This window comes from Achroia grisella, unplaced genomic scaffold (genome assembly GCF_030625045.1).
Source record: "Achroia grisella isolate CSIRO2021 unplaced genomic scaffold, CSIRO_AGI_Agris_v1 utg149, whole genome shotgun sequence".
NCBI lineage: Eukaryota > Metazoa > Arthropoda > Insecta > Lepidoptera > Pyralidae > Achroia > Achroia grisella.
Genome location: NW_026712644.1, coordinates 1495222 through 1563579, shown reverse-complemented (window position 1 = coordinate 1563579; position 68358 = coordinate 1495222). Strand labels below are relative to the sequence as shown.

At 39.5% G+C, this 68358-nt stretch overlaps 8 protein-coding genes across 8 annotated transcripts; 7 read left to right on the top strand and 1 right to left on the bottom strand.

Annotated features, from left to right (window-relative positions):
• Window positions 1–1401: 1401 nt before the first annotated feature.
• LOC131840769 (phosphate carrier protein, mitochondrial-like) lies at window positions 1402–20624 on the top strand. Its single transcript, XM_059188965.1, has 10 exons — window positions 1402–1523; window positions 4998–5068; window positions 13248–13364; window positions 14908–15022; window positions 15619–15788; window positions 16992–17153; window positions 17450–17629; window positions 18106–18243; window positions 19058–19189; window positions 20488–20624. Coding segments are annotated over exons 1-10 (1170 nt in total). The 5' UTR covers window positions 1402–1522; the 3' UTR covers window positions 20572–20624.
• Window positions 20625–31439: 10815 nt separating this feature from the next.
• Window positions 31440–31873, top strand: LOC131840779 (histone H2A-like). The gene has a single exon (XM_059188978.1). It carries the CDS (start codon window positions 31499–31501, stop codon window positions 31871–31873), a length of 375 nt encoding a protein of 124 aa, XP_059044961.1. The 5' UTR covers window positions 31440–31498.
• Window positions 31874–32492: 619 nt separating this feature from the next.
• On the top strand, window positions 32493–33321 carry LOC131840778 (histone H2B-like). Its single transcript, XM_059188976.1, has one exon. The coding sequence runs from the start codon at window positions 32709–32711 to the stop codon at window positions 33081–33083; it is 375 nt and encodes a 124-aa protein (XP_059044959.1). The 5' UTR covers window positions 32493–32708; the 3' UTR covers window positions 33084–33321.
• A 1925-nt stretch (window positions 33322–35246) lies between these two features.
• Window positions 35247–35771, top strand: LOC131840780 (histone H4). The gene has a single exon (XM_059188979.1). It carries the CDS (start codon window positions 35290–35292, stop codon window positions 35599–35601), a length of 312 nt encoding a protein of 103 aa, XP_059044962.1. The 5' UTR covers window positions 35247–35289; the 3' UTR covers window positions 35602–35771.
• A 1323-nt stretch (window positions 35772–37094) lies between these two features.
• Window positions 37095–37897, top strand: LOC131840774 (late histone H1-like). Its single transcript, XM_059188971.1, has one exon. The coding sequence runs from the start codon at window positions 37095–37097 to the stop codon at window positions 37833–37835; it is 741 nt and encodes a 246-aa protein (XP_059044954.1). The 3' UTR covers window positions 37836–37897.
• An 807-nt stretch (window positions 37898–38704) lies between these two features.
• On the top strand, window positions 38705–39112 carry LOC131840801 (histone H2A-like). Its single transcript, XM_059188999.1, has one exon. It carries the CDS (start codon window positions 38705–38707, stop codon window positions 39110–39112), a length of 408 nt encoding a protein of 135 aa, XP_059044982.1.
• An 8518-nt stretch (window positions 39113–47630) lies between these two features.
• On the bottom strand, window positions 47631–52291 carry LOC131840800 (uncharacterized). Its single transcript, XM_059188998.1, has 2 exons — window positions 49318–52291; window positions 47631–49195 (listed from the first exon to the last, which is right to left on the bottom strand). Exons 1-2 carry the CDS (start codon window positions 52289–52291, stop codon window positions 47631–47633), a joined length of 4539 nt encoding a protein of 1512 aa, XP_059044981.1.
• A 5752-nt stretch (window positions 52292–58043) lies between these two features.
• On the top strand, window positions 58044–61361 carry LOC131840799 (coagulation factor X-like). The gene is made up of 5 exons (XM_059188996.1): window positions 58044–58068; window positions 58577–58692; window positions 59177–59341; window positions 60394–60511; window positions 61171–61361. Exons 1-5 carry the CDS (start codon window positions 58044–58046, stop codon window positions 61359–61361), a joined length of 615 nt encoding a protein of 204 aa, XP_059044979.1.
• The last annotated feature ends 6997 nt before the right edge of the window (window positions 61362–68358 follow it).

The following is a 68358-nucleotide window of genomic DNA, read 5'->3' as shown; positions in this document are numbered from 1 at the left end:
ACATTAGAACTTATATCAAATTAAAAAGATGAGGTGTCGGAAAGCTGAGGTAAATTATTTCATACGAACATTCTTTTTAGGATACAGGTAATTAATTAGTAGTTTGGGCAATGCTATAAAACTGTTGTTAATATATAATTAGTTGGTTAGTTTGAAGAAAAGTAGATAACATTAACAATAGGGAAAACTTTAAAAATAATGTATTCCACATCAAAAAATTTACAGTCTCCTTATTTTATTAAAAATTGTGTCAAGGATTATATTTATATTTTTTTTCGGTTTTCACACTACAATCAAAATGTTAAAATTACAATTATTATATTTAACGACCTCGGTGATCTAGCGGTGTAGCACACCGCCTTACTTCCGATGATTGCGGGTTCGATTCCTCGCACGGCACATACATTTGTATTCATAAGTATGATTGTTGGTGTCGGTCTGGGTGATTTCTATGTATAATTATGTATATATATGTATGCACAAAAAAAACTATGTATTCGTATCAGTCACCCATAACACAAGCTTTACGTAGCTTAACTTGGGTGTAGATGGCGCAGTGTGAATTGTGCTGACATTATTATTATTATATTAATGGATTATAATGTCATGTTGCCTGCGCTACTGGTATATACTAACGAGACACTAGTGCAGGATAATAAGAAAATCATGAGGACACATTGTGACTTATACACCAAATATTTATCACAGTGTATTCCATGGGGAACCTCGAAGAGGTCGACCACACACTACGGGTTAGCTATTGCTCGTAACTAACAATTCCAAGTTGATCTCGATTTTCCTAAAATAAATATAATTATTTATACTGGCAACTTGCATTTGTTACGTTACATTATTGAGCACTAGTCACTTAAATTCGTAATTTCAGTGTTTCATTCAACCTATGAATTATGGATCTAGTTTTCATAACATTATTATTAACAATTATATATAACAACATTAACATTCATAAAAACAATATTATTTTTAGGTAATTCAATAAAAGTGTGTTGTTTAAAAGTTATTAGTACTTAATCGAAGGAAGAACTTTTAAATCACTGAATGTTTAATTTTTTTACCGGTTTTTTTGTATCATAAAATGTACATATATATATTTCTCAATTTTAAAACGCAGGACTTCCTTTACTCTTTATGTTAGTTATCCGTTGTCTCGTTCTTGCCAGACATCGCTTCTTTTTAGTATGTAGGTATCTACTTTTTGCCAATTTGTTTTTTTTTCATTTATTATAGTCATGTGTTTTTTTACATTATCAGAAATGACGCGCAAATGGAGCATAAAATTTATTACTCATTGTTTACAGAAATGAATGTTTATGCTTCCTCTGATCTGTGATGGATACGTTTTTTAATATTTAATGTATTTAATTTAAGAAATCGGTAAATGTAATTATTTATTTAATTAGGAAAATGTAATTAATTAATTATACTTGTGATTTTTTAAAGTAATAATGGGTGTAGTGAGGTGAATTTACAGTTTTTACTGCCTAACCAATTCAATAAAAGAAGTAGGTATGTACTTACTATCTATTCAGAAAATTAACGCCTATTTATTTTTTTATTATAAGTAGTTATTTAATTAGATGACAATAAATTTATGTCTCTTTATTAGATGCTAATGGTATGGTAAACCTGCCTCCGCTAACGGTTTACACTGGCAGGGAACTGTGGAGGATGATAGAATGAGCATGAGGTCAGGTCAGTTAGCTCAGGTGGCAAATTCACCAGGAATTTATCATGATGGTTTCCAGGGGGAACTGAGGCCAACCTGACACAGTCCACAGTAGTGACACTCCTTTCCCCCTAAAATTATGTGATAGTGGTTACTAAGATACTACAGTACTGTACAGTCCCGGGGAGAGGATATACTGTAGTATAATACTGCAGGGGATTGTTAGTAATAGCATAGATAAGATAATACTACATAGTAGGTTTTCCCATGGAAACCCTCGTGGTAAATTACCATTTGCCATGGTGACCTGACTTCATACTCGTTTTATCATCTTCCCCTGGTGTTCGCTAACGTAAACTGTTAGCGCAGGCGGGTGCATTATCATTATCATCCATCTAAAAAAAACTAGGTACATAGTGATAGTGTCTAATGTACCAAACCTGGTCGACCTCCACCAGGTCCCCTCTGATGACCATCATGACAAGATCTACAATGCTAGCTACAATGGGCTAACTGTCTTGACTACATTCTCATCTTATCATTTGTTGCCCCGCCGCGCCGCACAGTGGGAACTTTGACACATTTTCATCTCATAAATCTATAACTTCTGTATTAATAAAGATATGTACATGATTTTTTTTTCTGATAATCTTAAATATATATACTTTTAAATAATGTATGCTTTGTGAGTAAAAAAATAGTTTTAATAGTTATAAATAATTTAGGAATACAAAAAATATAGAATTTGTAGACTCACATTTATGTCCTAAGAAGTTTATACAGAAATAAGTAAAAGTATCAGCGTAAAAAACCAAAATTCTTATAAAGGTAGCTTACAAGTCACTCAAGAGCTCCTTTTCTTCATCAAAAAGTACTAAATATTTTTAATTGGAAGGTTTTCTTAAACTTGTTATGTATGGGTCAGAGGTGTATAAAAATGCGTGTAGAACATCTTTGTTAGAGGCTACCCTCGAACATTGTCTTGCATGATGAAGCCTGAACTGTTATAAACAGTTCAGGCTTCATTCGTCTTTGTTCCGTGACTCTTGAGCATCTTCTGAAAGTTGCCCAAAAGGCAAGACAGAAAAGTAACGTATCACACGTTCACATTTCATTTCATAACATAAAACAGTTTTATTAATTCCTCATATATACTAGTAATTTCTGATGTACAATGATAATTTTGGAAAAATCTTGTGGCTGTATTGCCGTCATTAGTGTTGCCACTAACTTGCTTCGGTTTATCTATATTTAATCCAAGTTCTTCTCTGAACCTTCTTTGTACATAAGCCTTCTTTTGCTTTTTTAAATCTTTATTTTCTGTTGTTGTGGCAGACCATTTTTATTGATTTGTATATTGATTGTAAGATAAATGTAAAATAAGTTCCACGAATGCAAAGTTGAAAGGCCATACTCGTATTGATAGGAAGTTTCATCGACAGGTTTATTTTGTAGTTTTTCTAAATTGTTCATCTCTGTGGGTTTTGCACTGCAAATGGTACATACATTTGATTTCTGCTTTAACGTTAGTAATTTCTATACATTACAATAAAAATAAAATAAAATACAATTTTGGCGGATAGTACGATTCTTTAGCTTCACAAATCAACCTGTATGATGGAAACAATAAGTAATTCTTTGCTATCAAACAACTCCTCATATTTTCGTACTGTGCCTTGTACAGATCCAATTTTATGAAAATGCTAATAGCTTAATGTTTTGAATATGCTGTTATATGTGCCGGTTCATTAAGATTGCTCAATTCATTCTAGTTTTCTGCCGGCAATGCTCGTAAAATATCAATGACGAAACCCTTAAACCCTGTACATATGAGTTCAGTATGAAGTCCACAGGTATCAAGCAAGCCTTGTTTGTCCGTTTCTTTGTCCGAACTGTCTTCGTACGTTTTAGAATGTCTTCCTCTTTTCTCTATCGAAGTAGGAGGTTCAGGTTCGCATGTAGTTTTTTCTAGATTTACAGTGAAAATACCATCCTATCAATTGCTATTTTATTTAAAAACTGTTCTTTCTTTCGACCATATTTCGTATAGCGGTGACGAAAATGAGTTATGAAGGACTTCTGAATACTTGCGATAATTTTTGCTATATTCGCATCTGAAGATTCGGTAAAATTATTTCGTAGTTTGAGATAGAATCAACATAATTTGTATCACTTTAAATCAATAAGACACTTAAGTCGCGTCTGGTACACGAGAATTCACTCATTGGGGTGAGATGAGTAATTAACAATTATTTAGTAATAACAAATGCTTATGAAGAACTGTAATATTTCATATGCAAATACATACACTATTTTATACTTAATAATGGTCATATACGCGTGCAAAATTACTTGATAAAAAATATTTATCATTATGCGCTATAGAATAGGTTTGTATTGGAATGGGAACTATATACTGTGTGAAATAATTGATAAAAGTAAGGCAAAAGATAAAATATATAGTAATAATTGAGCAAAAAGTATTTTTTTGAATATTCAGACAGAGATTCTTAAATAAAGAAAAAAATCTTAATATACGTACTCAGAAAAAACAAATCTCACCATGATATTATACTCGATTTAAATATTTTACGCAGTGAAACTGCAAAAAAAAAAATGTTGTGCCATCAAATTACATTATATTTCCTAATAAATAAAACCAAATTTAGAACTTCGGCAAGCTTCGGCAACTGTCAAATCTCCAAGTGAAAGTCTGAGAAAAGAAAATAGTACATATAACGATATATGGATTTTTAGTTAAATAATATTCGACTAAACTAAATATATTTTTATTTTATAGTAAAGTACACATTCTAAGCATTCTAAAATGGTATCACACTATATGACTTGATATTATTTTGATACTATAAACTTATACCAAACAAATTTAAGTTACAAAATTATTTTTGCATTTTTTTCATTCCTTGACTTTAGAGGCTTTATTCTATGAAGTATGAATAGTCAGAGATTTGAATCATATTTATAATGATAGAGTAACTCTTTGGCTACAATTTGAGGTATTATACAAGCATATCCACGGAGTTTTAGAAAAAGTATTTATGAGATGGCTTTCTTAGGCGAGTTCCCACTGTGCGCCGCCGCGCCGGTGCCGGCTGCCCAGACGGGAACACCCTTCCGTATAACTACATCGATTAAAAAAAATCGCAGAGTGGATTAAATTATCCGAGTTTTTAAGTTATCTGTCTCTATGTCTATTATCTACATATTGTTTTATCATCGCACAATCAGACATCGCCGATTGACAAATGACAATCACGTGATTTTTTTTAATTCATTCTCACACCTCCAGTGAGCGGACTAAAGCCGTATGTAGCGGCGCTCGGGGTGTATTTAATTGAATTAAGAATATTAGACACACATGTAAGTACATTATTAAATCATTTGTTTTATAATTTATACTTAAGTATTTTCAGATTTTGTTTGACAAAAAGCGACTTTAGTCGTATATGAGAACAGATTTACAAAACTATTAATTAAAAAAGAAACACCACAATCTGTTGAGAATTGACGAAGAAAGCGCTTGTCACACATAGGAACGAGAACTGTTGTCTAATTAAGAATATAGGTATATACCTAATACCTTATTGAAGTTGTTCTAAAATTAAAAACTCTCTTTTTTTATTATTATAAAAAGTACTATTATTTAGTGCCAGTTGTGTTATGAATATTCTGAATATGGTTACTCTGTTTTTATTTCTTCTTAAAAATTAATTATTCGTAATCTTTTTGGATTGAAATATTTTTAAAACGTACGGACCCATAATCATAACGTAGACTAAATACTTTTTAAACGATTTGCTTGTGTAATTACTATTTGACACACTGTCTTACCTTCCTATAGTTGCGGTTTCGATCCTCACGCAATAGAAACATTTGTATTCAGGAATATGCCTGTTTTATATATAAATATTACTTACATGTATGTTTAATGAGTTATCTAGTACCCGTAATATATATTCGATATATATGAGGACTACATGGCGATATTTAGTAACTACTCCATTTGCTATTATAGTCGTGAGAATAATTTTCTTAAAAGTTAAAAAAATCGACTATATATTATATAACCCGTTTCGCTCTGATTAGTTGTTATTGATAAAACTGTATCTATACGTCTACATTGATAACATGATAAATCAACTACGAGTACCTACCTATGTCATTTTGTAATATCAGACGGGTTAAAAATATATCTATTTTTATGGATAACTGCCTTTTTAGTATTCATGTAATACTTGAAGTTATTCAAAAGAAAAAAATAATTTATTCATGTAGGACATTTCTGCCGCTTATGAACGTCAAGTTTTTTGTAGTTAAATTTTTTTTCCCTACATCTAGTTTAGTATACAGATTCAATTGAGAAGAATTGGTAAGTAACTCAACAATATTTTTTATTTTTCTTTAAAAACCAGTTTACTTATATTTGAGGCTTATTTAGGTGTCTATGTCTAATATTAAATGAACATCCCGTGCATGAACAACTATTGCTATGCACATTTGTCATTTAATCATTTAGTGATTATTAGGATTTGCTAAATAAGATTTAACAAATGTTTCAACACCGCCTTGCATCCGATGGTCGTGGGTACGATTCCTCGCACGGCACAAACATTTGTATTCATGAGTATGATTGTTTGTGTGTTTTCTATATATATGTCGGTCTGGGTGTTTTCTATATATAATATACATGTATTTATGAAAAAAAATCTATGTATTTATATTTTGTATCAGTTATAACACACCCATAACACAAGCATTAGCTAGTTTAACTTGAGTCTAAATGGCATTGTATGAATCGTTCTGAAGTTATTATTATTATTAATAAAGAGTCTCCACATATTTTCATCCCGTATTTCACCCCTTCCAGACTATGAGAATATGATATGAAAAAAAAATTTAAATGTTCTCATAAAAGCATCTTGATATCAAAATTAATTATAGCCCGTTATGAAATGTAAACACATAAAAACATTAATTGCAATTATTATATATTTGTACTTAAATAATAATAAAAATGCATTATTATTTTACAAAAAACGCAATTATTTATAGTACGTAGATAATTAGTAGTTCCATCTAGCGATAGCTTTTTAAAACTGAGTATACAAACATGGTCACTAGATGGCACTGTACATATTTTTTTTCTATTTCATTTAAATAAGTGGAGTTCTGAAACTCAACATATGTTTTGAACACAATTTAGAAGAGATTCACGCGTAATTATATAAAAATTAAAAACGTATAGGAACAGAATATTCTGGATTCAATTGTAAACAAATTATTTATATAATAACATGATCGCTTTGTAGTAATTACACTTTGACAGTTCCAACCTTTTATTGATATCTTCGTAGAACTACATGAAATAATAAACGCGAAAATATTTGGCTTAGTCCCCGTGGATAGGTAATAAAATTTTTGCCGGTCCGGATTTCGACGAGAAATGTTATTCGCACCAACAATTAACGTTCAAGAAACTTCCACAATGTCCACCTTTGTGTCCTCGCCGCTTGCACTCGCCGTTGCAGTCGTCTGTATAATCTGTGGCTCCCCAAACACAACTTCCAATGAGGACATCTGCTTGTACCATATTCTGTGGTACCGAAACGATTACTAAAAACGATACGCACACCAACAGCAAAATAGTTTGGTAGTTTTTCGCCATTTTTATAAATTTATTTGTCCAAAATTTAAATTGTTACTTTGCTACACAAGTTACTAGCTTTAAATGTAAGTTATTGCTTCACTCGCGATATATATACGTCTTAGAAAGACGTTATAATTAGATATAATTATCAAATAAGGAAAACCCGTAATGTAGTGTTACCTATGTACTTATCAAACTTGTTCTTTTGTTTTTTGATTTTCCTCTACGAGGTTTTACCCGTGAACTTATAAGTACTGAGATTATCAGATATTTTTTCCTGTTACAAATAATTAACCATTTATTATTACATAATATAAGTATGTCTTAAAGAAAGCTGTTCTGAATTGAATATTGTTTATAATAAATAAATAAACTTGGACAGTTAACACATTGCCATCTAGTCGCAAGCTAAGCAGAGCTTGTTTTATGGGCACTAGACGACTGATATGATACATAAGTTTTTTTCTGTAAATACATGCATAGAAAATACAAATGTTTGTGCAGTGCGAGGAATCGAACCGGCGACCACCGGAAGTAAAGCGGTGTGCTAAACCACTAGACCACCGAGGTCGTCTTAGGTGATAAAGGTACTTGGTATTAGCAGATTTTTTAAGGGTCATGTTTTCAATAACATCGCATAAAATCTATTATAAAAAATATATTATCATTATAGATAATGACGCATGTCGTTAATTAGAACAAATCGAAATTATTTAATGAACGTAAATTGGTACGTATAGAAATACAGAATGTGAAATATAATTTCTCCATTAATAAAGCTAATTGAGCTAGTGCGAAGCGCAAAGCGAACTAGATATCAGTTTTGCACTCTTTGTAACGATACTCCTCCGAAATAGATTGGCCGATCTGTACTAAAATCATCGAGGGTCGCCCGACGGGCCACCATCATTTACCATTAAAAAAATCCGATAGTTCAAGACCAACTTTTTAAAAATAAACGCGCTCCGCTCAACATGTGACGATGTGTAAACAACATACCGGTAACAAACCTAGTTAATACTTGATACTAGTTATGTTGGAATGTACGGGAGTGTTCTATGTAATGTTTATGTTGTTTTCTATAAGTTGTAAATTGATCACGTGATGTTCATAGTGCTATTCATCTTCATAGGCGACGGTTACTACTGCAACACGGTATGATGTTTGTTGATATTTTAATTAAAATAGGTAGCAATATTAGCAACCAATATGATTGGATTACCTATAAGTAAACGCAATACATGTTGTTAATAAATAATTCTCATTGGGTATAAGATACACAGATAGGGCAGTAATAAAAGAGAAATAAAATGGTCTGATGTATTCGCGATCGCGCGACAGTCTTGTTATTCAAAATTTGACGTATTGTTTAAAATATATATTAATTTCTTTTACATAAACCAAATATTTCTTAACAGATATACTTATCATACTCTTTGCAATAATTTACTTAATATTTGCAATAATTTGTTTAATAAATAATTTAACTATTGATAAATAAATAATTGTTATTGACACAGATAAATGATAATGATTTGACTAGCGCCTAACATATTCGGAGCCATTATTATCTGTCCTAACTATTGCTAATCGAAAGTGGTAGGCGTTAACACTTAGTAAGTGTATAAATCATAGTTGAAAATTTGTGGAGATAAATAAAACGCCATGATGGAATTTTCACATCTCTAACAATATTTTTTATTCGTAAAACAAATGAATGCGAAGCGCGTTCGAAATTTAAAATAAATACAAAGAAGTTTTTATGTCTCGTACATAAAGCTCCCAAACAAACAAATGTTAAGAAACAACATTACATAATATAATGTTTTATAAAAATCTTATTAATAAATCAAAGTAATATCGTTTAAGTAAAGTATAGTCTACACACTAAAGAAATTAATAACTGTTTTGTTAAGACATGTTAAAAATACTAATGTTCAAATCTATTCCTAGCTCAGTAATTCATTTCTTAAAACTATTATAGAATGTATAAATATATCCGATAACATATTGCAGTTTAATAAGAATAAAACATTTATTGGAATTGTTAACAAATTACTAGTACACGAATCTTTAAATAAAATAATGTATATATGTTTACTACAGGTCTTTGATATATAAACTTTTGAATGATGATAATGCATAGTTTTAATAGATATAAATTCAGATTCCCTATGTGATGACCTGTACCACCGGAGGCTAGTATCTCTCAATATGTGAGGATCTACCACACACAACAAATATTTTGAAGTAATCGATTTAATAACAACAGAATGACAAGTATTGGAACGAGTTAAATCATCTTGTTTATTATATACAAATACACTCAAACTTGTAAGATTAATTGTTTTCATCCTAGATGAAGTAATTTGCGAATCACTAATAACAATAAAAGTAAATAACAATTTAATAAAAGATAAAAGTAACTGAACTGAAAGCTGAGAATGAATTATAAGCTTATTCCTTAACACAACTATACAAAATGTTATAAAAATCAAATTTACAACAATAATATAATTTTTATACGTACAATGGTAATAATATATACAATAACCAAATGCATTGAGACTTGTATTATAGAATCCCACTAATTGAATTGTAGGTGAATCTTTTAAATATAAATCATGCTTGACACGTGGTACATGTAGCTCTAGGTGTACAAACAAATGATCATAGAGTAAAGAACTTAGACATCTAGTCCTGCCACTATATATCAATTTTATAATATTTTTATTCTTCCTTATAAGAGGGTAATATGGCATATTAAGTAAATTTATAGACACATTACCTAAATTACAAAATAAGGCATATTGTGAATCTAAATAATTGTTACTAAATTTTATATATACATTTTTACAATATATATCATTAGGAAAAGGTTTATTTAATAATAAATTCATTCTTTGTATAATCCTTGTAAACAAATCATATACTTTAAGTTCACTTACAAATTTGACATTCCGATACATTTTAAACTTATTATTTAAAATAACACCATTGTGTTGATGTACTTTTTCAGTAAATGAATGTTTTGTTGTTGCTATAACATTGGGAATGGAAATATCTACATTCGAAAGTTTTTCTGGAATATTACCTACTGATTGATTTGCGAGTATATGCATAGAATGAGTATAATTGCTCACAGATTTGCTGTGAATTTCCCCCGAAACAATATAACCGAAAGATGTATTCTGTAATACGCATCTCCCTGGTCCTAATTTAATCTTGTCGGGAAGCAAAACATCAAAAAATATGTCCGCGGCTAATAATAAAGAGATAGGACCTGGAACGTTAAACGTGGTGTCAGCCAGTATCACATTACTAGGAATTTTAATATTACACGAATCGATATTATGTTGGGGAATAGGTAAAGTAATATTATTTACAACAGAACAATTTACGGAAGTAGAATAACTCGTGTTTAAAGAACTTATATTAATATTTACGCCATCTTTGACCTGCTGCGCCTGTTGACCTATTGTCACAATCTTAAATTCATTTTTAAAAGGTATAAGACCTAATTCTTTAACAAGGTTACGAGTAACAAACGAAGTTTGACTACCACTGTCCATTAATGCGCGAACCTTACGAAAACTGCCATCACTAGCCTGTACATTAACTATGACAGTAGGTAACAAGATACTTGTATTTACAACAGTGCTACTGCAAGCAGTGCTGACAGAAGTAGTTGGTGTCTGTGTATCCTCTTCATACTGAAGAAGAGAATTATGACATTTGCTACCACAATGAGAACATTTAAATTGAAAATTACATTTTTTGTTCATATGCTTATTAAGACATATCATACATAAATCATGTTTATTTACAAAGCTTAGTCGGTTGTCTACAGACTCTAACTTAAAACTAGTACATTTGTATAATCGGTGATTAGTAGCGGAACAAAATAAACAATTATATAATACAGGTTTAGTATTTACAAAATTAGTAAACTTCATCTTACCCAAATGAATTTTGTTACCATTCTCGACCTTATTACTCTCTTCAAAACTACAAGCGCGGCGCTCTAAAAACTTCAATAAGTCATCTAAAGTAGGAAGCTTGCCCTGATCACGTTCTGCAAAATATGCGCGACAAGTATACTGGTCCAACTTGCGTGAAATAATGGACACAAGAATCATATCCCATGCGCCAACGGGTTGTCCCAAGCTGTCGAGGGCGCCGACGTTTTGCCGCACGGTGGACACCAGCTCCCGTAGGTTGGCTGCTGTGCCTCGTGTGAGAGATGATATGTCGAATATATGATATATATGACTTGTAATTAAAATATATTTATTACTGTATCTATCTTCTAATAGTTCCAAAGCTTTTGAATATGATTCGTTAATGAGCGGAAGACCATCAATCAGACTAAGAGCATCGCCGAAGAGATATTTTCGTAAATAAAATAGTTTCTGAATATTTGTAAGATCACAGTCGTTATCAATAATTGCTCTGAACATATCAATGAATGTTTTATATTTACATATATCTTTTCCATCATAAGAAGGAATCTCCAAAACCGGCAATTTATTTTTTATGGATTTAGGCATATTGTCAATGGATTCACAGCGGGTAGACTTTAATTTCAAATTATTAATTATAGACTTTATGCGTGATAAAACATTTAAATATAATTCTTCGGTATCGTTGAATAAATCACTTTCATCTGTCTCTTCAAGAAGGCAAATTAGTTCTTGCAAGCTATCATATTTACTATAAGCCATATTAATTTGTTCAATTCTCACCTCCAAATCCATAATGTCTTCATATTTACATTCTTCAATATAATTAGCAACTCTCGTTATCTTACCCTTATAATATGCTCTCGACCGCTTCAACTTTTCAATATTATCTTCTTTAGTCTCCATTTTTAACAAAAATAATAATATATATTTTCCAACAAGATGCCCGTGTTATAGACACAATCAAATATAACTTTGATTTGAGGCGAATTAAATGTGAAAACAATTAACTATAACGTAAATTGTTATATTGCACTGGTTCTAATATTATTAATATGTCGAAGGACCATTAACTATATATAAATCATAGTTGAAAATTTGTGGAGATAAATAAAACGCCATGATGGAATTTTCACATCTCTAACAATATTTTTTATTCTTAAAACAAATGAATGCGAAGCGCGTTCGAAATTTAAAATAAATGCAAAGAAGTTTTTATGTCTCGTACATAAAGTATGCTCCATTTTTAATCTGTGTTAATATCCAATTTGTAATCTGTCGTGGCAGGACTATAAGGAATTGCTATCTAGGATGTGTAATAAGTTCAAACAATCGCTCAATAAGAAATATCTTATATGACGGCTGGGGTATGATTTGATAGTTTGTATTTTTTCATTAGGATAAAGAATATTTAACCTATTCTAAGAATTCTTTCATCTATCGCTATCTACAGCATTAGTGCGTATAAGTATGATTTATTCTACTTGATCAGGGCATTAATTTTCCATAAGGAACCAAGATGGTTTCCAAGAGACCAGGTGGAAGTGGACCTGACATAGTACATTGCTAACATTAGGGCCGTAGACTCTAATTTCTCATTACCAACAATCCATTCACCGCATAATACGATCTTTGATTCCCAGTTACGGCCTCGGTGGCTAGGCCACCGGTTTAGCATACCACCGTACTTTCGACGGTAGCGGGTTCGATTCCTCGCACTGTATAAACACTTGTATTCATAAGTATGATTGTTTGTATGGATCTGGGTGTTTTATAAGTATATTATGTATGTGTTTACAAAAAAAATGTATCTATTTATTTACATCACTTGTTAAGTATTACACAAGCTTGGTAACTAGATGGCGCTGTGGAAGTTGCCCTGAAATATTATAAGTTATATAATAAAATGAAGTAACACCTTTTACCACAGAGCACAATGTTCTCATCACTTCTGGACGCGGCTAGAAGGTCGCCGTTCACCGCGCCCCTCAACCCAGTACATTGTCAGGCTTCTGAGGAGGCAACAACACCGTTGGGAATCGAACAGGTAACCTGTAATACAGTCCGTATACTATGCTTTTATTATGCTGTCTTTACACAGAGCACTTTTTTTTGGGACTATTATAATGCTGTTGGCCGCTGCTGGCCTTTTCACCGCACGATAGGGGGTGAGTGCAGATGGCACTCCAAACCCGCGGAAGGACTTATAGAGCAGCTGAAGGTCAACTCCCGCCTGACGGATATGACTTTAGTCTGAGGGCACCGTTAGGGGTTCGAACCTCGGCTCAGGCCGTCGTAATTTTGTGCCCGTTTGAATTGGACGGGGCATCGATCAGAGGGGGTGGTGTTCTCATGCTGTGCTTTTATTATGCTGACTTAACTCAGATCGTATTAAAAATTATAATATTGTAGTGGTCGATATTCGAGCATAATTAATTTTAATTATATGTTTGAACATTATCCGATATACAGTTATCCGACAAACGATTTGCAGGGCAGTGTCGGACCATCGAATTTGTCGGATTATAGAGTGCTACTGCTAAGTCCGGAATTTTTTACAAAAGAGTATCTTGTAATCCGACAAATTACAGATCCAGTGATAACATTCTATGTTATATATGTGTGTATGTATATGCACTCTGAAGTATATTGTCTAAAAAATATTCAATAATAAATAACAGACCATGTCGGATTACAAGGGGGGTCTGATAAGACAGGGGCCGGATTACCGCGCGTCCACTGTACTTCTATAATCACAGGCACTAGCAATAAACAAAAGAATATATGCGTGTGTCTGAACTGCATGGTAGTGTGTGTGTGTAATGTTTTTTTTATTGATTTAATGTATTTTATTAGCATAATTTTAAATATCATATTCCTGAATTCGTTCGCGTAATTTTCGTAAAAAGGGGTAAGATATTTTTGTATCACATATAATATAAATAATGAATAATGACCACTATTTTTATCTTTTCACAAATTTACAATAGCATATGCTGGATCACTCTATTCTCCGTAATTTGTATTCTATATTTTTGTAAACATGCTCATTTGAAAAGGATAAGAGCTGAGTCTCTTGTTACTTCTTCAAGCTCGAATACATTCCGAACTGACGGTAAATTTTGACATATCATAAGCGTAAATAGTATAATATTTGTTTAATAATATACTTTAATATTAATATAATTTAATAATACTTTAATATTTTGTTTTGATTTGATTGGTTGTGATTGATGATTATATCTAATATATAAAATTTTGTCAAAGTTTTCGTTTATACTCGTCCGAAACTGCTTGACCGATTTTAACGAAATTTTATATGTATATTCAGTAGGTCTGAGTATAGGTTTATAACTAATTTTTATACCTCTAAGTAAAAAGTAAAGTATAGCTCACCCGAAAAATTTTTTTTTCATTATTTCGACAAAACATGTTATTTATATTTTTTTATTATGTGGGATTAAAAATACATATAATCCTAACTTTTCACCCTTCTATCATCAACCCCTATTTTTTTAATCCGTAATTTGTGTGTCAAAACAACGTTTGACGGGTCAGCTAGTAATAATTATAATATTGTTTATTTTCAGCCTGTCAGTGACAAACCTCTAGCAGTGGCAACACCTCCCGTGCAGCAGGATTCCTGCGAATTTGGATCATCGAAATATTTCGCATTATGTGGATTCAACGGCATGCTTGCTTGCGGTCAGAACTTTTTTTTTAAGTTTATTTCTGTAGATTTTAGAGTTAGACTGTAAAAAGTTGTTTGCTTGGCTACATCTATTTATTTCAGCCCCCAAATATGTACATTCATATGTAGATTACAGTAATTTTTAAATAAAGTATATCTATACATAGAGAGAGACCTCTATTTCACCTATTTTACCCGCCAAGTAGATTGCTTTGGAAGATTTGTTTAGCTACTAAATTTCACCATCTCACTACCCGCCAGAAACTAAAATACCATCCTGATCATCTGGATTAATATCGGTCCTCCACTGTGCGGTTTTCCAGAAACTCTTTGTCATGCACAAACACATTGTGGATTCACGTTGCAGCAATGGTTACGGTAATGGCAAACCGATACGATATTGAAACCTTTAAGTAAAGAGCTGGCCTCGTTAAAAGGCCAGCATTTCACTTGCAATTACGCTGATGTTGCGGGTTGCGGCAGTAATAACTTACCATCAGGTGAGCCGCAAGGTCGTTAGTTCCTATTCTATAAAAAAGGTTAAAGGGTCAGCACTGATTTTAAATATCGTTTTTTTCTTTGTATTCATATGATACCATAAAATTTCCAGGTCTTACCCACACCGCAGTGGTTCCTCTCGACCTGGTGAAGTGCCGGCTGCAGGTCGACCCTGAAAAATACAGGAACGTGCTGAACGGGTTCAGAGTTTGTGTGCGGGAGGACGGCGTCAGGGGGCTCGCTAAAGGCTGGGCGCCTACCCTCTTTGGATACTCTTTACAGGTACCAGATTTTTTAATGGAATGGTGCTATAGAAAGAAAAAAATGTATTAATGTCATTATTCAGTGCTTTGCAACAGTGTTACAATATAAGAAAACCGAACTAAAAAATCAGAAAATAAAATTTATCCAAATAATTTAACTTAATTTAAAAATTTTAAATCAACATAAATATTTTCATACATATACATATAAACACTGAAATGGCTCCACTCAGCTTTATTGAATGTCTTATGTGAACATACCACTGCTTTTCAGTGGCACCAAAATGAAAAAAATATATAAAAGGGGGGGGGGGAGGACACTATTTAAAAAAATAAATAGTAACACAAATGAAGAAGATAGGATGGGGATGAAGTCGGGGCAGATAGCTGTCGTGGTTCACAATACTAGGTGTAAATCATAATTTTTTAAAGTATTTAAAATAGTTAGCGTAATGCATTTTTTTCTGTATGAACTATGTATACAGTGTGCAAGATTTCATATATAGTTAGCGCAATTTTCGTAAAAAGGGGTACAAAATTTTTGCTTCACATATATATCTATACATCTATACATATAAATAAAATTGGAGTGTCTGTTTGTAATATTGAAATAACCGTTGTTTACTACATGCATGTGAATATAAATAAGGAACAACAACAACAACAAGGTCAGTCTGTCGATCTGTTTGTTCCGGCTAATCTCTGTAATGGCTGGACCGATTTTGGCGAGACTTTTATTGGCAGGTAGCTGATGTAATAAGGACTAACATAGGATTCTGTTATTTTAAAAAAATCTTTTATATTAGACAAATAAAGTTAAATTCCACGCGGACGAAGTGGCGGGAAATGCTAGTATTCTAATATATAAAATTCTCGTGTCACAGTTTTCGTGTTTATACTCCTACGGAATTGCTTGATCGATTTAGATGAAATTTTATATGTACCTATATTCAGTAGGTCTGAGAATAGGTTTACAACAAATTTTTATACGCCTAAGTGTTAAGGGTGGCTCACCCCAATTTTTTATTTTTCGACTTTTTTATTTATTTTATTTTTATGTATTTATTGGCATTAAATAATACATACAACCCTAATTTTTTACCCTTCAATCACCAACCCCTATTTTTTATAGCGTTATTAAGTTATATGGCAAAACAACGTTTACGGCGTCTAGCTAGCTAGTTAAGATATAGATTACAGTAATTATTTTTTCTGTTCGCAGGGTCTGTTCAAGTTTGGTCTCTATGAGGTCTTCAAAGTTGGTTACTCTGACTTCTTGGGCGAGGAGACCGCCTACACCTACCGTACGCTGGTGTACCTCGCAGCTTCTGCATCAGCTGAGGTGTTTGCAGACATCGCGTTATCTCCTTTCGAAGCTGTGAAGGTACTGTTTAAATGATTTTTGAAGCCCCGGTGGTCTAGCGGTTTAGCTCGCCGCTTTACTTCGTATGGTCGCGGGTTCGATTCCTCGCACAGTACATACATTTTGTATTCATTAGTATTATTGGTTATATGGCTATTTTCTATGTATAATATAGCTAATATATATTTTTTGTCAATTATGTATTGACAAAACATATATATATATTAGTTATCTAGTACCCATAACACAAGTTCTGCTTAGCTTGAGACTAGATGGCGCTGTGTAAGTGGTCGTAAGATATTATTATACTATTACAGGTCCGAGTACAGACCATGCCTGGCTTCGCAAACACACTCCGCGAGGCTTGGCCCAAGATGGTGCAGAATGAAGGCTATGGAACATTCTTCAAGAGTCTCGCGCCGTTATGGGGTCGGCAGATACCATACACCATGATGAAGTTCGCCTGCTTCGAGAGGACCCTCGAGACATTGTACAAGGTACATTAATCACTACATTCCTGAAAAAAAAGGCGTAATAGTCTTTATAAGAAATATTAGTTGTAACTAGTTGACTCGTGTAACTTCCTCTCCATCACTATTACTTGATATTTATCATTATATTTCGCTCAATTTAGATAATATCTTTTTAAATTATAGCCTAAGTGTTATTCTTACGAATAAGTTATATTAGTGTAAAGTTTCATCAGAATCCGTTCAGTAGTTTTTGCGTGAAAGAGTAATAAACATCGATCCGTACTCACAAACTTTCGCGTTTATAATATCAGTACTAATTTTAAAACACTTCAAAAGAATAGAAGTTTCTAAAATCGAAGGTATTTTCTTAAATTTAAAATCTTAGAAGTTCGTCATTTATAAATCAATATAAAGATATGTGTGTTTAGCAATTTATTACTATTTTTAACTTCAAAAGACCAGGATTTTCTCAATGTGTTGTTATTTATTGTTATTTCCAGTACGTTGTGCCAAAACCACGTGCGGAATGCAGCAAGAACGAGCAACTGGTGGTGACATTTGCCGCCGGCTACATCGCTGGCGTGTTCTGCGCTATCGTTTCACATCCTGCTGATACTCTCGTATCAAAACTAAACCAGGTAAAAAATATATAATTTTTATTTTTTGGTCTTCTCTAATGCACCCTGCGACAGCGTCGTCTCTAAATTAAACCAACTAATGAAAAAAAACTATAAAAAGTATATGTTAATATATATTTTTTGGTCTATTCTAATACCGTTGGTCCGCACCCTGCCGAACACCTCGTCTCAAAGGCAAACCAAGTAATGAAAAAGCCTATAAAAATTATGTTCATACTTTATTTTCGGACTATTCTAATGCTGTTGGCCGCAGCTGGCCTTTACAGCTTCACCGGACAAGGGGGCGAGTGCAGATGGCACTCCAAACCCAACTTAAGGAGCGGCTGAAGGCTATCATATACTGCCTGACGAATACTCTGAGTCTTCTTTAGTCTTCTGCAAGAGGTCCGACTTTCTATTCAAGTCGTTATTTAACCCCATTAGAATAAAACTGAGGAACAATTGGAAAGAAATTATTTTGTTCGTCATGTTTTTTCTGTAATGGAGGAGAATGGGATGGTGCACTGGTCTGCGCTGACGGTTTACGCCGGCGGAGCACTAGTGAAGTATGATAAGATGTGCATGATGTCAGTTCAGTTTGCTCATGTGATTAAATAACCAGGAATTAACCATTATGGTTTTGAGGGGGAACCGCGTGGAGGTCGACCTAATATGGTACATTGCTAGCATTGGGGATACTAGACTCCATAACCAACAAACTCCTTCCGCCCCTGTTAAGTAATGGTGTTGTCGTATGACATTAGATGATCTGTCAGCTTGTTTGTTATTCCACCTATTATAAAGCATATTGTGATTACTATTTTTATATTTTCAGGACAAATCGGCTACAATCGGATCAATCCTGAGCAAGTTGGGATGGGGGGGCGTGTGGAAGGGACTCGGTGCTAGGATCGTGATGATCGGTACACTCACCGGTCTCCAATGGTTCATATACGACGGAGTCAAAGTAAGATATTGTTTTGTATGATAATGGAATGATGCACCCGCCTGCGTTAACGATTTACGCTGGCGGGGCACCAGTGGAGGATGATAAGATGAGCATGAGTTCAGGTCAGGTAGCCCATCGTGACATATTCATCAAGAATTTATCACGATGGTTTCATGGATGGCCATTTTTAAAGCTAGAAGCATGAAACTTATTTCATACTAGCTACTCGCCCCGGCTTCGCACCGGTGTACATGTATTATATATATAATACTTCCTCTTGAATCACTCTATCTATTAAAATAACAGCTTCGAAATCCGTTGCGTAGTTTTAAAAATTTAAGCATACATAGAGACATACAGCGACAGCGACTTTGTTTTATACTATGTAATGATGAGGCTCAATAGCCTCATCATTACATACATCAAATATAAATAAATATGGCATTCAAAGCTTGTAAATATTGTATCCTTAAGAGGGAAAAATAAAATATGGGTTGAATGTTTTTATTCAAATTTGTCATTTTTGAATCTCGAACCATGAAACCTTTTTTATTGTGTTAGATTATTAAATATATTTTCATTATTTAATCAGGGTCACTATATTTTACGCAAGTCGCGGGTACAGCTAGTAAATGATAATTGTGCTCAATTTCATAGTAGTTAGAGAAGAGTTGCAACTTGCAAGCATTGAGGAACTGACGTTCTTCCTCGATATGACAGTAGAGTACATAGTCTGTAAATAACTAAATAGACCTAAATTTGATAATCTTATTTATTTACATGAGCAACCACCAAGACATACACTATGCAGTTACAATTATTATCACTTGCAATAAGTTCAGGTATTTTTTTTTTTTTTTATTTATTCTCAGGTATTATTTTCATTGTCACGGCATGCGTAAATTATTACGGTTTTTTTTAAACATCTTAAATAAAGTTTTTTTTTCGGACTACTCTAATGCTGTTGGCCGCAGCTGGCCTTCATAGCTTCACCGGACGTTAGGGGGCGAATGCAGACGGCACTCCAAACCCGCGGAAGGACTTATGGAGCGGCTGAAGGCCAACTCCTGCCTGACGGATACGACTTTAGTCTGAGGACACCACTAGGGGGTTCAAACCTCGGCTCAGGCCGTCGTAATATGGATCCCCGTTTGAATTGGACGGGGGATAGATCGGAGGGGCGCCCGGGGTCGCCGGTGTGGAGCACCCGGTTGTGTTGTGTGTTTGAGGTCGTCGTCTTCGCCGGCGAGGACGATGTCGTGTGTGTGTGTAAAAGTGTGGTCGGGGTGGTTATAAAGTTTTTTAAATGTTTGCAGGTATATATGAGAATGCCGCGGCCACCGCCAGCAGAGATGCCCGAGTCATTGCGTCTGAAACTCGAAGCGGCAAATGCTCAATAAACCTTTGCAATCCGTGTAATAGTTAAGATCAAACGTTATTTATTCACAAAATAAACCCGTTACATAAATATAATTTTTATTTATTTATAAAAACCATAAGGCATTTTCTCCCAGTCGACCATAGGGCAAACAGAGATTAGTGGGCGGTACATTTAAGTAAATAATAACATATGTTGTATTTATTTAACAAAACTGAAATCACTGATTATGAAAAACGTAAAATTAAGTGCAATGTGATACAATTTATTCAATCTATTCTAAGTTATCTATTAAACAATATACAACGACTAAACAATACAAAGTGTAGGTAGTACAGTGGACATTTGTTGACTCTTTAAATTGGAGTATCTGTTTGTAATATTGAAATAACCGTTTTTTACTACATGCATATGAATATAAATACGGTACATACCGATGGCACTTTGAGAGACCCAGCACTACTTACACTTACTTGTGGAAACACAGACCAAGTACTACTTACATATAGCCGGATCGTCGTATATTCCCCTGGAAGAGCCTCCTTTGTTGCGTTTTGCTCTTCTGGTTTCCACGTCGGATCTGCTGTTAACTTCAGGTTTCACAACTTGAGAAATGATGATAGTTCATAGGGTTCTTTGGTTTAAAATTATTGGCCACATCTCAACATGTGCCAAATTAATCATACCGACACATAGAAGATATTTATCGTTGTACTTCATCAACGAAACAAAATCTTAACCTATACAAGTAGAAAATTAGGAAACAGCGCCATCTTTTCAAGGAGAACAACATCAACAAGTAATACAGTCAATTTCTGTGAGTACATCGGAGATCGATTATAATAATGTAACGTATGACTTCGAGATCGATTTGTCGCATATGCATCTATATAAATAATACAATATTTTCAGGGCCGCAAACCTGTTCGCATTTAAAGTTTCTATGTCGGAGGTGTTCACCGTCTCTTATAATATATTCAATATATTAACAATACACATCATAAAATATTATTAATGATATAATTAATCAAATTACTTAGCGATTATTTATACTACTGCTGTAAGATGTAAGATGCATTGCCGCCGTTCGCTTTGATTCCGCATTTAGCGTGTGCAATTATTTATTATAATGTTATATATATATATATATATTATAAATTTAAATTTAAAATAATCGGTGTATGTACGTATGGATGCATGACTGATATGTAACGTGTAACGTATGACTTCGAGATCGATTTGTCGCATAAATAAATATGTATGTATGTACATACAAACACGTAAAACTTAATTATACGTACGTTAATTAATTGTTGTAATCATTAAAATAATAATAATAATTCGTTTTGTAACATTTTATAATGTATTTCACATTATAGTACAGCAGACACAGAGAGCGAAAGAGATGGTACATATGAAAGTGCGCCGTGAACGAGAGGGAGAGAGATCGGGTGCGCTCGCTCTATAAATAACCGGGCATTAGGCGCTTGCGCTTGCGCTTCACCGAGGACACTCTCATTGCCATCGACTCGCTTACTAACCACCTGCAGTCGGCAGTCAAGGACTGCTCCAGGGAGGTACCGGCGACGGACGACCGTCGCTGGCAGCTCCCCGATGACGTAAGGAGGTTAATAAGCGATAAGAACGCAGCCACTAGAGCGTACGATCGCTACCCCTCCGAACCGAACCGGGTGCGCCTGCGAGCCTTACAGCGTAGCGTTAAGGAGCGCATCGCGCAGATCCGGGACGGCCGGTGGGGCAAGCTCCTAGAAGAGATAACGCCATGCCACACCGCGTACTGGCGCATAGCGAAATCTCTCAAAACCGACCAACAGACAAACGACATGCCCCGCTAGTCCGACCCGACAACACTATAGCCTTCTTCGACGAAGACAAGGCTGAGTGTCTAGCGTCCAACTTAGAAGCCCAATGCTCCCCCAGCACGCTCCCAGTCGAGGCAGGTCATCTCGAGAAGATAGACACCGAAGTCGAACGCATCGCGTCCACCCCGCCCACCGAATCCCTCTCACCAGTCACGCTTGATGAGGTCAAAACGCTAGTTAAACAACTACCTATCAAAAAATCACCCGGCTCAGACGGCATATCGAATAGATTAGTCAAAAGTCTGCCATCCCAACTTTTGTTATTACTCGTCGCTATTTTTAACGCGGCGCTGTCCAACGCTATATTTCCAGACAGCTGGAAAGAAGCCGTGGTCATTGGCATCCCCAAGCCCGGTAAAAATAAATCCGACCCGTCCAGTTATCGTCCTATCAGCCTCCTCAAGGCTATAGGCAAGCTGTACGAGCGAATCCTCCTCGCCCGCCTAAAGGAGTTTATATACTCCAAAGGTCTGCTCATCAATGAGCAGTTTGGCTTCCGAGCCAAACACTCATGCGTCCATCAAGTGCACCGCATCACGGAGCACATTCACAAAAACACTCTGTACTTCGCCACCAAGTCCCCCAAAGGCGGTACAGGCGTCCTATTTTTCGATGTGGCTAAGGCTTTCGATAAAGTCTGGCACAACGGCTTGATTTACAAGCTTCATCAGTTAGGTGTCCCCGACAGGCTAGTACTCATTGTACGAGATTTCCTGTCGAATCGCTCTTATCGCTACCGTATAAACGGAGCGTTATCCGACCCGCACCCCATACGAGCCGGCGTCCCTCAGGGCGCCGTCCTCTCTCCGATGCTCTACTCGTTGTACACCAACGACATCCCCAAATTCTCCGACTTAAAAGTCGAAATATCGCTGTTTGCCGATGACACGGCTCTCTTTACATCCGCCAAGTCCCGTGCGACAATAGCCAGACGGCTTCAGAAAGCCGTAACGATACTGGGCGAATGGTTCCGTCGGTGGCGCATAGAAGTCAATCCCGAAAAAAGTGCAGCAGTGTACTTTAGCAGGGAATTCGACTCTATGAATCACCCGATCGAACTATTCGGCCAAAACATCCCGTGGGTTTCGAAAACGAAATATCTCGGCGTCACCCTAGATAGGAAACTAACGTTTCGTCCTCACATCAAGCGTGTCCGCGACCGAGCCGCCTTTATACTAGGGCGACTCTATCCTTTTATTAACAAGCACAGTAAAATGTCGCTTCGCAACAAGCTGACATTATACAAGGCTTGCATCCGTCCCATCATGACCTACGCTAGTCCCGTATTCGCCCACATACCCTACTGCTTAATCAACAGACTGCAGGTCATTCAGAATAGGTTTCTGCGTCGAGCCACCGGCGCGCCGTGGTTCGTTCGCAGCGTAGATCTCCACCGCGATCTTAATCTGCCCTCCATCAAGCAGTTTATGAAGGAAGCGTCTCGACGCTACTTCGACTCTGCCAATCCCACCCTAATCCGCTTATAGTCAGTGCGGTCGACTACGCACCGAGGAGTAATATCCGACATACGCGACAACGTCGCCCGAGGCACGTTCTCATTGACCCCGACGACCCCATAACGGCAGGTAACCTCCCCACGGGCCCACCCGTTCCACCCCGACCACACTTTTACACACACACACGACACCGTCCTCGCCGGCGAAGACGACGACCTCAAACACACAATATCGCGCATTCAACCGGGCGCCTGCGCGCGCCCGGGCGCTCCACACCGGCGCCCCCGGGCGCCTCTCCGATCGATCCCCCGTCCAATTCAAACGGGGATCGAAATTACGACGGCCTGAGCCGAGGTTCGAACCCCTAGTGGTGCCCTCAGACTAAAGTCGTATCCGTCGGGCAGGAGTTGGCCTTCAGCCGCTCCATAAGTCCTTCCGCGGGTTTGGAGTGCCATCTGCACTCGCCCCATAACGTCCGGTGAAGCTGTAAAGGCCAGCTACGGCCAACAGCATTAGAGTAGTCCGAAAAAAAACGCTTGCGCTTCATTCTCTGTCTGAACGCTCTCCGTCTCGTCACGTTCCGTTCCGCCGTCCGTTCGTTCGTCAGTCAAGTCAGTCTTATTATAAACCGCCATGGCACGTACAAAGCAGACCGCCCGTAAATCGACCGGTGGCAAGGCTCCACGAAAACAGTTGGCGACCAAAGCGGCCCGCAAGAGCGCACCGGCCACCGGTGGTGTCAAGAAGCCGCATCGTTACAGGCCCGGCACCGTGGCCCTGCGTGAGATTCGTCGCTACCAAAAGAGCACCGAGCTGCTGATCCGCAAGCTGCCTTTCCAGCGTCTGGTCCGCGAGATCGCTCAGGACTTCAAGACTGATCTACGTTTCCAGAGTTCCGCTGTGATGGCTTTGCAGGAGGCCAGCGAGGCGTATCTGGTCGGTCTCTTCGAGGACACCAACCTTTGCGCCATCCACGCTAAACGCGTCACCATCATGCCGAAGGACATCCAGCTCGCCCGCCGTATCAGAGGCGAACGTGCTTGAGCTTGTCGTCACTTCGTATTGGACTTCGACTCTCTCGTCGTGATCGTGGTCGTGACAGTCGTATACGCGCCGTATACGCGTGTCACGTACACGGTACGACGGTGGTGTATAGGAGAGGAGAAGAAGAATATTATCACACACACACACACAAAAGGCCCTTTTCAGGGCCACAAATGTTTTCTGTACTTTGTTAACGTTTCCGTTCGTTGAGATCACTGTCTAGTTTAACTTGTCAACGACGTAAAAACCGAATCGATTCATTCATTCATTTACTTGATTGAATTTAGTATTGCTTATTTTGTGTCGTCAATTTAAACTAATTAACTTATATTATTGCTGTAGAGTGTAGACGAGAGGGTGAGCAGTAGTGCGGTGTAGTCAGTAGACACAGTTAATTAGTTGTATATCATCTACGTACGTATATTCAGGTCACGTCTTTTCGATAAACAAAAAAAAAAAAAAAAAAAAAAAAGATTCACAGGGCACATATCCTATGGTATACTGAATATAGTCCGAATATAGGCGAATGGCTGTATGATGTTCTTTATTGTCGTAGTACTCAATTTTTACATGTAACGATTATTATCTATGTACATAACTTGCGTTTGGTTGAATTGTCCGATATAATAAATGCTATGTATTTATTCTTTATTAGATTAGATTATTATATTATTAATTAGACGACCGTAGTAATCGACTCGAATATAATTATAAATAATAATAATATTCTATATAAAAATAAATAAATAAGAGATTTTGCTTCGAGATCGCAGGTCGCGGGACGAGGGCTCGAGGTCGGGGGACGAGGTACGGGGGAAACGCGGGCTTGCGGGAGGGGGCCGTCGAGGTGGGTATAAATGGGACCGCGCGCCGCTTTTCGATCACATTCCGCTGACCGACGCGCTAGCGAACGCACGTATGTGCTCGCTAGTCCCGCCGCCGTCTCGCTGTTCTCTGCTCCCTCGAGCAAACCACCGCGCGCGCGCACGTAGCGCAGTTACGTTCGCGCGTTCTTATTCTTATACTTCGCCGCGTGTTAGGTGCACTCGGTGCACCTAGCGTGGCCCGGGGCCTCCGTGTCCCGCGCCGACCGCGGCCGACCGCGCTCTCGGCATCCGTTCCGACACAGTGCTACCGGACTTTCCGCGTGTGTAGTGTTGTGTTGTGAGGACTGAAGGAGAAACTCTCTTCGTTCAAGTGAAGTGAAGTGTTGTGTGTGGACGTTCAGTGGCACGGACTGTCGTGAGTTAGGGAGGTGCGTCACGCCTATTGCGCGACGCGCCGATCCGAGCCGCCGCCGCTGCCACCAACACCCGCCGACGCCTGCTGCCTGCCGCCCGCCGCCGACGCCACCAAGTAGGTTCGCTTAGGTACACATTTTTCACTCAATAAGATTAGTGATCTTACATATTAGGGTCACATATCAATAGGCACTCACCCCCCTGCCTCACCCGGCAGGGAGGCCCCCGCTGACACCGTCGGCTGCACCCGCCGACGACCGTCCTTATCTTAAGTACTGACTTACCCTATTGTTTCATTGTATTGTATTGTTATTGTATTGTTGTATTGTTATTGTATTGTTTTATATTACTATTTCTACTCTTATTCTATTCTTTTGAACAGTGGTAATTAACATTACCACTGTTCAAAAAAATGTCCTTATCAGAGGCCGATATGCCTCTGTTCTTCCAGTTCCTGGAAAAAAAGTGTCCCGGCATCTTAAATGCTTTTATAGCATTCAAAGCCGCCAAGCCCGTCCACTTAGTGTACAGCTCGCCCCCCGCGTCCCCAATGATGACTCACACTGACGAACCGAACACTGACACTGACGAATTCGAGGACGACTCGCAACGGCTCCCGCCGCTTCCCCCGACCCAAGCCGACCAGGCCGAACCCGCCTCGCCCGCCATGGAGCAGGACGACTCCGTCGCGGAGCTTGACGCTCCTAGTATGGAGCTCGACGCCATCCGCGACGGCGACGTCCCCTCTCCCATCCCCCCGGTCTCCTCAGACGAGGACGATTTTATTCTTGTTGGCAACAAGCGTGCCAAGAAGACCCAGGGCTCCCAGCCAGCCAAAACAAAGCGTGCCCATGACGGCACCGCTAAAACCGCCCCCGGTCCGAGTGCACGCAAGTCGCACCCCGAGACCAAAGCCCCGCCCCCGTCATCATCCAGGACAAAAGTGCCTGGAACACCGTATCCAATATGCTTAAAAACAAGCATATCAATTTCAGCCATGCTAAGGCTACCTCAATAGGGATCAAAGTATCAGTCCCATCATCTGACGACCATCGTCGTCTCACCACCTTCCTGCGGGAGAAAAACATAGGTTATCACACCTATGCTCTCGAGGAAGAGAAAAAGCTCCGCGTTGTAATACGCGGTTTACCCAAGGAGCTCTCAACAGACTCCATCCTTGAGGACCTTCAGTCCCAGAATTACCCAGCGCACGAGGTACATCGTATGTACCAGTCGCGCTCACGCAACAAGGCCGCTATCGACCTTGTTCTAGTCGTATTAGATTTATCCCCAGAAGGCAAATCGATCTTTGATATAAAGAGCGTTTGCCAACTATCCTCACTCTCCGTAGAGGCGCCTCGCAAGCGTACCTACCCCGGACAATGCCACCGTTGTCAGAACTACGGGCACTCTGCCCGTAATTGTTTCGCTCGCCCACGGTGCGTCAAGTGCCTAGGCGATCACGCCACCGCAGATTGCGGCCGTAGGCCCAACACCCCCACGCCCCCCAGTTGCACCCTCTGCCTCACAGAGGGTCACACCGCGAATTACCGCGGTTGTTCACGCGCCCCACGTCCCGCCAAAAAGAAGGCCACCCACACCCAGGGCAACCGTGCTCCGGCACGTGCCCCCGCCAAGGCTCAAACTCAAACACAACCCGAGCCACTCGTACCCGCCCCTCTGCCTGCTAACAATGCCTGGATTAAACCCCCGGCAATTGTAAGCAAGGTAGCACCCAACCCGCCCGCCCAGAAAGCCCCGCCCGCCCAGTCGGCCCCGCCCGCCCAATCGGCCCCGCCCATGCCCATACACAAACCCGTCCCCAAAACACTGCCCGCGGCCCCCAAGGCCAACGGCAGCTCCCTCGCGCAGGACTTCGCATTGGTCGCTCGCTTAGCCAGCACCATCGACCCTAACGAGATTGCCCTTCTGGCCTCCAAGCTCCGCCTGTATAAGGAGTCGCCCCAAAATAGGCTCGCAGCCGTCTGCGAGCACATCGGCGTACTTACCGCCATCCTCAATTTTAACCTGTAATTATGGGTACTCGAGCTCAGAGAGAAAAGCCTCGGTCCGTTCGAATAGCGTTTTTTAACGCGTTCGGATTAAAAAAACAAAAGGAGGAAATCGCCTCCTTTCTCACTGACCACCAAGTCGATATTCTCCTCGTGCAGGAGACCCTACTGAAACGTTCAGTCCGCGATCCTAGAATCGCCAATTACAACTTAGTTAGGAACGACCGCACCGCCTGTAGAGGCGGCGGTACGCTCATATACTATAAACGGTCCCTACATTGTATACCGCTACAAACACCGCCTCTCACTCATATGGAGGCCTCCGTCTGTCTTCTCGGCATGACCGGCCACCGACCGCTCGCCGTGGCATCCGTATATCAGCCTCCCGGCAAACTACTGCTGGAAAGCGACCTACGCGCCCTCCTAGATATCAACAGCGCCACCATTCTGGCTGGCGATTTGAATTGTAAACACACCCGCTGGAACTGCCACGTGTCCACGACAAACGGCCACAAACTAGACAGACTAGCCGACTCGCTCGAATTCGAGATAATCGCCCCGCTCCGCCCTACTCATTATCCCCATAACGTGAACCACCGACCCGACATACTGGACATGGCACTGCTGAGGAACGTAACCCTACGGGTGAGCTCCCCAGAAGTCCATGCCGAGCTTAACTCGGACCATCGACCGGTAACCCTCCTTCTGGGCCCTCCGCCCGACACGCCACTACCAACCAAAACAATAACAGACTGGCAACGACTCGAGAAATCTCTCGAATCGACCGACACACCGATACTAAACCGTATTCCCGACGTCATAGAGTCCACCGAGGACACTCTCATTGCGATCGACTCGCTTACTAACCACCTGCAGTCGGCAGTCAAGGACTGCTCCAGGGAGGTACCGGCGACGGACGACCGTCGCTGGCAGCTCCCCGATGACGTAAGGAGGTTAATAAGCGATAAGAACGCAGCCACTAGAGCGTACGATCGCTACCCCTCCGAACCGAACCGGGTGCGCCTGCGAGCCTTACAGCGTAGCGTTAAGGAGCGCATCGCGCAGATCCGGGACGGCCGGTGGGGCAAGCTCCTAGAAGAGATAACGCCATGCCACACCGCGTACTGGCGCATAGCGAAATCTCTCAAAACCGACCAACAGACAAACGACATGCCCCCGCTAGTCCGACCCGACAACACTATAGCCTTCTTCGACGAAGACAAGGCTGAGTGTCTAGCGTCCAACTTAGAAGCCCAATGCTCCCCCAGCACGCTCCCAGTCGAGGCAGGTCATCTCGAGAAGATAGACACCGAAGTCGAACGCATCGCGTCCACCCCGCCCACCGAATCCCTCTCACCAGTCACGCTTGATGAGGTCAAAACGCTAGTTAAACAACTACCTATCAAAAAATCACCCGGCTCAGACGGCATATCGAATAGATTAGTCAAAAGTCTGCCATCCCAACTTTTGTTATTACTCGTCGCTATTTTTAACGCGGCGCTGTCCAACGCTATATTTCCAGACAGCTGGAAAGAAGCCGTGGTCATTGGCATCCCCAAGCCCGGTAAAAATAAATCCGACCCGTCCAGTTATCGTCCTATCAGCCTCCTCAAGGCTATAGGCAAGCTGTACGAGCGAATCCTCCTCGCCCGCCTAAAGGAGTTTATATACTCCAAAGGCCTGCTCATCAATGAGCAGTTTGGCTTCCGAGCCAAACACTCATGCGTCCATCAAGTGCACCGCATCACGGAGCACATTCACAAAAACACTCTGTACTTCGCCACCAAGTCCCCCAAAGGCGGTACAGGCGTCCTATTTTTCGATGTGGCTAAGGCTTTCGATAAAGTCTGGCACAACGGCTTGATTTACAAGCTTCATCAGTTAGGTGTCCCCGACAGGCTAGTACTCATTGTACGAGATTTCCTGTCGAATCGCTCTTATCGCTACCGTATAAACGGAGCGTTATCCGACCCGCACCCCATACGAGCCGGCGTCCCTCAGGGCGCCGTCCTCTCTCCGATGCTCTACTCGTTGTACACCAACGACATCCCCAAATTCTCCGACTTAAAAGTCGAAATATCGCTGTTTGCCGATGACACGGCTCTCTTTACATCCGCCAAGTCCCGTGCGACAATAGCCAGACGGCTTCAGAAAGCCGTAACGATACTGGGCGAATGGTTCCGTCGGTGGCGCATAGAAGTCAATCCCGAAAAAAGTGCAGCAGTGTACTTTAGCAGGGAATTCGACTCTATGAATCACCCGATCGAACTATTCGGCCAAAACATCCCGTGGGTTTCGAAAACGAAATATCTCGGCGTCACCCTAGATAGGAAACTAACGTTTCGTCCTCACATCAAGCGTGTCCGCGACCGAGCCGCCTTTATACTAGGGCGACTCTATCCTTTTATTAACAAGCACAGTAAAATGTCGCTTCGCAACAAGCTGACATTATACAAGGCTTGCATCCGTCCCATCATGACCTACGCTAGTCCCGTATTCGCCCACATACCCTACTGCTTAATCAACAGACTGCAGGTCATTCAGAATAGGTTTCTGCGTCGAGCCACCGGTGCGCCGTGGTTCGTTCGCAGCGTAGATCTCCACCGCGATCTTAATCTGCCCTCCATCAAGCAGTTTATGAAGGAAGCGTCTCGACGCTACTTCGACTCTGCCCAATCCCACCCTAATCCGCTTATAGTCAGTGCGGTCGACTACGCACCGAGGAGTAATATCCGACATACGCGACAACGTCGCCCGAGGCACGTTCTCATTGACCCCGACGACCCCATAACGGCAGGTAACCTCCCCACGGGCCCACCCGTTCCACCCCGACCACACTTTTACACACACACACGACACCGTCCTCGCCGGCGAAGACGACGACCTCAAACACACAATATCGCGCATTCAACCGGGCGCCTGCGCGCGCCCGGGCGCTCCACACCGGCGCCCCCGGGCGCCCCTCCGATCGATCCCCCGTCCAATTCAAACGGGGATCGAAATTACGACGGCCTGAGCCGAGGTTCGAACCCCTAGTGGTGCCCTCAGACTAAAGTCGTATCCGTCGGGCAGGAGTTGGCCTTCAGCCGCTCCATAAGTCCTTCCGCGGGTTTGGAGTGCCATCTGCACTCGCCCCATAACGTCCGGTGAAGCTGTAAAGGCCAGCTACGGCCAACAGCATTAGAGTAGTCCGAAAAAAAAAAAAAAAAAAAAAAAAAATGCCTGTTTTTTCATTCCACAATATACTGTTCGATCGTTCGGACGCCTACTGTATTTTACTATACTATATTTAAATAATAATTATCATTCGTCATGTCCGGTCGCGGCAAAGGCGGTAAAGTGAAGGGGAAGGCAAAGTCTCGATCAGCTCGTGCCGGTCTCCAGTTCCCGGTGGGCCGTATCCATAGGCTGCTGCGCAAGGGCAACTATGCGGAACGCGTCGGTGCCGGCGCCCCCGTGTACCTAGCGGCCGTCATGGAATACCTGGCCGCCGAAGTGCTCGAGTTGGCCGGCAACGCGGCGAGGGACAACAAGAAGACCAGGATCATACCGAGACATTTGCAGCTCGCCATAAGGAACGACGAGGAGTTGAACAAGCTACTCTCCGGCGTGACCATAGCTCAGGGAGGCGTACTGCCGAACATACAGGCTGTGCTCCTGCCCAAGAAGACCGAGAAAAAGGCTTAAGTCTTGTAACTCGACGAAGCTCTCTCCTCTCTCCTCAGTCTTCGGGATTAGGTTTGATTGATGGTGATTGAACAAATTAAAAAGGCCCTTTTCAGGGCCGCAACATACATCTGCACTGTTTTACGCTCGTTTCCGTAGCGAGGTAGTTGTTTACGTTTTAAAGTATTCGAACATTATATTGTATTTACGTATATGCACGTACGCTTTGTGCGTCCATTCAGCGGGTAGCGTTGTGTGTTATGTATGAAATAACAATCGGTCATTCATTCGCGCATTAAAATAATAAACATGCATTATTTTCTGCTATAATAGATAGGTACATAATAATTGATCATGGGGCGTGCATATGTGTATTTGCGACCCGTATGTCTCATGGTCTCTCATACATAAACAACGACAACAACAAAAAAAAAAACAAAGAACAAATTTTATAAATTAATTTAATTACGGCAATATTATTATCAATTTCATTTATTGATTTTAAGTTCATTGAGACGATTATTATGGGTCATATCAATTAATTAATTTATTATTCATTACATTATTATTTTTTATTATTCCGTACCGATATATATATATAATAATATATCCGTACAGAAGCGTAGAAACTAGGGACGACGCGCGCGATCACGCGATTGGTCGAGAGGCGCGCCGACGTCCGGTGCCGGCGGGGATCAGTGCGGTCGTTACCGGGTGCTACGGTCGCCGGTCGGGGCGTATTTAAAACGGAGGCGCGGCCGTAACACGAACATTACCAATTGTGACTCGTGCACGTTAACACGTACTCGCGTCTCGTATAGTTTCATTTGATTCGTCAACCTACTCCTACTCGATCATGCCGCCCAAGACCAGCGGTAAGGCCGCCAAGAAGTCAGGAAAGGCTCAAAAGAACATCTCCAAGACCGACAAGAAAAAGAAGAAGCACAAGAGGAAGGAGAGCTACGCCATCTATATCTACAAAGTGCTGAAGCAGGTCCACCCCGACACGGGCATATCCAGTAAGGCCATGTCGATCATGAATTCGTTCGTGAACGACATATTCGAGCGCATCGCCGCCGAAGCCAGCCGTCTCGCCCACTACAACAAGAGGTCCACTATCACCTCCAGGGAGGTGCAGACTTCCGTGAGGCTGCTGTTGCCCGGGGAGCTCGCCAAGCACGCCGTCAGTGAGGGCACCAAGGCCGTCACCAAGTACACCAGCTCGAAGTGAGGTGCTCGTGCTGCTGCTCATTCGTCAAACCGACCAAACAAAACAAAAGGCCCTTTTCAGGGCCGCAAAACTGTTCGCATTTAAAGTTTCTATGTCGGAGGTGTTCACCGTCTCTTATAATATATTCAATATATTAATAATACACATCATAAAATTACTTAGTGATTATTTATACTACTGCTGTAAGATGAAAGATGCATTGCCGCCGTCCGCTTTGATTCCGCATTTAGCGTGTGCAATTATTCATTTATTATAATATTATATATATATATATATATATTATAAATTTTAATTTAAAATAATCGGTGTATGTACGTATGCATGCATGACTAGGGACGGGGTTACTGATATTTCTGTGAGTACATGTGGGAGATCGATTATAATAATGTAATGTAACGTATGACTTCGAGATCGATTTGTCGCATAAATAAATATGTATGTATGTACAATACGCATGTACGCACGCATGTCCGCATGTACGCATGTATTGTACATAGGTGTGTACATACAAACACGTAAAACGTAATTATACGTACGTTAATTAATTGTTGTAATCATTAATCATTAAAATAATTATAATAATAATAATAATAATATTTCGTTTTGTAACATTTTATAATGTATTTCACATTATATAGTACAGCAGACACAGAGAGCGAAAGAGATGGTACATATGAAAGTGCGCCGTGAACGAGAGGGAGAGAGATCGGGTGCGCTCGCTCTATAAATAACCGGGCATTAGGCGCTTGCGCTTCATTCTCTGTCTGAACGCTCTCCGTCTCGTCACGTTCCGTTCCGCCGTCCGTTCGTTCGTCGGTCAAGTTCACAGTCTTATTATAAACCGCCATGGCACGTACAAAGCAGACCGCCCGTAAATCGACCGGTGGCAAGGCTCCACGAAAACAGTTGGCGACCAAAGCGGCCCGCAAGAGCGCACCGGCCACCGGTGGTGTCAAGAAGCCGCATCGTTACAGGCCCGGCACCGTGGCCCTGCGTGAGATTCGTCGCTACCAAAAGAGCACCGAGCTGCTGATCCGCAAGCTGCCTTTCCAGCGTCTGGTCCGCGAGATCGCTCAGGACTTCAAGACTGATCTACGTTTCCAGAGTTCCGCTGTGATGGCTTTGCAGGAGGCCAGCGAGGCGTATCTGGTCGGTCTCTTCGAGGACACCAACCTTTGCGCCATCCACGCTAAACGCGTCACCATCATGCCGAAGGACATCCAGCTCGCCCGCCGTATCAGAGGCGAACGTGCTTGAGCTTGTCGTCACTTCGTATTGGACTTCGACTCTCTCGTCGTGATCGTGGTCGTGACAGTCGTATACGCGCCGTATACGCGTGTCACGTACACGGTACGACGGTGGTGTATAGGAGAGGAGAAGAAGAATATTATCACACACACACACACAAAAGGCCCTTTTCAGGGCCACAAATGTTTTCTGTACTTTGTTAACGTTTCCGTTCGTTGAGATCACTGTCTAGTTTAACTTGTCAACGACGTAAAAACCGAATCGATTCATTCATTCATTTACTTGATTGAATTTAGTATTGCTTATTTTGTGTCGTCAATTTAAACTAATTAACTTATATTATTGCTGTAGAGTGTAGACGAGAGGGTGAGCAGTAGTGCGGTGTAGTCAGTAGACACAGTTAATTAGTTGTATATCATCTACGTACGTATATTCAGGTCACGTCTTTTGAATAAACAAAAAAAAAAAAAAAAACGCTTTCACAGGGCACATATCCTATGGTATACTGAATATAGTCCGAATATAGGCGAATGGCTGTATGATGTTCTTTATTGTCGTAGTACTCAATTTTTACATGTAACGATTATTATCTATGTACATAATTTGCGTTTGGTTGAATTGTCCGATATAATAAATGCTATGTATTTATTCTTTATTAGATTAGATTATTATATTATTAATTAGACGACCGTAGTAATCGACAAATATAATTATAAATAATAATAATATTCTATATAAAAATAAATAAATAAGAGATTTTGCTTCGAGATCGCAGGTCGCGGGACGAGGGCTCGAGGTCGGGGGACGAGGTACGGGGGAAACGCGGGCTTGCGGGAGGGGGCCGTCGAGGTGGGTATAAATGGGACCGCGCGCCGCTTTTCGATCAGCATAGCAGTTACGTTACTTTACGTTACGTTCCGTTCGCAGTGCGTCAAATTAGATCCTACTCTATTGAAAAATGACCGGTCGCGGCAAGGGAGGCAAAGGTCTGGGAAAAGGTGGCGCCAAGCGTCACAGGAAGGTGCTCCGCGATAACATCCAGGGCATCACCAAGCCGGCTATTCGTCGTTTGGCTCGCAGGGGCGGCGTGAAGCGTATCTCCGGTCTGATATACGAAGAGACGCGCGGCGTGCTGAAGGTGTTCCTCGAGAACGTGATCCGCGACGCGGTCACGTACACCGAGCACGCCAAGAGGAAGACCGTCACCGCCATGGACGTGGTCTACGCCCTGAAACGCCAGGGCCGTACTCTGTACGGTTTCGGCGGTTAATTTACTAGCGGAGCGGCGGTGGCGATATATCGAATTGTAGCGAGCATACAACGGAACGTTAATTTCAGCTGTATACTTAAAGCAAAGCGATACAAGAAACTAAAAAGGCCCTTCTCAGGGCCGCAAACTTTTCGTGAGATCCAAATCGGTTTCCCGAGAGCGGTATAGATATCGTTGTCGGTTTGCATTTAGTCTACATACATACATACATACATACATACACGCATATTATGTGTGGTGTATATTATATATTATACATACAAATTCACCGTACCGTATTGCATTGTATTGTATTGTATTGTATTGTACACGCACGAACAAATAAAAATGAGTAAAACTTTCATGTTTAGGTTTGGTTAGGTTAGGTTTTATTTCTACTTTTTCTCCACTATACATTTAGTAGAGTAGACTAGTGAAACGGCTGGATATTTTAGAACGATACGTTGTACGTACGTAACATATTATTAATAAAAACACTCTCTCTGTTTAGTCATTTAATAATTATAATTATAATTTATTTATTTGATATAACTGAGGGTTATTACGACGACGTACGACGTAGTACGAAAGACGTTTGTATCTATCTACCTGCCTGTCTTAGTGTTGTTTTACTGCCTCTTATCGGCGTTCTCAGAACGTATAATTATTATTTATACTAACTAATTTTAATTTCACTTACTTGTACGTGTACTTGCATGCATCGCACAGCTCCTCTTGTAAGATGTGTGGCTACAGTATTCTCGCCCTCGATACTGGTGTGCGCCGCCGCTTGCCCGCGGATGGATCACGGCCACCTGAAAAAATACAATATAATAATATATATTTATATTTCACCGCCGTAAATGTTTACACCGTTTACAGTGGCGATAGTGTATTTTTATATATACCTAAATGCAGGATGCATTCTTGCGAATGGGCAGATGTGTATGTTCCTGACACCGACTGACTGGCCGTTTGCTGTTTTACGACCCTCTACTTGAGACGGTCGAAATACACATGTGTACGGTGTAATGTTTGACGATTTGCGATACTTCCGAAGAACGGTATCTTCGCTCTTCGCCTATCGACCCGTAGACACGAAAAAGTCGAGTTTCATAAAGAAAAATAACTTTTGAAGTGGACCCGAGGTACTCGCGATACGCAACGACCGAAATATAACGTTCCAGCGCGGAGCACGCGGTCCGCACGAACTCTGCGGTATGTCGTCGTCGAAGATTAACTCAAATATGTCACTCTCGCCAATTATCCGAGTCCGAATGTCGATATTATAATGTTTTAGATTGTATTAATCGGACGCGTGCTAGTGAAAAGTTGGAAGTGATCGTACGAGAAAACGTCTAGCGGCACGCGTGTTCTCGATAGGGTATTGCCAGAGTTGAAATGGGACCTTTTTGAAAAAAAATTGTATTGAAATTATACATTTCGTACCCTAATTTAATAAACTATCTTCGTATTTTCGTATTTTACGTTACGTTACGTTACGTTACGTTATCATGGCCGACACAGCTGTAGCATCAGAGGCGCCCGCACCGGCGACCCCTGCGAAGAAGCCGAAGTCCTCCGCGTCCGCACCCGGCGTCAAGAAGGCGAAAGCTAAACCCACGCACCCGAAGACCTCCGAGATGGTGAACAACGCCATCAAAGAGCTGAAGGAGCGCAGCGGATCCTCCCTGCAGGCTATCAAGAAGTATATAGCCGCGCAGTACAAGGTCGACGCCGAAAAGCTGGCGCCGTTCATCAGGAAGTATCTGAAGAGCGCAGTCGAGTCCGGAGCGTTGATCCAGACTAAGGGCCAGGGCGCGTCCGGATCGTTCAAGCTCGACAAGTCCAAGTCTACGACTGCGAGCAAGAAGAAGAAGCCGGCGTCGGCCAAGACCGCAGGCGCCAGGGGTTCGTCGGCGGCGTCCGCTTCGGCGAAGTCTAAAAAGAAGGAGACCGCTGCCGCCTCCGCCGGCGGCAAGGCTAAGAAGGCCGGCGCCTCTGCCGCCTCGTCCTCCGCCTCACCGGCGAAATCGAAGGCCGCCATAAGGGACAAAAAGGCTGCAGCCGCCAAGAAGAAGCCCGCCCCGAAGAAGGCCGCCACGCCGGCGAAGGCCAAGGGCGGCGCCGCGCCCAAGGCCAAGAAGACCGCCAAGCCGCCCACCAAGAAGCCGAAAGCTCCCAAACCCAAGAAGGCGGCCGCCGCGCCCAAGTCGAAGCCCGCCGCTAAGAAAGCCGCAGCCGCCAAGAAGTAATCGGCCGGAGCGGAGGAACCTCTCGGTGGTGGTGGTGTGCCTGCCGGATGACCGACCGACCGACCGACCGACCGACCGACTCGTCTGCCACTGATCCACGGATCCACCACCCCCGCCACTTGCGTTGGCTCGTGGGTGTGTTGGTTTTGTTTGGTTGGTCGGTGGCGGGTGGGGCGCCACGGCTACGGGGGCGACGCGTCGCGTATAGCAACAACCAAAAAGCCCTTTTCAGGGCTAACAATATATTCTGAAACCGAACTCGTTTCCGTCGGAGGCGTCGCTAATATGTACACGGTAGTACTACTGTACTAGTAGCACCATACGTATGTATGTATGTATATACATACATACATACATACATACATACATACATACATACATACCTATATATCTCTCCCATACGTCCCAACTCGCGCTCTTCTTCTTCTTAATTTATTCAATTCAATATTTTTCTTAATATCACGACCACCACGATTGTATATATTATATTATATTATATTATATTATATAAACAAACGGCCCGCGCAGACCTCTCTCCGCCCGACTGCCCGACTCGATTCGATTCCATACCATTCCATTCCATTCAAATCATAATCATAATCATAACTTAATGCGAATTGCGAATTGATAATTTTACTACATGTTTTGTTTGTTTTCATCTATGTCGCTCGTCCGTCCGTCCGTCCGTCGTCTCCCGTCTCTTTCACTCCGTTTCCCACCGTGAGCGCATGCCGCGCACCCTTCGGCCCGCCGCCTATATATACGCGAATGCTCGCTGCCTGTTTTTTCATTCCACAATATACTGTTCGATCGTTCGGACGCCTACTGTATTTTACTATACTATATTTAAATAATAATTATCATTCGTCATGTCCGGTCGCGGCAAAGGCGGTAAAGTGAAGGGGAAGGCAAAGTCTCGATCAGCTCGTGCCGGTCTCCAGTTCCCGGTGGGCCGTATCCATAGGCTGCTGCGCAAGGGCAACTATGTGGAACGCGTCGGTGCCGGCGCGACCGAGAAAAAGGCTAGTCCTCGGGAATGCTCGCTGCCTGTTTTTCTCATTCCGCTGACCGACGCGCTAGCGAACGCACGTATGTGCTCGCTAGTCCCGCCGCCGTCTCGCTGTTCTCTGCTCCCTCGAGCAAACCACCGCGCGCGCGATCAACCACCGCGCGCGCGCACGTCGGGGCGTAGCGCGGCCGTAGTTACGTTCGCGCGTTCTTATTCGTCACCGCGTCAAAAGTTCCAAGTATATCCAGTAAGGCCATGTCGATCATGAATTCGTTCCGACATATTCGAGCGGGCCGAAGCCAGCCGTCTTGTGCTCGCTAGTCCCGCTGCCGTCTCGCTGTTCTCTGCTCCCTCGAGCAAACCACCGCGCGCGCGCACGTAGCGCAGTTACGTTCGCGCGTTCTTATTTTTATACTTCGCCGCGTGTTAGGTGCACTCGGTGCACCTAGCGTGGCCCGGGGCCTCCGTGTCCCGCGCCGACCGCGGCCGACCGCGCTCTCGGCATCCGTTCCGACACAGTGCTACCGGACTTTCCGCGTGTGTAGTGTTGTGTTGTGTTGTGAGGACTGAAGGAGAAACTCTCTTCGTTCAAGTGAAGTGAAGTGTTGTGTGTGGACGTTCAGTGGCACGGACTGTCGTGAGTTAGGGAGGTGCGTCACGCCTATTGCGCGACGCGCCGATCCGAGCCGCCGCCGCTGCCACCAACACCCGCCGACGCCTGCTGCCTGCCGCCCGCCGCCGACGCCACCAAGTAGGTTCGCTTAGGTACACATTTTTCACTCAATAAGATTAGTGATCTTACATATTAGGGTCACATATCAATAGGCACTCACCCCCCTGCCTCACCCGGCAGGGAGGCCCCCGCTGACACCGTCGGCTGCACCCGCCGACGACCGTCCTTATCTTAAGTACTGACTTACCCTATTGTTTCATTGTATTGTATTGTTATTGTGTTGTATTGTTATTGTATTGTTTTATATTACTATTTCTACTCTTATTCTATTCTTTTGAACAGTGGTAATTAACATTACCACTGTTCAAAAAAATGTCCTTATCAGAGGCCGATATGCCTCTGTTCTTCCAGTTCCTGGAAAAAAAGTGTCCCGGCATCTTAAATGCTTTTATAGCATTCAAAGCCGCCAAGCCCGTCCACTTAGTGTACAGCTCGCCCCCCGCGTCCCCAATGATGACTCACACTGACGAACCGAACACTGACACTGACGAATTCGAGGACGACTCGCAACGGCTCCCGCCGCTTCCCCCGACCCAAGCCGACCAGGCCGAACCCGCCTCGCCCGCCATGGAGCAGGACGACTCCGTCGCGGAGCTTGACGCTCCTAGTATGGAGCTCGACGCCATCCGCGACGGCGACGTCCCCTCTCCCATCCCCCCGGTCTCCTCAGACGAGGACGATTTTATTCTTGTTGGCAACAAGCGTGCCAAGAAGACCCAGGGCTCCCAGCCAGCCAAAACAAAGCGTGCCCATGACGGCACCGCTAAAACCGCCCCCGGTCCGAGTGCACGCAAGTCGCACCCCGAGACCAAAGCCCCGCCCCCGTCATCATCCAGGACAAAAGTGCCTGGAACACCGTATCCAATATGCTTAAAAACAAGCATATCAATTTCAGCCATGCTAAGGCTACCTCAATAGGGATCAAAGTATCAGTCCCATCATCTGACGACCATCGTCGTCTCACCACCTTCCTGCGGGAGAAAAACATAGGTTATCACACCTATGCTCTCGAGGAAGAGAAAAAGCTCCGCGTTGTAATACGCGGTTTACCCAAGGAGCTCTCAACAGACTCCATCCTTGAGGACCTTCAGTCCCAGAATTACCCAGCGCACGAGGTACATCGTATGTACCAGTCGCGCTCACGCAACAAGGCCGCTATCGACCTTGTTCTAGTCGTATTAGACTTATCCCCAGAAGGCAAATCGATCTTTGATATAAAGAGCGTTTGCCAACTATCCTCACTCTCCGTAGAGGCGCCTCGCAAGCGTACCTACCCCGGACAATGCCACCGTTGTCAGAACTACGGGCACTCTGCCCGTAATTGTTTCGCTCGCCCACGGTGCGTCAAGTGCCTAGGCGATCACGCCACCGCAGATTGCGGCCGTAGGCCCAACACCCCCACGCCCCCCAGTTGCACCCTCTGCCTCACAGAGGGTCACACCGCGAATTACCGCGGTTGTTCACGCGCCCCACGTCCCGCCAAAAAGAAGGCCACCCACACCCAGGGCAACCGTGCTCCGGCACGTGCCCCCGCCAAGGCTCAAACACAACCCGAGCCACTCGTACCCGCCCCTCTGCCTGCTAACAATGCCTGGATTAAACCCCCGGCAATTGTAAGCAAGGTAGCACCCAACCCGCCCGCCCAGAAAGCCCCGCCCGCCCAGTCGGCCCCGCCCGCCCAATCGGCCCCGCCCATGCCCATACACAAACCCGTCCCCAAAACACTGCCCGCGGCCCCCAAGGCCAACGGCAGCTCCCTCGCGCAGGACTTCGCATTGGTCGCTCGCTTAGCCAGCACCATCGACCCTAACGAGATTGCCCTTCTGGCCTCCAAGCTCCGCCTGTATAAGGAGTCGCCCCAAAATAGGCTCGCAGCCGTCTGCGAGCACATCGGCGTACTTACCGCCATCCTCAATTTTAACCTGTAATTATGGGTACTCGAGCTCAGAGAGAAAAGCCTCGGTCCGTTCGAATAGCGTTTTTTAACGCGTTCGGATTAAAAAAACAAAAGGAGGAAATCGCCTCCTTTCTCACTGACCACCAAGTCGATATTCTCCTCGTGCAGGAGACCCTACTGAAACGTTCAGTCCGCGATCCTAGAATCGCCAATTACAACTTAGTTAGGAACGACCGCACCGCCTGTAGAGGCGGCGGTACGCTCATATACTATAAACGGTCCCTACATTGTATACCGCTACAAACACCGCCTCTCACTCATATGGAGGCCTCCGTCTGTCTTCTCGGCATGACCGGCCACCGACCGCTCGCCGTGGCATCCGTATATCAGCCTCCCGGCAAACTACTGCTGGAAAGCGACCTACGCGCCCTCCTAGATATCAACAGCGCCACCATTCTGGCTGGCGATTTGAATTGTAAACACACCCGCTGGAACTGCCACGTGTCCACGACAAACGGCCACAAACTAGACAGACTAGCCGACTCGCTCGAATTCGAGATAATCGCCCCGCTCCGCCCTACTCATTATCCCCATAACGTGAACCACCGACCCGACATACTGGACATGGCACTGCTGAGGAACGTAACCCTACGGGTGAGCTCCCCAGAAGTCCATGCCGAGCTTAACTCGGACCATCGACCGGTAACCCTCCTTCTGGGCCCTCCGCCCGACACGCCACTACCAACCAAAACAATAACAGACTGGCAACGACTCGAGAAATCTCTCGAATCGACCGACACACCGATACTAAACCGTATTCCCGACGTCATAGAGTCCACCGAGGACACTCTCATTGCGATCGACTCGCTTACTAACCACCTGCAGTCGGCAGTCAAGGACTGCTCCAGGGAGGTACCGGCGACGGACGACCGTCGCTGGCAGCTCCCCGATGACGTAAGGAGGTTAATAAGCGATAAGAACGCAGCCACTAGAGCGTACGATCGCTACCCCTCCGAACCGAACCGGGTGCGCCTGCGAGCCTTACAGCGTAGCGTTAAGGAGCGCATCGCGCAGATCCGGGACGGCCGGTGGGGCAAGCTCCTAGAAGAGATAACGCCATGCCACACCGCGTACTGGCGCATAGCGAAATCTCTCAAAACCGACCAACAGACAAACGACATGCCCCCGCTAGTCCGACCCGACAACACTATAGCCTTCTTCGACGAAGACAAGGCTGAGTGTCTAGCGTCCAACTTAGAAGCCCAATGCTCCCCCAGCACGCTCCCAGTCGAGGCAGGTCATCTCGAGAAGATAGACACCGAAGTCGAACGCATCGCGTCCACCCCGCCCACCGAATCCCTCTCACCAGTCACGCTTGATGAGGTCAAAACGCTAGTTAAACAACTACCTATCAAAAAATCACCCGGCTCAGACGGCATATCGAATAGATTAGTCAAAAGTCTGCCATCCCAACTTTTGTTATTACTCGTCGCTATTTTTAACGCGGCGCTGTCCAACGCTATATTTCCAGACAGCTGGAAAGAAGCCGTGGTCATTGGCATCCCCAAGCCCGGTAAAAATAAATCCGACCCGTCCAGTTATCGTCCTATCAGCCTCCTCAAGGCTATAGGCAAGCTGTACGAGCGAATCCTCCTCGCCCGCCTAAAGGAGTTTATATACTCCAAAGGCCTGCTCATCAATGAGCAGTTTGGCTTCCGAGCCAAACACTCATGCGTCCATCAAGTGCACCGCATCACGGAGCACATTCACAAAAACACTCTGTACTTCGCCACCAAGTCCCCCAAAGGCGGTACAGGCGTCCTATTTTTCGATGTGGCTAAGGCTTTCGATAAAGTCTGGCACAACGGCTTGATTTACAAGCTTCATCAGTTAGGTGTCCCCGACAGGCTAGTACTCATTGTACGAGATTTCCTGTCGAATCGCTCTTATCGCTACCGTATAAACGGAGCGTTATCCGACCCGCACCCCATACGAGCCGGCGTCCCTCAGGGCGCCGTCCTCTCTCCGATGCTCTACTCGTTGTACACCAACGACATCCCCAAATTCTCCGACTTAAAAGTCGAAATATCGCTGTTTGCCGATGACACGGCTCTCTTTACATCCGCCAAGTCCCGTGCGACAATAGCCAGACGGCTTCAGAAAGCCGTAACGATACTGGGCGAATGGTTCCGTCGGTGGCGCATAGAAGTCAATCCCGAAAAAAGTGCAGCAGTGTACTTTAGCAGGGAATTCGACTCTATGAATCACCCGATCGAACTATTCGGCCAAAACATCCCGTGGGTTTCGAAAACGAAATATCTCGGCGTCACCCTAGATAGGAAACTAACGTTTCGTCCTCACATCAAGCGTGTCCGCGACCGAGCCGCCTTTATACTAGGGCGACTCTATCCTTTTATTAACAAGCACAGTAAAATGTCGCTTCGCAACAAGCTGACATTATACAAGGCTTGCATCCGTCCCATCATGACCTACGCTAGTCCCGTATTCGCCCACATACCCTACTGCTTAATCAACAGACTGCAGGTCATTCAGAATAGGTTTCTGCGTCGAGCCACCGGTGCGCCGTGGTTCGTTCGCAGCGTAGATCTCCACCGCGATCTTAATCTGCCCTCCATCAAGCAGTTTATGAAGGAAGCGTCTCGACGCTACTTCGACTCTGCCCAATCCCACCCTAATCCGCTTATAGTCAGTGCGGTCGACTACGCACCGAGGAGTAATATCCGACATACGCGACAACGTCGCCCGAGGCACGTTCTCATTGACCCCGACGACCCCATAACGGCAGGTAACCTCCCCACGGGCCCACCCGTTCCACCCCGACCACACTTTTACACACACACACGACACCGTCCTCGCCGGCGAAGACGACGACCTCAAACACACAATATCGCGCATTCAACCGGGCGCCTGCGCGCGCCCAAACGGGCGCTCCACACCGCAGCATTAGAGTAGTCCGAAAAAAAAAAAAAAAAAAGACTTTCGCAAGGAATAACTTATAAGTTTAAATATCATTTATTCTTGTTTATTAACGAGTGCTGCTTGTAGGGACTCGCTCTAATCACTATTGTATACTAGCTGTACTCGCAACTTCGTCCGTGTGGAATTTACCTTTATTTTTCTAAAATAAAAGTAGCCTTAATTACTCCATATTACAACAGCTACCTGCCAAAAAAAGTCCCGTCAGTCAGACGAGCCATTTCAGTGATTAGCCGGAACAAACAGACAGACAAAAATTGTAAAAGAAAAATATTTTGGTGTATGTACCGCATTTATATTCATATGCATGTAGTAAAAAACGGTTATTTCAATATTACAAACAGACACTCCAATTTTATTTATATGTATAGATTAATATTTGATCCTAATAAATTAATACTAGTTGGTAGTTTGTATTCACTCGGTTCGACTTAAAAATGTAAAGTTACAATGCTTATTTAAAAGAGCAACACGCGAGTTTCTTGCTCATTCCTCTTGTGATGAGACGACTTTCCGAAGAGCGGTAAATTAAAAGAAGGATATGAGTATTCAAAAGTGCTTAAATTAAGTTTAATTGAATAAATGAGTTGTTATTCTATTCATATAGTGAGATTCCTTGTTGTTATTGTTCTTTATATTTTTCTTATTAAGTTTTTTTTTTCGTTTATTCTTATATATAAAATTCTCGTGTCACAGTTTTCGTTCCCATACTCCTCCGAAATGGCTTGACCGATTCTCATGAAATTTTGTGAGCGTATTGAGTAGGTCTGAGAATCGGCCAACATCTATTTTTCATCCCCCTAAATGTTAGGGGTAATCCACCCCTAATTTTTTTTTTTTTATTTTAAGGCAAAACAATGTTGCCGGGACAGCTAGTATATATATATAAACTTTTTCTGGCATTTTACGCCTTGTAGGGTATACCACAGTTACGGGCCCAAACTTTATTATACAAATATTACTTATTATTATTATTTACTCTACATTTTCTCAGCTTTTGCTAGTTTTCTCCACACTTACGGGCCGAAACCAAATAAGTGCAGTATGTGTGTATGTTTGAGTGTGTGTATGTATGTATGTTATTATTATTATTCTTGTTATTTGTGTATATTTTATATATCTCCCTTATCACGGGGATTATATGTTTAAATTATTATTATTATTATTTATACTAAATTTTCTTTGCTTTTGACGACCTCGGTGGTCTAGCGGTCTAGTACACCGCTTTACCGCGGGTTCGATTCCTCGCACGGCACAAAATTTTGTATTCATGAGTATGATTGTTTGTATAGGTCTGGGTGTTTTCTATGTATAATATGTATGTATTTACGAAAAAAAAATATCTATGTATCAGTTGTCTAGTACCCATAACACAAGCTTTAGCTAGCTTAACTTGGGTCTAGATGGCGCTGTGTCAATTGTCCTGAGATTATTATTATTATTATTTGCTGGTTTTCTACACTTATTATCCAGTATACATTCCATCTCTATTCAGAAACCTTGCATCTCCCCTCATCCGAGTGCGATAGCAATATTTTCAGTAATAATTTTACCATAAATACATACGTTCCATTCTACTCAGCTTACTCTATTATGGTATATCATTACATAGTATAAAACAAAGTCGCTGTCGATGTCTGTCCGTCCCTTCTTTAAAACTACACAATAGATTATGAAGCGGTTATTTTAATAGATAGAGTGATTCCAGAGGAAGGTTTAGGCTGAGGCCATCTATGCGCGGTAAGCAACTAATAAATGTTATCATTTATGCGGGTAGTTACTGCTTAGACTTTGTTACTGCACCGTCTGCATTATATACACCTTCTTTTGTATTTCCACTAATATTTAATATAAGTTTATACTTTTAGTTCTCATGTTAAATGAATTATTTGTAATTCTTAATGAGAATAAATATCTAAAACCTAAAAAAAAACTTAAAATATATATACACCCGTGCGAATCCGGGACGAGTAGCTAGTATAATATAAAAGTGTTTCATGATTCTCAATATTCATTATAAATACAATATATCGTATATTAAAAAATATATGTTATGGTGAATTAGTAAACTGCACGTAATACTTCCAATCCCGATGGCCGCGGTTTGGGTTCGGCGATGCAAATGTTTGATGTATTCATGAATGTCATTGTTTGAATCGTTTTTTTCTTTTTCTTTTTTTTTTATTGACAAACAGTATTGATATAAATATTGTACAACCCAACACTAAACTCTGGACTACTACAGCGTCCTCTGGTGTGAATAAATAAAACAACCAGCGATGTTGGATTGCTGAACTTAAAAAGGGTTTATTTTTACAAAATGGCGTACATATATACACAGTAATACAACGAAACCATATCGACGTCTACTTTTAACACAGCGCCATCTAGTATGTAGCTCGAGTACTAAAGCTTCTATATAAAATAACAAACTTATACATTCCGCCCACCAAGGACATGATTTGTCCTTCACACTTGGAGCCGCCCACCATGGATACGTAATAACAAATGTAGGGCAATAACATATTATAAACAACTAAACTATAGATGGTAGGGCTTAAAAAATATAAACTAAATAATTAATTAACTAAAAATGAGTAAATCAACACTAACACTATAAAAAAATAACAATTTACTCTGTAATAGGCAGTACACATAACTTTGAAGTGGGGCGTTTAATTAGTGAATTCTGATTCCTAATAGTAACTACCCGAGTGATGTTATCCATGCCTGGATGTTTAGCAACCACTCTCCCGAGCAACCATCGACAAGGAGGTAAGTCGTCTTCTTTTACTAAAACTACATCCCCAACGTCAGGTTCTGGTTTTTGATGTGACCACCTATACCGATGAAGAAACCGTGTAAGGTATTCCTGAGACCAACGCCTCCAAAAATCTTGCGTCAATCTTTGAACCAACTGCCACCTACGAAGATTAGATATGTTGGACCTTTCAAAGTTGTAATCTGTAGGAGCTAGTAATGGTCCTCCGATGAGGAAATGCCCTGGTGTCAAAACATTTATTGTATCCTGTTCTGAGTCTATTCTGGATAGTGGACGTGAATTTAAGCACGCTTCTATTTGTGCTAAAGTTGTGGACAATTCCTCGTAAGTTAAAATTAAATCTCCAACTATTCGCCTTAGATGAAATTTGGTAGATTTTATCCCGGCTTCCCATAACCCTCCAAAATTAGAGAGCGTGGTGGTATAAAATGCCACGTAGTACCTTGTGTGGCTAGAATTTCGGCTACCTCTGTTGAAATTTTTTTATTCTCAGAAGCGAACAAAGTTCGTAATTCGCGCGAGGCGCCAACAAAATTTGTTCCATTATCGCTCCAAATATCTGTACATAAACCTCTGCGAGCAACAAAACGTCTAAAAGCCGCCAAAAACCCTTGTGTGGTAAGGTCTCCAACCAACTCAAGATGTATCGCCTTAGTGGCCATACATATGAATAGACAAATATATCCTTTTGTAGAATGATAACCGCGACCCTTTGTAGTTTTAACATTCACAGGACCTGCATAGTCAACACCACTACACTGAAAGGGTCTTCCTGGAGATACTCTAGCTGTAGGTAATTGACCCATTAATTGAGTAGAAGTAGTTGCAGAGTAGCGAATACATTTAACACACTTGCGAACATAGGCTTTAACTAAATATTTCGCACTCAAAATATAATATTTAGTCCCAATAAAGGACAACATAAGTTGTGGTCCTCCATGCAAAGTTTTCGTATGCGCATCAGCAATAATAAGTTTTGTAAATGGTGAATTTTTTGGCAATAATATAGGGTGTTTAGCATCTAAATTGAGTTGTGATTTTTCAAGTCGCCCACCTACTCGTAAAACTCCAGAACTATCAATAAACGGATTTAACGATTTCAGCGGACCCTTAACTGTACTGTACTCTATATTTTTATTAATCTGAGCTATTTCTTCATGGAAATTTTGTTTTTGGCAAATTTTTATGCAAGTTTTTAAAGCACCCGCCAATTCCTGTGTTGAAAGAAAAGTAGTACTCTGTCGCTGTTGTCCGGTACGTAGATTTAAAAAACGTTTACAGTATGATATTACTCGAATTAATCTTGTCAATGAATTGTATCGATCCCAAAGTGTAGTTTCAGTGACTGTTAGGTGTACTTTACTTTCTTCTAAATGTGTTGCAATATCCTTTGGTTTATTGTAATGCACCTCATGTTTATGTAAAAACTCCGGTCCGTTAAACCACATTGAATTTTGCCATAGATCTGATGGACTAACACCTCGAGAAGCACAATCGGCAGGATTCTGTCCTGATGTTATATGTGCCCATTGTTGAGAATCTAAAGTTGACAAGATCTCGGACACTCTATTGGCAACAAAGGTTTGCCATTTACTTGGATGGCTATTAAGCCACGCTAAAACCACCGTAGAGTCAGTCCAGGCTCGAATGTCTTTTTTAGGGATGCCTAAAACTTCAGCTACCTCGACCAAAAGACGTGTCACCAATACGGCACCACATAATTCCAATCTAGGGACTGAAATTTGTTTGATTGGCGCGACTTTGGTCTTAGCAGAAACCAAAGTGACATGGATATTACCATGTTCGTCTGTTAATCGTATATAAACGGCTGCTGAATATGCTATCTTCGACGCATCTGAGAAGCCATGTAACTCGACTCGTGAAGATGTGAATTTAGTTCCGAACCATCTCGGTATGTTAATTTTTGTTAGCTCCGACAAGCCTGTGCGGTAAGTATGCCACTCATTAATTATATTATTTGGAACTTCATCATCCCAATCTATTCCCAAGATCCAAAGCTTCTGAATTAATACCTTTGCTATAATCACGCTAGGGCTGCCCAACCCAGCGGATCAAATAATCTTGCTATTTCTGAGATAATCTTTCTTTTTGTTACAGGTCCAGACACCGGAGGAAGATTCACCGAATATTGAAAGGTATCTGCTGAACGATTCCAGGTAAGTCCTAAAAGTTTAACTACTTCATCTAACTTTATCTTCAACCCTTCCTGTGCATGTTCATTTCCCTGCTTTATTTCATTTAACAAATCTTCACTGTTAGTCATCCATTTTTGCAGTTGAAATCCACCTTTTTGTAATAGTTGATTCATTTCTTGATAAATAATAACACCTTCTTCAACAGTATCACAGCCTGTCAGAAGATCATCCATGTAGAAGTCGTTTTTTACTCTTTGAACTACACTTGGACAATTATCGCCTTCATCTAATGCAACTTGTTGCAGTGTCCTTACAGCTAGATAAGGAGCAGCAGCCGTACCAAAGGTAAGTCTTTTTAATCTATAATCTTCAATTGTTCCATTTTCATTATCTCCCCATAGTACTCGCTGAAATTCTGCATCTTGTTCGTACACCTTAATTTGCCGATACATTTTGTTGATATCAGCAGCTAAACATATCTTATATATTCTCCACCGCATGATTAAATGGCGCAACTCTGGCTGAAGTGTTGGCCCTATCATTAATAACTCGTTTAATGATACACCATATTCATTTTTTGCAGAAGCATCGAATACTACGCGAACCTTTGTTGTATCTTTGGCATTATTTATCACTGCATGATGAGGTAAGTAGAAACTTAATCTATTTTCTTTTTCTGTTTCTGGTATCCTTTCCATGTGCTCTAGATGTAAGTACTCTTTTATAATCTCTGTATACTTTTCTTTCAGTGTCTCATCTCTATTTAATTTCACCATTAATCTCTTCAATCGTATTGTAGCTATATCTCTCGAGTTTCCGTTAATATATTGCAGATTTTCAGACTTAAATGGGAGTTTGACAATATATCGTCCCTCACTGTCTCGTTTTGTAGTTTCTTTATATAGTTGTTCACAGAGTATTTCTTCTTCTGTCAAGATTCGTTTTAAAGTATAAGGATCACTTTCAATTTCCCAAAATTTTTTAAGGTAATCATTCTCATGCGTACATAAATGCAAGGCTGTAACATTAGTTACTGATCTAAATGATGCTTCCTTTATTGTACCAGAAAGTATCCATCCTAGCGACGTAGCTTGTGCCACTAGTGTACCATGAGGTCCTCTTTTAACCCCATCTTCAATAATCTGTCCATATATCTCAGCTCCCAACAAAATATGGATTTTGTTTGGAGTGTGATATTGAGGATCTGCAAGTTGTATTTCATTTAAATCCAACCAGTCCAATTCAACTACTTTCTTATTTGGTAGAAAAGTAGTAATTGTTTTCAGTACATATGCTTGCACCATGATAATTATTTCAGGTTTGATGCGTGAGCGTATCTTCAGCTGGACCATATACTTGGCAGTTACATTTTTATTTCCTTCTAGACCAGATATCGTTCCCTGTACTGGAATTTTCTTTACCCCCAAATATTGAGCGGTCGCTTCTGTGATGAAGGATGCTTGTGAACCTTGATCCAGTAACGCCCTTATAACCCGACTCTCCCCGGTTTGAGTATCAGCTTGAACGAGTGCGGTGGCAAGCAATACTTGACTATGAACTGCAGTTTGACCAGCAGAAAAACATGAAACTATATTACTAGATGTTTCCCCACTATCTATATCTACTTTTTTATCTTTACTTTCGACTTTATTTGTTGAATTACCAGAACCTGAAATTTCTAAATGGTCCCTTTTCTGTGGATGCAAGAGAGAGTGATGCCTACGTTTACAAACTTTACAAATAGTAGTACTCTGGCAGAACTTGGCAGAGTGGTTGCCTCCAAGACAATTGAAACACAAACTATTTTTAGCTACAAATTCATAACGGTGAGTATAATCTAATTTTGCGAATTTTTTGCAGAAACATAATTTATGCGTTTCCGAACAGAATTCACAATTTATTTTAGCCACGTGCATACAAGTTTTAGTTTTAGGATAAGACCCGCTACTAGGAATTGAAGATCGCTGTTTTGGTTCTATACATTCTAAAGCCCGAAATCTACTTTGAAGAAATTCTGAAAATTGATTGAAAGTGGGTAGTTCATTTGAATTCTCAGCTGATATTTTCAATTCCCATTGTTTGCGTGTTTCCTGATCTAGTTTATAATTTATAATGTGTATTATAATAATATCCCATGTGCTAACATCTATATTCAAATTTTTTAACGCGTGTATACAATCAGTTGTAGTATCTAGTAACTCTTTTAAAACTGATGCGGATTCGTTACCTAATGATCTTTGGCTAAACAATCTTTTTAAAATACAATTTGCCAAATATCGCTTGTTATTGTACCTATTCTCTAACTGTTGCCAACACTGTATATAGTTTGCAGAAGTAATCGGAACATGTCTAATTAATTGCTCCGCTTCTCCGGTCAAATGCCCCTTTAAATAATGTAACTTCTGTACATCATCTATTGAATTATTAGAATGAACCAAAGAAATAAACAAATCCCTGAAGGAATACCACTCCGTATATTTTCCTGAAAATTGCGGAATAATTATTTTCGGAAGTTTTACCGCAGAAGAGGACCCATTGCCTGCTTTAGAAGAACCAGAATCTTTATCACCACTACTAATTTTATTTTCATTAAAACTTTTTAAATATCTTTTAAGTGTGCTTTTATAATCAGAAAATATTTCTTCAGTTTTGTCATATATTTCATCTTTAACATAAAAAGTACGTTGTACATCTTCCCACTTATAATCCTTAAGTATTTGCTGATGTGTAGTGAGAAACTCAACCCACAACTGTTCTATATTATCCAGTTTAGTTTCTACATATGACTCCGTTATTCGGTCTTTCGGAGATTTTTTAAAGTTAATTTGTGCCTTTGATATTCTATTAAAATTGTCTCTTTGACAATTCAATAAACCTTCCATCTTATTTAATTACAGAAATTACAATTATATTTTAAAGAGTTAAAAGTAACAAGAATTGTACTAAGTCTCTAAACCTTTATACTTAGTAAATTATTCTATGTCACCGATATACTAGTACACAAATGAAAACTCAAACTATAAAATATTCTAAGTTCAATTTGAAAGTAAAAAATATAAGTTTTAAATTGTACTAAGTTTATAAATTTTTAAACTTAGCAAATTCTTATATGTTCCCAGTATACTACTACACAATTGAAAATCGAAACTATAAAAAATATTCTAAAACAAATAAAGAAAATGTCCCTAAATTTATAAACTTAACAATTTATTCTATGTAGGTTTATTACTATTCAATTGAAAATTCAAACTATAAAAATATACTAAGGCCAATTTTTACGTAAAAAATACAAATGAAAATAATTGTACTAAGTTCCTAAATGTTCATACTCAACAAATTATTTTATGTTTCTGACATATTACTATATAAATTAAAATTCAAACTATAAACTACTCTAAATTCAGTTTTACAGTTAAGAATTTTACAAGTGTTAGAACGTAATAAATAAAAAATCAGACATAGGTTCTCCGTATCAACTCTTTTCTTAAAACTATTAAAAGTGTTACAAATTTTACTAAATGTTATATAATAATTATTTTCTAAATTATTATTGTCCATATAACTTCCAACCTTATTTTTCCTCAAATAGAAAGTTCAATTTCGCGTAACTTCCGTAAATAAATTTAAATGTACTCACAATATTTTCCGTTTCACTCACACCACCACAATATTACTGCAACTGCACTTGCACTTGTCACACCATGTGACATTTCAAGGTTACCGTGACGTCGTTGGCTCGCCTCTGACCTCTCACTCCAACGCCGTCTTCAGATCTGCTGTCTCGCTCACTCCTTGAGCGCTTAGCAACTCCGATGTCCTCCGATTGTAAACCGAGTAGCGAACCACTGTCCCTACTAGGTTCTATCTTCCGCCATATTACCACTTAATACTGGGGAAGATCGGCATTCGGCTCGAATTTGGACCAAAAATGTACAACCCAACACTAAACTCTGGACTACTACAGCGTCCTCTGGTGTGAATAAATAAAACAACCAGCGATGTTGGATTGCTGAACTTAAAAAGGGTTTATTTTTACAAAATGGCGTACATATATACACAGTAATACAACGAAACCATATCGACGTCTACTTTTAACACAGCGCCATCTAGTATGTAGCTCGAGTACTAAAGCTTCTATATAAAATAACAAACTTATACAAATATATATCTATTAATATATATACCTAGGGTTATTATAACAACTTCTTTTAATATGAATGAAAATGTTTCTATAATATATTATTATAAACATGTACAACATTTATTTGAAAAAGCAATACGAGCTGTGTTTCTTATCAGTTCTGTTCATCCCGAAATCATTCCGTTGCTTCCATTTAACCGTATTCAGAACTGAGCAGCCAGAATTTTTGGTAATCAACGTCTTTGTGACAGACTCGAGCCATTGAAAAGAGATTATTCCTTTTTAAAAGGCCGACAACGTACTTGCAATTCCCCTGGTGTTGCGGGTGCTCATGGGCGGCGGTAATCACTTACCATCAGGTGAGCCGCATGCTCGTTGTGTTATAAAAAAAACCGAACTGACGGTAGATTTGATATCATAAGAGTCTATAATAGACCTACATGAATAAAGATATTTTTAATTATGATATTTTTTAATGGACAACTTTGCATTTACCTGACGAGTTACCTTAACTGTTAAGGAGGTCTTTTAATAATCCCATTTAACTGTTAAGTCTTTAAGATCGTTTTTAAAGTATGATAATATATAGTTGAAACTAATTAAATTGGTTCTTACCCTATTCAGGTTCTGTAAATAAGAGTTTTGACAACTCCAAAATGAATTAACTTCTTGTCGTTTGGAACTTCAGTAACAAATAACAAAGTTAGAGCTTTGTTCGAGGGAAATTTATAAGTTTGTAGTAATTAACGGGTGTAATTGGCCTAAATAACATCGTGAGTTTATGGTCAAAGTCATTGCGAACTGATGCTTCCTAACCACTGAGGTAATCGCCGACCTGTTGGTGTTACTATTTTGTTTTATGACTAAAGTTTTTTTTAACGATGATAATAGAATGGTGAAGTTTACGCTGGTACCAGCGGAGGATGATAAGATGAACATGAGGTCAGATTAGTTAGCCCAACGTGACAGATTCACGAAGAATTTATCATGGTTTCCAGAGGGAACCGTGTAGAGATCAACCTGATTGTATAATAATAATCTCAGGACAATTCACATAGCGCCATCTAGACCCAAGTTAAGCTAGTTAAAGCTTGTGTTATGGGTGTTAGATAACTGACAAATACATAGATATATATTGTTTTTAGTAAATACATAGAAAACACCCAGACTGATACAAACAATCATACTTATGAATAGAAAAGTCTGCACCGTGCGAGGAATCGAACGTGCGACAATCGGATCTAAACCGCTAGACCACCGAGATTGTTATTATTATTATTAACAGTTTTTCTTATATATTTATTACTAACTATTCACGCGATTTCGTTCGCGTGGAATTTAACTTTATTTTTCTAAAATAAAAGTAGCCTAAGTTACTCCTTATTACATCAGCTACCTGCCAAAAATAAAATCGGTCCAGCCATTTCAGAGATTAGCCGGAACAAACAGACATACAGACAAAAATAGTAAAAAAAGTTATTTTGGTGTATGTACAGTATTCACATTCATATGCATGTAGTAGAAAACGGTTATTTCAATATTACAAACAGACGCTCCAATTTTATTTATATGTGTAGATATACAGACAGTAATGGGTAATATTTTTATTACATGCATGTATAGATGTAAAATATGATTTATGTATAACATACAAGTATATGAAACCTTCCGCTGGAGAGTGACAGTAATAAATGAAGCCCAACTAAATCTGATTACACAGCGGGAAAGAAATTCTACAGATTGTAACGTAATTTTACGTTATATGCGTTTCTCTTAAGGTATAAATGTAGGTATAATATTAATATTATATATATAATCTGTATCTTATCATCACATACATTTCTGGTTTTCTACATTTACTAATTATTCAGTATTCATTCCATCGTGTCCCCACGCAAGGTTTCTGAATAGAGATTCCTCACCCAAGTGCGATAGAAATCTTCTTCAATACTAATAGATTTTTTACCGTAACCTAGCTGTCCCGTCAAACGTTGTTTTGCCTTAAAATAAAAAAAAAATTGAGGGTTGGACTACCCCTAACATTTAGGGGGATGAAAAATAGATGTTGGCCGATTCTCAGACCTACTCAATACGCTTACAAAATTTCATGAGAATCGGTCAAGCCGTTTCGGAGGAGTATGGGAACGAAAACTGTGACACGAGAATTTTATATATAAGATAAATACGTTCCGCTCTACTCAGCTTACTCTGTTAGAGTAAGTCATTACATAGTATAAGACAAAGTCGCTGTCGCTGTCTGTCCCTATGTATGCTTAAATCTTTAAAACTACGCAATGGATTTTGAAGCTGTTTTTTTAATAGATAGAGTGATTCAAGAGGAAGGTTTATATATATAATACATGTACACCCGGACGAAGCCGGGCGAGTAGCTAGTTAATATTATAAATGCGAAGTTTGTAAGTCCATACTTACAAACTCTCGGATGTTTGGTGCTCTTTAACGCAAAAACAACTAAACGGAATTTGATTGAAACTTCACAGTAATATAGCTTGTGGATTAGAATAATACAGAGGCTATATTTTATACTAACTTTTGCTCGCGGCTTCGCTCGCGTTAATTTATCCCCTTAGGGGTGGTTAATTTATTTATCAAAATCCTTTCATAGGAGATGTCTACGTCATAGTAGCTTTATGCATGCAAAGTCTCAGCCCGATCGGTTTAAAATTGACAAGGTTTCATATAAACTTTCATCCCCTATTTATCCCCTTACCCTTGGGGGTAGAATTAATCACAATCCTTTCTTAGCGGATGCCTACGTCATAACATCTACCTGCATGCCAAATTTCAGCCCGATTCGTCCAGTGATTTGGGCTGTGCGTTGATAGATCACTATGTCAGTCACCTTTGAGTTATATATGTATATTTAAGAAGATTGATTGTTAATGCGGGTGACGGGCACAGCTAGTATATTATAAAATACATAAGGGTTGGTGATAGAAAGGTGAAAAGTTAGGGTTGTATGTATTTTTTAATGCCACATTATAAAAAAATAAAAATTATGTCCAAAAATTAAAAAATAATGTTAGCTGTGGACAGCCCTTATTACTAAGGGGGAAAGGTGTATGTTAGTAGTGTGGACTCGACCCCATTACTAGCAATGTACCATGTCAGGTTGACCTCCACGCGGTTCCTCCCGGAAACCATCATGATAAATTCCTGGTGAATTTGTCACGAAGGGCTAACTGACCTGACCTCATGTTCAGCTTATTATTTATTTATTTAATTCAGGCTACATGGCCCATATTATAAATACCTTATAGACTAACATTCATAAGTAATAATAATAATAAAATATGTAAATAAAATTGTCTCTATGGTCACGGCACTGACGACGGCAATCTGCCACGGTAGCGCCGATACAGTACAGTACAGTACTGGCCTTCGGCCAGTAGTCCTCCTTCATATATATCTATCCTCCTCCCTTACTACTAAGGGATATGAAAAATAACCGGAAAATGTTTACAGTCTGACCAAATTTCTAGGTTTTTCTTAAATGCCCATAATTTTCAAACTGCATGGGATAGATTTATTTTATGTTTTTTCTCATGATGGTTTCTCAATCCTCTCACCCCTTTTCGGCTTGACGTTGTGTTCTGGGACACCCTTTATATTTCATAATGTATATTTTCATGTATTATTTATATATTAGTTGTGTTATCATTTGCAAAACCTACTCTTTTCTCATATCTTCACCGTATACCTAAAGGTTGTCTCTCAGACATTGTTTAGTGATCGCCTTTTGCATTCATTATTATATTTATATATTTTTATATTAATTAATATGTATATATATCTGGTGCAATAAAGTGTATAAATAACTAAAATAATTTATATTTCTATTTCTATTTCTATCACTATCTCTATCTCTATCTCTATCTCTATCTCTATCTCTATCTCTATCTCTATCTCTATTTATATTATATATGAGTTTCCAATCGAATAAAATAAAGGTAAAACAGTTCGCTACTTTTCAGAGGTAAGTTCTGTAAAATCAATAGAAATCGTTGCAGACGTCTGCAAATAGGACGAAGCGGTTTTCTGAAACGGTCTAAAAAGAATATATCTATTTACTAAGGCAGTGGTTCTCAAACTTCTCTGTAGACGGTCCTCTTTCGTATTTGAATGTAGCTATAAACAAGCACAAAGTATTTTTATTTTTATAGAAATAACTAGCCGTGCCCGCGGATTCTCACGCATGAAATTTATAGTCTATGTGTTATTCTGATGTATAAGCTATGTTATTGTAAAATTTAATCAAAATCCGTTCAGTAGTTTATGCGTGAAAGAGTAACAAACATCCATCCATACTCACAAACTTTCGCGTTTTTAATATTAATAAGAATATAATATTAATAATGCACATGCATTATTAATATGTAAAATGGTAAATTAGATGAAGCTACTGGATTGTTTTGATATCTATGCATGTAAACTGCTGAAATCATTAAAATCTTGGCAATTAGTTAGTCAGAATGATTTGTATAATTGTGAAAGTTCGTTTGTTTGTTTGTAAGCTTTTACACATTAACCACCGAATTTTTGTTTATAAAATTTTCTATCTATGGTAGGTAAATGATTTATATATGTGTTTGGATTTCTTTTTATCGCATTAAATGAATACATTTCCGTCACGTGGATGATTTTAAGTGTAAAAGTTTTACAACTAATTCTCACTGAAATATTCTTTATAGATTAATATTTAATAAAAATATTATTTTGCTCCTGGTTACTAGTCATTTGTTTATTTAAAAATTATTGATTAAAATGTAAAGTATAATATAAATATAAAATATGAATTAAGTGAAAGGGATTACTGTATAATTCAGAAAGTTTACATATAATTTATGCCTTGCCATTGAATATTAAATTATACAGTAAACTCCTCATAAACGGGGCCCAGCTGGGCCCCAACTAAACGCACTTTGAGTATCACTGTACCTACATACTATTACTTTATCCGTGCTGCAGTGAGCTAATACAGAAATTAAAATCCTTCCATTCGCAGCTGGCAGATGTGTAACTACCAATCCTACCAAAACTACCATCGACCCGGAAGATTTGATCGTTATACTTGGTAAGAAGTCCTTGCACTCTGTGAGCGGAAACGAAAAAGTTTATAAGGTTAGTAGACAAGACACACACCAATACAAACAATCATGTATAACAAATATTGGTATCATGCAAGGAATCGAACCCACGAACATCGGAAGCAAGGCGGTATGCTAAACATCTAGACCACCGACATCCAATGATAACATAACGACCTCGGTGGTCTAGCGGTTTGGAACACCGCTTTACTTCCGCCGGTCGCGGGTTCGTTCCTCTCACGATGCAAACATTTGTATTCATGAGTATGATTGTTTGTATCGATCTGGGTGTTTTCTATGTATATTATGTATGTATTTTAAAAAATCTATCTGTGTATTCTATATCAGTTGTCTAGTACCATAACACAATCTCTGCTTACCGTGTGACTAAATGACGCCGTGTTAATTGCTCTGAGATATTATTATTATTTTAATACATTTATTTATTTTTATTCATGAGCAGTCTACTAAATTTTTGACTATTCCATTTACGAATAACCCTAAATGTATTTTTTCAGATAAAATCAATAATTCTACATGAAAATTATATAATAAAAGATGGCGTCGTTGAGAATGATTTAGCTATACTTGTGTTGAGGGAGCCGGCTGATTTTAACAAGGACGTAGGCGCCGCTTGTATGTTTGGTGAACAAGACATCATTATTGATTATCAGCAAACGGGGGTTAGTAATTTATATTACTTTTTACTAATATCACAGATAATATAATATTGGAAAGAAAGAAGAAAGAAAAAAACTTTTATTGTCAAACGTAATTAACAAACATTATTATTAACTTAACTAACGAAAAGGTTAGCGACATCGCAGAAGACCGAAGAGCTGGCAGCTACCTCGGACAAAGAATTAGTCTAGCCATTCAAAGAGGGAACGCTGCCAGTATCTTCGGAACGTTACCTAAAGGGACCCCTTTTAATAATATATTTTAGTCATCATATTATATATTTTTTTTAAGCTTTTTAATTTTAGGTTCTTAGTTGTACAATTAGGTTATGTAAATACTAGTAATAAATAGAGAGATTATTAACTTATATATAAACAACATACATACTAATATCACAGATAACATAATATGCTAATATTATAAAAGCGAATTTGCGGCTTGTTGCTTGCGGCTCACCTGATGGTATAACCGCAGACCAACCGCAAAACCAAATAAATTGCATGCTTTGCCGGCCTTTTAAAAAGGTCTTTTCTTGGAGGTTTCAATATCGTATCGGTTCGGAAATACCATTGCTGGAAGGTGATTCCACAATGTTAATAAATGGCTATAATATGTAGTATTAATAATTGTATTATATTAAATAACAGTTGTGCCCGTGGTTTCATCAGCATGAAATTGTAAGTTTCATCAAAATTCGTTCAGTAATTTTTGCGTGAATGACTTTACGTTCCATTCATGTGTACTGACAAACTTTCAAGTTTACAATAATTTACAATAATAATAAGATTTACAAATGAAGCATTAAAATCATTATTATCATCCATCTGGTCAGTTTTAGTCAGTCTAATCATGAAATATGGTATATAGAATATATTTGTTTCTAAAAATAAATATAAATTACACTAATCAACATTTCCATCCACTTTACACAATGGTCACTTAGCGCCTGCCGTATTGGTCATAGCGAAGATACGCACTACAATTTCTCTCTGCTAGTGAAATGTTGCTACGCCCTTTTCATTAGGCGCTAACAAAAGAAATATTTTTATTCCAGACTACTGCATGGAGCCTTTCTGGGGACTTAACGCCAATATATTTTGATAAAGAGAAAAGTAGAGCTTGTAACCAGGAGAATAAAGTGGAAAATACGTTTTGCGCTACTTACGGCGATGGTAAGATGTAAAATAAAATACATAGTTTCTTTTTGTTTACTACTGTCCGATTGTGGCTGAGATAAATAACAGGTGCTTTCCTTGAGAGTTTCTGTTATTTCTAAAGATAATGTAAGTAACTGTGTAGTATGTATAAGTCTAGTGACGTGGGTAAATTAACAGGCAACGAAATGAGAATGTATTGTAGGAATTTTATTTAATTTATGGTTATTTGTCTTTAACTAAAATAGGGCATTATATCAAGTTTGTTCGTTCTACTCTTTATATATATATAAAAGTAGGTGTAACCTATTGTCCGTGTGCAATACAGCATATATTACTTGCTTAGATTAAGCTGTAGCTGTTAGCTTAACTTAGCTAAGTTCTTAAATCGGTTAAATATTTTTTTAATTTATCCACAAACAAACAAATGAACGAACATACAAAATAAAGTCGTTTCTCTTTATGTTTATAACAAACGAGATTACATTAAGCGATAAGGCCCCTTTTTAGCATATTTATAAACACTTCATTTTTTTTTAAATAGTTTACTGTGCACATAGTTTTATATTGTTATTATTATTAAAAAAAATGGTTAAGAGTAAATAATAAAAATTGAAATACTTTTTATTAATTTTTAATCAAAAATTGTACCTACTTAATTATAATTTTTTTTGCAGATGTAGCATTATGTCCCAGTTACGGAGGTCTGCACGCGACAAAACACACGGACAACAAATGGTACCTGCACGGTATTCGAACTGGGGACCCGACGGCGAGAAGGATATGCGTGGAGAGAGACATAAAGTACACCGCTCTGATAAATTTCATTGATTGGATAGTGGAAAACATTCAGAATAATAAAAACTAATTTATAAGAAGAATTGTGGTTTTTTTAGCATTAATGTACTAATTTGTGTAAAGATGATAATAATATTTTATACTCCCATCTTTTACAACATTATCTATACATATAAATAAAATTGGAGTGTCTGTTTGTAATATTGAAATAGCCGTTTTTTACTACATGCATATGAAAATAAATATGGTAAATACACCAAAATATCATATTTTACTATTTTCGTCTGTCTGTCTGTCTGTTTCTTCCGGCTAATCTCTGAAATGGCTGGACCGATTTTGACGGGACTTTCAGTCAGCTACTTGCCAATAGGCAAGTAGCCTGCGACGGCCTGAGCAGAGGCAAAAAAATCTGCTTGAAATTGGTCAGACAGGGGTACCCAAGCAAACGACGGTTGGCTACCTCTGTCTCACAGCAGACGATTATTTAGAAAGTCGAACAAAAATATAAGAAATAAAGAAAATCGGATTGAGCAATCCATTTTATTAACATTACGAGATATGAAGGCCCGTTATGAATTTTGAATCTATTAATTACAGTGTGAATTAGGAATTTATTTGAATTGTAAATTGTAAATTAGTGTAATGAATTATTTATTCCACGGACGAGATATGGATGGTCTACAATTAGGTATTACGATAGAAGTTTTCATTTTATTATTTACTAGCTGTTACCGCGACATCGTTCGCGTGATTTTTCTGAATTAAAAGTTACTCCTTATTACATCAGCTACTTGCCAAAAAAAAGTCTTGTCAAAATCTGTCCAGCCATTACAGAATTAGCCGGAAGAAACAGACTGACTGACAGACAGACAAAAATTGTAAAAAATGTTATTTTGGTGTATGTACCGTATTTATATTCATACTAGCTTTTGCTCGCGGCTTCGCTCGCTTTAATTTATCCCTTTAGGGGTGGAATTTATTAAAATCCTTTCTTAGGGATTGCTACGTCATAGTAGCTTAATGCAAGCAAAGTCTCAGCCCGATCGGTTTAAAATTGACGAAGTTTCATACAAACTTTCATCCCCTTGGGGGTAGAATTAATCAAAATCCTTTCTTAGCGGATGCCTACGTTATAACATCTACCTGCATGCCAAATTTCAGCCCGATCCGTCCAGTGGTTTGGGCTGTGCGTTGATAGATCACTATATCAGTCACCTATGAGTTATATCAATATATTTAGATGCATGTAGTAAAAAACTATTATTTAAATATTACAAACAGACACTCCAATTTTATTTATATGTATAGATTTAGCATGGTAACATAAAGTCTATATTTTTATCATTTAATATAATAATCATTTAAAAAGCTGTACTCGTCCGCGTGGAATTTAATTTAATTTTTGTATATATATTCATATGCATGTAGTAAAAAACGGTTATGTCAATATTGCAAACAGACACACCAACTTTATTTATATGTATAGATTTAGAATGGTAACATAATGGCTATATTTTTATTATTTGATCTGAAGCATCCCTTATCAAGAGCAGGCATTAAATGAACGATGATTATATATCTCATCTCAGGTACAGCATTACTTGACGGGTCTTACTAATTATATCGGATCTAACAGCTAACATTGATTAGTGAAGAAATATCAAAGGAAATTTGTTATCTATGCCTACGTGTTACTAGGATTGCCACTATTTAGTTTAGCGAATTTTATTATTACCTGTACTCGCGAATTCGTCCGCGTGGAATTTAATTTTATTTTTCTAACATAAAATAAGATTTCTAAAATACAAGTAATAAGTTACTCCTTATTACATCAGCTACTGCCAAAATGAGTCCCGTCAAAATCGGTCCAGCCATTTCAGAGATTAGTATATTCATATGCATGTAGTAAAAAAACGGTTATTTCAATATAACAAACAGACACTCTAATTTTATTTATACGTAGATATAGATTGTGCATATACCAAGATTGCAAGATTGTAATTGTAAGTATTTTCTTTATGTTATTTTTATATTTGGTATTAGCTGTACCCGAGATTTCGTCAGCGTGGAATTTACTTTATTTTTCTAAAATATTAGTAGCCTAAGTTACTCCTTTTTACATCAGCTACCTGCCAAAAAAAGTCCCGTCAAAATCGGTCCAGCCATTTCAGAGATAAAAATTGTAAAAAATGTTATTTTGGTGTATGTACCGTATTTATATGTATATGCATTTAGTAAAAAATGGGTATATCAATATTACAGACAGACACTCCAATTTTATTTATATGTATAGATTGTTAGAAACATATACAATATTTTGATATGGGAATTAGCTAGACAGAGAGAGAGCTCTGTCTAGCTGTTCCCATATCATTTGGGGTCGGCTCTCCTTGTCTTTCTTCGGCAGGTACATTTATGGTAGGTCGTCGAGTTGGTTGCTTCCGTTTTCTTCACGTCGTTTTTGACAACGGACTGGCAAGTGAATAGGGGTCTCTCTCGACTCTTTGGGCCTGTATTAAGTTTCAGGGTGTACAGATAAGATAATATTGTATATTGTGCATATACCAAGATTGCAATATTGTAATTGTAAGTATTGTAATTATGTTATTTTTACATTTACATATGAATTTATGTAATAGTTACAATACTTTCTATGAGAGGAACTATAAATAGTTTTTTCATGTTTTTTTCAAGATTCAAATTCGGTTCCGTTTTTTGTTTGCCACAAATTTAGATTTTACAATTGAGATTCATACAAAAAGATATGTCTTATATCCGTGTCTGATTGATTCCCCGTCCAATTTAAACGGGGATCGAAGTAACGACGGCCTGAGCCGAGGTTCGAACCCCTAGCGGTGCCCTCAGACTAAAGTCGTATCCTTCAGGCAGGACTTGACCTTTAGCTTTTCCATAAGTCCTTCCGCGGGTTTGGGGTCTCATCTGCTCTCACCCCGTATCGTCCGATGAAGCTGTAAAGGCCAGCTGCGGCCAACAGCATTAGAGTAGTCAGAAAAAAAGGTCATATAAGATTTTATATAAAAAAAAATGTCCGCAAATATTTGTGGCAACCCTAGCATGTTGGTTATTGTATGTGGCCCTTTTTGATATGGATTAGAGACGTATTATTTATGGCCGTAATATTATTAGGGTCTTAGGATCTTCGTAGTATATTATTCTTTTGGGTTCTGTACTTCAAAAGGTAATGTTAGATCCTTTTCATCCTACTATAGGGGTAGGAGGAATTGAATTTACCAAGAATTAGAAATGCTGATGATTTTTTTATGTAATTTGAGCTGCAGACACGTTGATGATCAATGGGATGGGATGTGGTAACTGTCGTTAATATAATAATAACTGCAGGACAATTCACACAGCGCCATCTAGTCCCACGCTAAGTAGAGCATATGTTGTGGTTACTAGACAACAAATATATATAGATACATATATATTTTTTGTAAAAACATTATTTTACATAGAATACTCAGAACGATTATATATATAAACAGACAGACAAACAATTATACACAATTATACAAATGTTTGTACAGTCCCGATCATTGGAATCGTAAAGCTATTCCAACCTCTAGACCACCGAGACCGTCATAAGCAGCATCATGGAGGAATAATTTTTTTTTTTAATTAAAATAACTAATAAGATATTTACATATATACACTGGCAAATTTGTATCGACTTTCTTTCATAATAAGGTTTTACCAATAAGTTACCGATTAGGGATGTGAAAAAATTATCGATTATACATATTCTCAACTTTAATATTCGAAAAAGTCGATTAATTATTAATCGGCTTTTTGTCTTCCTCCATTTCTAAAAAAATCAAGTTATGAATTGAAAAGAATTAAGAGCATTCATACATAAAGAGGCTCTTAAAATAGAGTTGTGAAAAAGGTATCGATTATGGAAAAAAATAGTTTTATGTTAAAAATAATCGGTTTCTAAATACAACGTCACATCACTACTACGGATTATATGAACGGTTAGGTATTTTTGTTGCCGACTGTATCCACTTAAGGAAGAAAATCGATTTGTATGCAAATACCAAGGATAAACTACTTAGGTGTCGCCTCAGTCACACTGATAATGCGTGCTGCATAATAAATACTACACTTGTACTTCAAGTGGACTTCATTATTTCTTATTTATTGGATGTCCTTTCATCATCATCATCATCACAGCCCGGAAGACGTCCACTGCTGGACATAGGCCTCCCCAAAGATCTCCGCGACGATCGGTCCTGCGCTCGCATGTCCTTTATTATTCTTTAATAGTATTCAGCCAAACTTCTATCAAGATATAACTCCATGAGATTCTATGAATATTTATTATATGTCGTTTATTAAATATTTTATTTATATGTAATCCATAAATATGTATATATATATATATATATATATATATATATATATATATATATATTTTTCTGTATCTATTTGTATATATATTATATATTATTGTTATATAGCTTAAAGCCTTCCTCAAAGTATGTGTTACGGGTTACACATAGAAAATACCCAGACCGATACAAATCATACTCATAAATAAATGACTGTGCCGTACGAGGAATGGAACTTATTTTCGGAAGTAATGCGGTTGTTAACCACTAAACTAATTATACAACTGCGACCAAATTGGTTTCCGCTCAGCTTTGTGTCTGGACTGTAATGCCCAAATGCTGATTTTCAGTGGAACCTTGTAGAAATTAATTTAAAATATATAAATTGTATACCTACTGTTGCCTGCGTGAACGTGCGCTGTTGGTAATTCTGATGAGTTGTTAGTGTATGCTATGATAATATATGGAAATGAAAATACATACATAAAACAATACAGTACGGACAGTTATACAGTGGAAATTTGATTTCCTATTAGAAATTAATTTTAAAATTCCTAATAGAAAACAACCCAGGTCTTGTGCTGAAAAACAGCGTTGCAGCGCTCCAGCCGCTGCAGCATTATGCTGAGCACGGACTTATTCAGCAGATACTTCGACAGGCATACACATGCACACACACACGGTAATTTGTGTACTGTTTTTTTTTTTTGTAATTGTCGTTTCTATTTTTTTTGTTTTTTTTTGTTTGTTTAATGTGTGTTTTAGTTTTTTCTTCTACTGAATACATATCATTTCATTTTAAATTTCTTAAGTTTTTGTTTAAATGTAAATACAGATCATATAAGTACACGATATCTAAATGTATCGATATTGCCTACATCTCTATCCAGACGGATCTAGATATCTTATTTCCTGTCTAATATCTAAATTATGTATGGAAGATATATTTGATAGAGGCTTATATATTTTCTAATATGATATGTGTAAGAAAACCTATACGAGGTAAAAAAGGAAAGTAATCTGGTAAATTATACCTAAGGTAAAGCTGTCTGTGATATATTCTTTTGCCACACTAGTTGTATAAAAAATAGCAGTAGATAATAATCAAATGAAATAAAAATATCTTTATTCATGTAGGTCTATTTCAGACATGATAAGACAAATTTACCGTCAACTCGGAATGATTTCGAGATGAGAAGAACTTACAAGAAACTCAGCTCTTATTATTTTCAAACGAACTTGTACATGATTGCAAAAAATATTAATTCTCATAGCTATAAAAAACATATAAAAAGATTTTACATTAAATATGTATCTTTATCTTATATATAAAATTCTCGTGTCACAGATTCTCATGAAATTTTGTGAGCGTATTGAGTAGGTCTGAGAATCGACCAACATCTATTTTTCGTCCCCCTAAATGTTAGGGGTAGTCCACCCCTAAATTTTATTTTTAGGTAAAATAACGTTTGCCGGGACAGCTAGTATAGTATAAAATGAAGTCGCTTTTCGCTTGGATCTTTTAAACTACGCAACAGATTTTAATGCAGTTTTCAGCAATAGGTAGAGTGACTTAAGAAGAAGGTTTATATATATAATTCATGCGGATTACAGTACAGAAAAAATTAGAGCATACATGCGCAGAAAATATGAAAATTTAAAAGATTTGTAATGCTCCCGTGCGAAGTCGGGGTGGGAAGCTAGGTTGGAATAAATAAAAACATATTCTAACCACAGTTAAGATATTTTTTTTCACCAATGATAAGCTGTTATCCGGGACTTACTGTTTTTTTTAGATTAAGGATAATGTACGTACATCCTCATGACACAATCTGTCTACACGTCAAATTTCATAGCGATCTGTTCAGCCGTTTAGTTGTTAAAAGGTAACAGACAGACAGATATACTAGATATATGTAAATGACGCAGTGGAGTAACTTGAAGCAGTCATGCTCGCTATAAAGTTCAAACTTGTGGCGACGTGGTGGGCCGGGTCGATGTGTTCCCTTTAATATGGTTCAGTGCAATGATGGCTGACTCTTCCGTCATACTCGTAAACGGGCGCTGCTTGTGACTGGCCTGTTCGGGTTACGAACACTGATTAGACTATTTGCTTTTGCAATAGCAAGTGTTCTTGGTCACTCTACTTTACCAAATTTGAACTTAAAAATTAATCTGTAGTATAGTAAACATGTACAACCATATTTGAAAATAATACGAGCTGAGGTTCCTGTCAGTTCTTCTCATCTCGAAATCATTCCGAACTGTCGGTAGATTTGATATATCATAAGAGTCAGTAATAGACCTACATGAATAAAGATATTTTAAATTTTTATATCAATTGATAATTATGGGACACAGTCACCTAGATACATCAAAATAATAATTGCATTTAATAATGTCTAGTAAGACAAATTCAATATTGTCTACTAAGCACTGCTGTGTCTAAACTGTGTCACCCCACCCCCTTACATTTTCCTATTGTTATTTAGTATATAAGATCATTATTTCTATGTACACATTGTCAGTTTATCATCATCTGTAATATACATCGTCTCGACCAACAACATCGTATTAATTACCCGCAACAATAATCATAGAGACGAAGTCGCGGCAAGAAGTCAATATGAAATAAATATAAAAAAAATATCTATATCCTAAATAGAGAAAAATGTATCGAAGAAATTGTAACAATCTGTTTTATCTGTAGATATT

Bases quoted from the DNA above. Each gene is read 5' to 3' on its own strand.
- LOC131840774 (XM_059188971.1), top strand. From the start codon at position 37,095: ATGGCCGACACAGCTGTAGCATCAGAGGCGCCCGCACCGGCGACCCCT.
- LOC131840799 (XM_059188996.1), top strand. From the start codon at position 58,044: ATGATTTGTATAATTGTGAAAGTTC. The intron at 58,069-58,576 runs GTTTGTTTGTTT...TTCCATTCGCAG, and splicing joins TTGTATAATTGTGAAAGTTC to CTGGCAGATGTGTAACTACC. The intron at 59,342-60,393 runs GTTAGTAATTTA...TTTTTATTCCAG, and splicing joins TTGATTATCAGCAAACGGGG to ACTACTGCATGGAGCCTTTC.
- LOC131840801 (XM_059188999.1), top strand. From the start codon at position 38,705: ATGTCCGGTCGCGGCAAAGGCGGTAAAGTGAAGGGGAAGGCAAAGTCT.
- LOC131840800 (XM_059188998.1), bottom strand. From the start codon at position 52,291: ATGGAAGGTTTATTGAATTGTCAAAGAGACAATTTTAATAGAATATCA. The intron at 49,196-49,317 runs GTTGGGCAGCCC...CTTACCGCACAG, and splicing joins AAGATTATTTGATCCGCTGG to GCTTGTCGGAGCTAACAAAA.
- LOC131840780 (XM_059188979.1), top strand. From the start codon at position 35,290: ATGACCGGTCGCGGCAAGGGAGGCAAAGGTCTGGGAAAAGGTGGCGCC.
- LOC131840778 (XM_059188976.1), top strand. From the start codon at position 32,709: ATGCCGCCCAAGACCAGCGGTAAGGCCGCCAAGAAGTCAGGAAAGGCT.
- LOC131840769 (XM_059188965.1), top strand. The intron at 15,023-15,618 runs GTCAGAACTTTT...TAAAATTTCCAG, and splicing joins CAACGGCATGCTTGCTTGCG to GTCTTACCCACACCGCAGTG. The intron at 18,244-19,057 runs GTAAAAAATATA...TTATATTTTCAG, and splicing joins TCGTATCAAAACTAAACCAG to GACAAATCGGCTACAATCGG.
- LOC131840779 (XM_059188978.1), top strand. From the start codon at position 31,499: ATGTCCGGTCGCGGCAAAGGCGGTAAAGTGAAGGGGAAGGCAAAGTCT.